The 72,089-nt window shown below is 42.0% G+C and overlaps 1 long non-coding RNA gene across 2 annotated transcripts; it reads right to left on the bottom strand.

Moving 5' to 3' along the window:
* Nucleotides 1-19,684: 19,684 nt before the first annotated feature.
* On the bottom strand, nucleotides 19,685-46,779 carry LOC102156378. 2 transcript variants are annotated; one of them, XR_005379685.1, is made up of 4 exons: nucleotides 46,661-46,779; nucleotides 43,408-43,490; nucleotides 34,327-34,362; nucleotides 19,685-19,810 (listed from the first exon to the last, which is right to left on the bottom strand). It is a non-coding gene; the product is annotated as an uncharacterized LOC102156378 (long non-coding RNA). The 2 variants fall into 2 exon arrangements; XR_005379686.1 differs by lacking the exon at nucleotides 19,685-19,810 and adding an exon at nucleotides 31,265-31,362.
* Between the last annotated feature and the right edge of the window lie 25,310 nt (nucleotides 46,780-72,089).

Genomic DNA, 72,089 nt, shown 5'->3' with positions numbered 1-72,089 from the left:
GGAGAGAAGCTAAAAGAATATGTGACCACCAAGCAGCCCTGCAATAAGTATTAAGGGGGATCCTGTAGGCCAAGAGAGAGACAAAGAAACAGAGATAATCTGCAGGAACTGGGACTGTACCTGTAACACAATGGTGCTAAATTCATATCTTTCAATAGTTACTCTGAATGTGAATGGACTAAATGCTCCAGTCAAAAGACGCAGAGTATCAGAATAGATAAAAAGAGCAAGACCCATCTATATGCTGCCTACAAGAGACTCATTTTAGACCTAAAGACGCTTTCAGACTAAAATGAGAAGATGGAGAACCATTTACCATGCAAATGGACTTCCAAAGGAATCTGGGGTAGCAATCCTCATATTACACAAATTAGATTTTGAAAGAAAGACTGTAGTAAGAGACAAAGAGGAACACTGTATCACACTTAAATGGTCTTCCTCACAGGAAGGTCGAACAGTTATAAATATTTATGCCCCTAATTTGAGAACAGCCAATTATATCAACAGATTAATAACCAAAGTAAAGAAACATATAGATATTAATACATTAATTGTAGGAGACTTCAACACATCACTCTCAGTAAGGAATAGATAATCGAAGCAGAGGATCAAGAAAGAAAAAACAAGGGCTTTGAATGACATACTGGACAAGATGCACTTCACAGCTATATATAGAATATTCCTTCCTACTGCAATATAATACTAATTCTTCTCAACAACACATGAAAGTGTCTCCGGAATAGAATACATACTGGGTCACATGTCAGGCCTCAATGATACCAAAAGATTGGGGATTATTCCCTGCATGTTCTCAGACTACAATGCTCTGAAACGTGAACTCCATAACATGAGAAAATTTCAAGGGAACTCAAATAGTTGGAGGTTAAAGAGCATTGTACTGAAGAATGACGGGTCAACCAGGATATTAGAGAAGAATTTAAAAGATTCATGCAAACTAAAGAAAATGCAATCACAACTGTTCAAAACATTTGGGATACATCAGAGGTGTTCCTAAAACGGAAATACATTTCAATACAAGCCTCTCACGAAAAAGGAAAAATCTACAATTCGTAAGCTAACCTTACACCAATGGGAACTGAAGAAAGAATAGCAAATAAAGCCTAAACCAAGCAAGTTTAGCTCCAGCTGAAGGAGTTCTCATGACTTTCACAGATGGGATACAGCCTAGAATATTAGCTGGTAATTTCAACTACCCTCCAGGGGGGTACTGGAGATTGATAGTAAAGATTTTCCTTCTTTTGAGTTTCTTCCTCTGAAAGAATGACCACACCATGTGCTAATTTGCCCCTAGTGGTCATCAACTCCAAATCCTGTCTACTAAATTATGGAAACATGATAATACACATCCATTTCCCTGTATATATGCAATAAATGGACACTGAGATAGAGTCTATGAAATCAAAGTGTACAAGAGTGACTCAAACAATTATGGAAAAGAAGGTGTTAGCTAAGTCTATTAAGGCATAGCAATCCCTCCAGGCCTGTTGCATCTCTTCTCTATCACATCCAGTCCAGCTCAAGCAATCAGAAGACACCTATTTAATCTTCAGTAATCTTCTTTACCTCTTATCCATTGACAAACCAAATTGTCTTTAAAAAACAAAACAGATTTATTGTGAATCAAATTCCAAACTCAATCATTTCCCTACCAGAACATGGACATGTTGCTCTTCATGAATTGTGCACTGCTTAGTGTACTGCTGGTAAGAATCACGGCAAGTCAAAAGATTCCCACTTAGCAAGTGTGTGAAAACTGAGCAGATGCCCAAGTGCAATGACAACACCCATAACTGTTCATATAAAGTGTATCCCAGTTATGCATTCGTGTCGATGCCCTCAAGCTAAAAACCACCAGGAGCCCAGCTGTAGCTCAGTAGCTTGAGGTCATGATCACTGCAGTGGGAGAGAGCATCCACCATGGGCAATTGCAGAAAGGGGTCTCAGCTCAAGGGTCTTAGAAAACACACAGGAATTGGGCTTGTGTTGGGTGATTTGGGGGAGGTTGTAGGGAAGCAGGTCTCTTCCCTGGATTGGATGCTGTCAGGGAGCATCAGTGTGCTATGATTGGGGATCATAACAAACCTTTTCTACAAGAAGAGATGGGAATGAGGCAAAAATTATGATAATTAATGACGCAGCATCACTTAGTTTCTTAACTAAGAAAAAAGCCTCGGTGCTGTTACGGGCTTGGCACACTGACATTGTTTTTGTCTGCACGGAAGCAATACTAGGACATCATCTTGCTCTTTGTCTCCATTCATCACAGTCGCTGAGTGCCCGTGTCTGCCATTGGCCTTCTGTGACCGGGTATGTGTTCAACAGAGGAACACCATTTTCTTGCTCTGAGCCCAGCTCCTCCCTAACACTCCAAATCCCAGCTGTGCCAGACCAGTTCCCAGATGGCAGGGCTGCTCTCCTGCTTCTCACCTGCTAAGTCATTGCAGGTAAGAGACTTATCATTGCTCAGTTCATAGTAGAGTTTGGTATAATCCAAAATGGATATTGGTGCCTAGTAAATGTTGGTTAGTGCACTCGGGTGAGAGAAACCTGTAGTCCTTGGTGATGGGCCCAACAGGTGCGTCTTATGTTTAAAAATTGGGGACATGTTCACAAAGTCCAATTCACAGTCAACTATGAGGGACTAGACAAAACTCAAAGTTATCTGTCACTGTCACTAGTTTGCTTAGTCATTGGACAACCACTCTCCAACCTCTTAAATATATATGATTTCTGCTGTTGCTCAATGTAATTTTTATATTTGCAAACAGATAAACTGATTAGGAATAAGAGAGATATGGTAGATATGATAAGCAGCTGAATTAAATCAAATGAACAGCTATTGTGTCTGAGACCAGTTGGATCAAATGCAGACAGCCCAGGCCAATGCCATCCTAGTAAGATTTTAAGGCGTGTTCCTAAAGAAGTCTCTGAATCCTGCAAAAGAATAAAATATATTGTCAAGAGGGTTTCAAAAAAGGATGAAAGACATGGCTTCTTTCTTGGGAATCTGCAAGGAAAGGAATAATGTCATTTGGCACTAAATTCTGTGGAGTCAATGGAACCGACGTGTTTTCCACCCTGCCCCACCCCCTCCCCTGAAATGGGTTTTGTAGACATGGTAGTTGCCTAGGGAAGCTACATTAGAGAGAACAGTAAGCAGGCCAATATGCATGAGTTTACTTCAACCATACTACAAAGCAATTCAGCCATCTTCTTAAAAAACTCATTTTCTGGGGATCCCTGGGTGGCTCAGCAGTTTAGCGCCACCTTCAGCCCGGGGCATGATCCTGGAGACCTGGGATCAGGTCCCACATGGGGCTCCCTGCATGGAGCCTGCTTCTCCCTCTGCCTGTGTCTCTGCCTCTCTCTCTCTCTCTCTCTCTCTCTCTCTCTGTCTCTATCTCTGTGTGTGTGTGTCTCTCATGAATAAATAAATAAATAATCTTTTTTTAAAAAACTCATTTTTCTACTATAAGAGACCAGTATATGTCCTTGAGCAAGGTGCCAAGCATGTCACGGCCACTGAAGGAGTATGAGCAATATTTGAAAGTTTCCTCAAGACTTTGATTATTTAAGTAGAAATCCAATGTCTCCCATATGTTCAGGGGAAAGTCTTTCATTGCAGTTTTCCATTTCTTTACCTTTACAGTATTTACTAGAATGACTCTGAGATTTAAATTATCTGATATGTGAATTGTAAACCACACTGCCTGGCATATGTGCACAGTCAACAAATTTGGTTATTGATGTTACATGACTGGTAAAGGGCAGGAAAGATGAACCAGGACAGGAAGACTGTACTGTCTTGATTCTCAGTGAATGTCCAAATTCCCAGAAGTATCCTTGAATAATGCTCAAGGAGGCCTCATTTTAAAGCTGTTGTTATTTTTAGGAAAGTCTTTCAAGGGAACAGAAATTTTCTGATAAAAAAAGAAAAAAAAAAACACATACATAGTTACCTGGCTCCAAAGAGACACTTACTTTGGTCTTTTCTTTTTTTTTAATTTTTATTTATTTATGATAGTCACAGAGAGAGAGAGAGGCAGAGACACAGGCAGAGGGAGAAGCAGGCTCCATGCACCAGGAGCCCGGTGTGGGATTCGATCCCGGGTCTCCAGGATTGCGCCCTGGGCCAAAGGCAGGCGCCAAACCGCTGCGCCACCCAGGGATCCCACTTTGGTCTTTTCAATGAAATTTCTACTAACGATGAATATTTCCTATTTAATGACATTTCAAGACCATGCAGCTAAACTGGTGAGCAAAAGACTGCAAATCTCAAGCTGCTCTGAAATCTATCAGTTGGGTAATTTGTAAAACAAAAAGTGATGAGAGACTAATAAAAACAGAGCTTTCTCAGGGCTTCTCTGTCCCACCACCCCAACTGGAGTCTATCCTAACAGTAGAGAACCCAGGAATCCAGTGGCCCCATAAAGAAAGAACTTAGATCAGGTGGACTCACTCTCTAAAATCCTACGATGATCGTCACTGGACGAGGTTTCAGGAGCATCAGAAATGTCTTCATCATCGTCGGGTATTCCGGTGACTTCATCATCAGGTGGAGCTGAAATCAGGAAATCCAGCTCAGACAATGGACTCTGCCCCAACGAACAAGCTTGGAGGTGCATTCCTCTTTCTGTATTCATCTCTATGACCTTCAACAATTCTGTCAAAGTCTTAACCTGGCTACCCACTTTCAATTAACCTCATTCTTTTTAGCCCTAACATGTAGAATGGAAAGAATTCGGGCTTCCCTGCAAGGACTGTGACACTAAGAGAAGACACAAGCAAATACGTTCTCCCAGAGGTGAGACAATAATACCAAGTCCATATGGATTTCTATTCACAGGGATCCTGGCATAAAGGCAAGAAGCAAACCCTCCGTGGGTTGACTTTCTGGGGCCCTACTATAGGGTAATATGAACTGAGTAGTTTCCTCCGCAGCATGCATGAGTGTGAGTAGTGGAATAACCTGTAGGGGAGAAAGAATAAATAAAGAAATAAATAAAGAAAGAATAAAATCATGTATCTCAAATTCGAGCAATAGGATCTCCTTTCTTTGAAAGAAGCACAATCTCTTCCTTCAGGTTCTGGCCTGAAACGTGATTAAATTTGTCTCCCAAGTTGATCAACTTGGACTCCATCTACTACAGAAATATCTAGGAGAGCCACATAGGCAAATTGGGAAATATTAATATTGTAGCAGTGACAAAAATGAGCAAATTCCCCATCAATCCTACCATGTTGAAGGTAACGTGGCAAGATTGATGACAATTATCAGTCTCTACACTTTACACCAGAGCTCCTGACAGACAGCCACAGGCCGACCCTACATCTGTGAGGTACATCTGCCTCAGCAAGTGGATAAAGCTTATTCTCTATACCCACACTAGGGTCATCCTGTCTCAGTCCTCAATGAGGAGACAAGATATTTTTTCGAATTGACCCCACATGTCAGAACATATGGTTCAGTGTGTGAGGTGTGACTGCAGTCTCTGCCATTATGACCAAAGGACACAGGTCCCCAACTGTGGAGGAAAGAAAGAGAAATCGTCCTGCTGTCCACATGAGCACAATACACATGGCATTGGGCATACAGCACACCTTAGGAGAAACCCAAATTATACCAGGCAATTTGGTCCAAAACCTTGAGTTTCAGATCAGAGAAGGAAAACACCTGGGAGCCTGGGAATAAGACATATATACGGTTACAAAGAGGAAAGCTTAAGGCCATCTTTCTACTTCACCCCTACATACCACGGTCTCCATTCCGCATTCCCATGTGTTCCTAATGCCCACTTCTCCACATCACCTTCAACATCTACCTTCTCTTCCGATATCCTGAGACTTATTAACTTCTCTTTTCACACTGGCCATATATTCGACCCTTCCAGTTATAGTAATCAGAAGGGCTGTCATGTATCTCCCCAAATTCCCAGACCACAAATTCCAACCCTATTCTCTCATCATTTTTCATAGAGAACAATTCATATAATCCACAATTTATATAAATCCATGCAAGAGACTTTATATTCTCTAACGATGCATAAGAAATAAGCTCATTTTCTGTGTTTACAAGTAACTTTAGAAACAGAAATGTGGTTCTCCAGGCTTCTGCTGAGGAGTCTCAATACTCTGTCCCCCATGACCACCTTGACATGAGCCTGGGATGGAAGACAGTCATGACAGGAAGGGCACGAAGAATAAGCAGAGACTTACCAGTAGGGCTATCAGATGAAGCATCTGGTGGACTCTCTGAAAGAGAAAAGAAATACTAGGTGAAAGTTGACCATCTATTTGAGGGGTAAGGGAAAAGAGAATATGGACAATATTGCAAGCTTTCACAATTGAAGCATCTTAGGCTTTCTTGCACATATTGAGGGTAAAAACATGCACAGAAAATATGTAATGCACAAAACCCCACAAAAAAATCATAATGTATCTCCATTTTTGCTTCCCTGAAATCAACCCCAGATCACATTCTTAAACATATTCTCCTGAGCTAACATTGAAAAGGACAAAAGGTTGACTAAATCATCAAAGCTGAAAGGAAGAGTCCACTCGATCTTGCGTGGTCAGTCAAATGGGGATGGAACGGGGTAGTGAAATGGAGGACACAGGGGCCAAATTCTAAGCCCCTCTGAACCCGCATCCACACAGAGCTTATAGCATGATATACTCTTGCTCCAGACTTTATTTCAAGTAAGGAACGCTACTTACGGCCTGAGACCAGGAAGGCGGAGACTGCCACCAGGACCAGCAATGCCAGGACCTTCATTCTGGTGAATGGATCAGCAGCGAGCACAGAGAGGAAAGCGTCAGAGCTCAGGAGAAGGTAGGACTCTGACCCCAGCGTTGCACATCCTGACCTTATATAGGCAGAGGGCGCCAATCAGGAGATCCCAGATCAGAATCCAGGCTAGATGATGTTGGGAAATGTTGGTAGTTGGAGAAACCACTGGAGAGTCAACAGCACAGCCAGAGGCCCTTTGGAAAGATAACAACCTCCCTTGATGCTGACACAGGATTGAGGTCAAGAGTTTCCCATATTAAACATTTTCCAGGAAACAACTCTGCTTCCAGGCTTCCTCTCACCTTGTCGGGTAGACTAGCACCATGATTACCAGCTCTGCTGACAAGCCAAGGGGCCTGAGAGCCAGCCCTGTGGGATTACTCCAACCTGCAGTGTTCCTTCCATACACAGGAGTTGGACATCTACAGCTTTCGTAGCACGAGGTCTCCTCAAAGCAGCATCACGGGGGTGGGGCAGCGAGCTCTCAGAACCATCCACCTGGGCTGCTTGTACCTTCCTCCAGGGATGGCCTCCTTCTTGTACATGGAGGTACTCTCATCTGACGCTCACACAGCGAGCTCACACCAATAGGATCCCTCTGGATTTAGCACTTCTTGTGGAAAAATTCAAAGTCATAAATACAGTAAATAGAAAATGAAATGAACACTGCCCAGATAACAAATTCAGCAACGGATCAAAAACTCCAGGTTCATGTCACAACCTAGTATAGAACCCACCCAAGTCCCGATGAGAAGTACTGAACAAGTTTGGAAAATCTGAAACAATGAGAAAGCGCTTCTAAATGTTCCTATACATTTAAATGGCCCTGATGCTTTGCAAGTTGTCTTGTTCATACAAAGTGTCCCTTTCTGTAGCCTGCCCTCAGTGGGGGAATGTCTGCCCTGTGGAACAGCGCTGAGCACCGAGTCCATCTTTTCATCCTTCATATTGAAATATACTTGATATTTAACCCTGTGTAAATTTTTGAAGGTGCGTTGCCTGTTAATTTGATGCATTTGTATGTTGTACATGTTAGCCATGGGAGCATTAGGTACCACCACTAGCATGTTACATAATGATCATCTCTAAAATGTAGAAGGAGGAATATGTAGAAATATGTAGACATAGGAAAAGTAGAAGTTGGAATAATTTTTTAATAATAAATTTATTTTTTATTGGTGTTCAGTTTGCCAACATACAGAATAACACCCAGTGCTCATCCCGTCAAGTGCCCGTCACCCAGTCACCCCTACCCCCCGCCCTCCTCCCCTTCCACCACCCCTAGTCCGTTTCCCAGAGTTAGGAGTCTTTATGTTCTGTCCCCCTTTCTGATATTTCCTACCCATTTCTTCTCCCTTCCCCTCTATTCCCTTTCACTATTATTTATATTCCCCAAATGAATGAGAACATATAATGTTTGTCCTTCTCCGATTGACTTACTTCACTCAGCATCATACCCTCCAGTTCCATCCACGTCGAAGCAAATGGTGGGTATTTGTCATTTCTAATGGCTGAGGAATATTCCATTGCATACATAGACCACATCTTCTTTATCCAGAAGTTGGAATAATTAAGGCTCTATTCTCCGAGTGAGTCTGATGATAGTACAAAATATTGTTGTCTATATGGTGCCTACCACTCTAGTGTGCGTTAGATCCCTGGGGCTCACAAATCATCAGGGAAACACAAGTCAAAACCACAATGAGATATCACCTCACACCTATTAGGATGGCTGCCATCAGCAAGACGAGCGTTGGCAAGCTTGTGGAGCAAAGAGAACCACAGCACAGTGTTGGGAGGAACGTAAATTGGGGCACTCGCTATGAAAGAATATGGAAATTCCACAAAGATGGATCAGTTGATGTATCCTGTCTTTCAGCAACCTCTCTTCTGGGTATATGCCTAAGGAAAATGGAAAAAATGATCGTGAAGTGGAATCTACCCTCCCATGTTTATTACTGCGTTTTTCAAAGTAGCTACGATAATGGAAACAACTATGTCCTCAACAGGTGAATAAATGAGGAAGATGTCGTATGTACATCTACACACACGAATATTATATATAATTTAGCCATGAGGAAGGACAGCTGCCATCTGCTACAAGGACGGATCTTGAGCACATTATGCTGAGATAAATCAGAAAGAGAAGCACAAGTGTTGCAAGATACCAATTTCATGTCGAATCTAAAAAAGCCAAACTCAAAAACAGACACTAAAACTGTTGTTATCTAGGACGGGGAGTGGGGAAACTGGACAGTTGTTTAAATGAACAAACTGACAGTGAGAAGAAGAAAAAAAAACACCCCAGGGATATCTTCCTTCTTTTAGATGAGTCTCTGAAGCACAAGACCCTCTCTGCTTACAAGACATGCTGGGGGAGCCTCATCACATAGATGCAGAAAGGAGGCAGGAATCCCTGAGAGGGCGTTCCACTCTGTGAGGCAGGGGATGTCCTGGTCCTAGGTAACATCATGTGGCACTTAGATGTCAAATTAGTGGAGATGTAGCTTAAAAAAAAAAAAAAGAGAGATCAAAACAAAACATACTCTGAAGGGAAAAGGAAAAAGATTAAAAGAAGAAGAAAAAGAAAGTCGCCAGGAAGTCAAGGGGCTCCAGGACCACTCCCAGTGTGGAATACGCCCCAGCAGCCCACCACCCACTCATGGCCTCTCAACAGAAGCAGACTCACCCTGAAGGCTCCCCCAGCACGTGGCTCTGTATTGAGCACCCTCTGTATGCCTCCCACCACGCTGCCAGGGCAGAGGCCAGGAGACTCACCGGGTGCAGTGAAGGGGATGCTTGGTTGGCTGATGACGGAAGACGGCAAATGTGCCTCATGTAGGGTCCACTCTGGACTTAGAAACACACAGTGGGTTAACCAGGGGAAGTTAGTACAAGGGAACCTGAGTTCTGGTGCATGAGTGACTCTGTGGAACCCCGACCTGGGCCCCCAGGGCTGAGGGAGGCAACAAGGAAGGACGATGGCGGGAAGAGGCTGTCTCCCTGACACTGTGGTCAGACCTCAGGCAACAAGGCTAGTCCCACCCACTGGATGGCAGAGGTGTTCCCTGATTTTTCTAGCCTGAAGCTGGGCCCCAGGGAACAACCCCGCACACAGAGTGCAGGGAGAGGAGACAGTCAGCACCCCCTGGCCTGAATGTGCAGAGAGACGGGGCTCAGGGTGGAGGTGGGCACGTGGGGCCTGCAGGGAGACACGGGCTCGTGGGACCCCCAGGCCACTAGCAGGTCCTGCTGGGGGAGTTGGGACTGTGCAGGAGAGGGGTCCTTGGGATGCAGGCGCCCTGCCGAGAGGCGCTGGAGACTGTGGTGCCCACCCGGACCGCGTGTGCAATGCCCCCAGGACTGGCCGTGCTGGCCGCGGGGCTGGGGCAAGACTCCTCCACACGGTCTCACACCCCCGCCGACCACCGTGCTGCGGCCACAACCCTGGGAAGCCCCTTCCTCCTGCAATCTCTCTCCAGCGGCCTCTGCTCAGATGGTGGGGGCCGTGCTCACTGTCAAGGGCAGCCGAGCCCGAGTCCTCTGCCCTGTGGCGGAGCCTGTGCTGCGGGGCGGGCCTGGAGGTCGAGGGCACTGAACTGCCCACCGACACAGCAGCACAGGTACAAATGCCAATAACAGGGAGCGTCCGATTCCCAGGGTCAGTGGGAGGACCCCAAGTCCCCACCAAGGGTTCCACCAGCACAAGTCGTCGCTCATCGGTCTTCTGTATCAGCCTCCACAGTAAATGTGGACGGAGAGTTGTCAGGGTGTGTTTCTCTGACAAGATGGAAATTACAGTGACATTGTAATGCTTCAGATAGTATTTCTTAGAATTATCCTCTTAAAAAAAATAATAAAAAATAATAATAAAATTAAAAATAATAAAAAATAATAAAATAAAAAAAGAATTATCCTTTCAAGAGCAATCTAAAAATTGTGTCATCATATATGTAAATGTTGAAAATATGCTCACAAACACCAACAAATTTTTTAACAAAAAAATATATGTATATGGCATGGGATATCAAAATTAGGCTGAGATCATTTCCACACCTTTAGTTTTTGTATAGTTATATGACATCTATTTATCTTTATTTAGATATATTTGACACAAATTAAAAGCTGTGGGCCCTGTTTGGATCAGTCGGTTAGCCTTTAACTCTTGATTTCAGCTAGAATCATAATCCCAGGATTCTGTGAATCAAGTGCCACACCCACCTCTGTGTTCAGTGCAGATGATGCTTCAGAGTCTATCTCTACCTATTCCAATGGCCTTTCCCTTGCCTCTCTCACTCTAAATAAATAGACAAATAAATAAAATCTTTAAAAACAAATGTATAGGTGTGTATATATACATATAGATACCAGTTAATGTAGCCAATTTACTTGTGCCTTGGGATATTTATTCTTACTAAGAAAATAAAATCACATCCATAATGCATCCTCCAAAACTCTAACTACTGCTCTTTCCCACAACTTCATATTTTCATGATTTTCATTATAAAGATTAAGATAGAAGTATATGTAAGAAGTAAAAGCAAACATCGCCAGACCTTCCGACACCACGAGATAACTGCCGTTATTATTTTGTCAATGATAACATTTCCTAAAATGTTTAGGGGCACCTGGGTGCTCAGTCAGTTAAGGGTCTGCCCTCAGCTCAGATCATGATCCCAGAGTCCTGGGGTCAAGCTCCAGGCCTGGCTCTCCACCTAACAGAATTCTGCTTCTTCCTCTTTCCCCTGCTCATGCTCTCTCTCTCTCTAATAATAAAATCTTAGAAGATAAATAACAATAAAATTCTTATGCATATATAAACACACGCTTCTCCATGCCTTATCATTTCATGCCATCACTGTTGCCACCACCAAAACCCAAATGTTAAATGAGTTTGTCCACATGCTCATTCTCACATGCATATCTGTGTGTATAGAAATGTAGGTCTGTATTGTGCTTGTTTCTTGTAGAATGATATACAAAAAAAGAAAAAAAATGCTATACAAAGATGGCATTGTATTCCAGACCATTCGTTTTTAAAAAAATATTTTATTGAGAGTACATCGACAGCGAGGAGGGGCAGAAGGAGAGGGAAAAGCAAGCTCTCAACTGAGCAGGAGGCTGCTGAAGGGCTTGAACCCAGGGTTCTGGGACCAAGACCTAAGCTAAAGGCAGACATTTAACCAAAGGAGCCACCCAGAGGAGCCCAGACCACTCTTTATTGTGCACTCAACTCCACTTAGTAGAAATCCAAGTCAGCCACTACCCGTCTACGGCATCCTTTTCACTGGCTTTCCAATGACATCATTACTCTACCTGTTGTTGAGAATCCAGGTCATTTCTAGTGTTTTGCTGCTACTAATCATGAAGCCATTGATATGCTTTCTACCGACCCATATGTACCCTAGTGTCTATGATTGTGCTTCAGGTCTCTAGAGGTTTTTAATAAAATTACATGCATATTTTAAATTGAATAGATATTTTCTATTTCCAGAGGACCCTAAAATTTATTATTAACAGAAATGGAATAGAGGAGCATATTTTTCCAACCCTCTCTGCCACCAGTAACTGCTATCCGGATTTAAATCTGCATATCTGATAGGTGAGGAGCGACATTGTCATGATTATTTGCATTTCCTGATTATAGAACACCTGAGCATACTGATCTATTTGTTGTCCATGGGAATTTTCACTTACAGGATTTGAGAATCAAATCTGCGTAATTACTGTGTCTTCTGTTCTTTTCATTTAACAACTTACAATGACATGAGAATTATTAACATTTTCATCATTCCTAAAATCACAAACGTTTCCAATCTAACATGTTTATTTTATTCATAATATACATTTAGATGTTTTAATTGAAGAAATGCTATCATAATTATCATGATTTTTATATTAAACAACTTGGGAAACATGTAATGGGGTCATCTTAATTTGCGACACCTTAAAATCTCGCAGGCAGAGATCACAGCTCTCTAATCCCTGACTTCCCTGATGATCACAAGGTTGACCCTGGTCACTTGTGCACACTCTAATTTGGAGTTTGTTTGTTTATTTCTCAGTGATTTTTTTTGTGTATTTTTTATTAGAGTTCAATTTGCCACATATAGCATAACACCCAGTGCTCATTTCCATCAAGTGCCCCCCTCAGTGCCCGTCCCCCAGTCACCCCATCCCCCTGCCCACCTCTCCTTCCACTACCCCTTGTTCATTTCTAATTTGGAGTATATTTAAAAGGGAGACAGGATCTGACACAAAACTAGAAAAGCAGCCTCAGCCTGAAGACAGGCCCTAGAGAGAAGAGTCAAGGACTCAGTCCAAAACAGAGCCCTCTCCCCCACCATGCACCACTCAGAATGTGGAAACATCTACAACCATCTTTGGTTGCCATAGGCAAGAGCACACAACTGAGTCTCAATAAAACAAGAGTTAACAAGGCACAGACATTGATGAGGGCTGAGAAGTCCTAGAGCAATGGAAGGCCCAGTAGGATTGGGAGTTAGCAACAAAAGTAACATCTTTCCCCAGCAACTCCCCAGCCTTGGAAATCTGAAGGCAGATCAAGCATCACATACAGAAATAGTGTGTTTCTACTCTGTTCAGTACATGTGACTGCTGTCATATCCTATTGCCATTCAATCTCAACCTCAACATCACCTCTTTTGGGGAATCTCTGGTGGCTTCCAAACTGAAGTACCCCTCAGCTATGGTCACATAACTTGTTTCTATTCCCGTCATATTTTTCACTACCTGTTGTTTTCTTGGCTCTTTGGTTTTTTTGCTCTTTGTTTGTCTGGTTTTGGGCTCTCCTACAATACATAAGACCTAAGTGAACAAAAGATTATTATGTTCAAGGACTTAGGACTTAGAAGGGAGCCAAGCACTTAGTAAGCCCCAGAGAAATGTGACTTAAGAACCTATAAATGAATCCAATAGAAATCCATATAATAAGCATCAAACAAAAAGAGAAGACTTTCCTTAAAAGATCAGGAGGGAGTACATACACCATGAAAAATAAGGACAAGTGGAAGTAGATGACATTTTGGAAAGCAGAAATCAGACTATGCTTGTGAGTTATGATATGGAAAAGAAGAAGACTTAGGCATCCAAGAATCCCATAAACAAAAGAGTCAAGGCCTATGGTATGTAACTACAACAGTATTTTACTGTCTCAAATCTCTATAATCGAGAAATCTGGATATATGGAGAGTTACACAAAAGCAACATGCACGTGAGGGGAAGATACAGGCTCCACACACACAATGGAAGCACAATCATTATTCAGCTGTACTTCAAAACCTCACAAGTACTTCCTATTGAAAATCCAGGGAAGCTCTCTCCAGACCTTCCATGTGTCCTCATTCGTTATTTGACTGTCAGGAAAGATCTCCTAAGCACAACTACTCACCAGAATTGGCTTTTTGTAATCAACAAAAAGAACTTCCAAATCTTCCCCTAATTCTCCATCATTTCTGAAAGAGAACTCTTCGTGATCACTGCTTGATATCAGTTCCTACCATTGCCCCATCATCGTTGCACTAAACGTGAATGGCTGTCCCTTCTGGAAAACTCAGAACAATCCACAAACGCTCACTGGTGAAGGCGAACATTCTCAAGTGTTGGTTCCCAAATTCATTACTTCATTTTTATCTTTCTTTTCCAAGAATACCTCCTTATTACTTTTTCTTCATTGTTACTTAATGGGTCTTCCATTCTTTCCATTTTCTGAACTCTTACGGTTTCTCTCTACACTTCTCACTTGTCCAAATGCCTTTCTCGTATTCTGTTAATCAATAGTTACCATCATCCTATGACCACATCCAATCTTTGCTAAATAATTACCTTTATTTTACTTAAATGTTGGGAGCTACGCAATGTTCTCAGGCGTCTAAAATGCCCTTCCTGGAAATCTGAAAACAATGACACTTTGAGAGGGTCCTCCCAAGCATCCTAGTGGAACACCTTTCTGAATACAGTGTCAGGGGCACACCAGAACACTTGAAGGAGCCTCCTTTTCTTGACTCCTCACCTCCGTCAATGCTCACACTTATTCCATCAATCTTTAATCATCTCATTACCCTCCTGGGCATCTGACAACACTCATACTTCCACAGGTTCCTTCCTGACACCTTAGGGCAGTATCATTCTGAATATGGTGCCAAGCAGACCTTGAAATATAATCAAGATTCCTTCTTCTTGCTCAACTCCCTCTACCCTAACGTCTACCTTCCCAGGCTTGACTCATCACACACACCGGATATTGACTTTGCACACTGGTAACTATTTGTTGAAAAACCTGTTCAAGTTTCTTGGTCACTGTGGCAATTTTTACCTGGCATTACTGTCCATCTGTTCAGCACCACTGTCCAAAGAATGAAACAAAGACTTACAGCTATCGATGAGAAATATAAAAATAATAAAATAATAAAAATAATAAATAATAATATAAATAAGTAAATAAATCATTTTTAAATAAATTACTTTCACCATCATGTGAGCTTAACAAGAGCAACAAAGGTTCAAATTATTCCGAAAGAATTTCTAATACATGAAAATAAATTCTATGTTAGCTGTTACACTGGAAATGGCTCCCAATTTTTCCATTTATGTAAAATTTATCTTCCAATGCATACTAAAATTGCTAGAAGGCATGCAACTTCTCTATCTCTCTGTAGACCCAAAAGAAGAAGGTTGGCAATTTGCAATTATGGCTTTAGTGACTTTCTGAAAGAATGATATGAGGGAACTCTGGGACTCATTACCTCCTTGAAGATCTTAGAATGCAAGCTGGTACAGCCACTCTGTAAAACAGCATGGAGGTTCCTCAAGAAGTTAAAAATAGAGGTACCCTACGACTCAGCAATTGCACTACTGGGTATTTACCTTAAAGATACATGTGGAAGGAGTCTGGAAGTTTTCACCAGATGAATGGATAAAGAAGATGTGGTCTATATATACAATGGAATATTACTCAGTCATCAGAAAGGGTGAATACCTACTATTTACATTGACAGGGATGGAACTGGAAGGTATTATGCTAAGTGAAATAAGTCAATTGGAGAAAAACAGTTATCATATGGTTTCACTCCCATGCAGAATATAATAAATAGTGCAGAAAACCATGAAGAAAGGAGGATAAAGTGAATAGGAAAAAATAGAGATAGAGATAAACCATGAGAGACTCAACTCTGGGAAATAAACCAAAGGTTGCTAAAGGATAGGTGGATGGGGGGAGGGAGTAACTGGGTGATGGGTATTGAGGAAGGCCCATGATATAATAAGCACTGGGAGTTATATGCAACTGATGAATTATTGAAAACTGTATCTGGAACTAATGATGTACTACATGTTGGCAAATTATTTTTTTAAGATTTTATTTATTTATTCATAATAGACACAGAGAGAGAGGCAGAGACACAGGCAGAGGGAGAAGCAGGCTCCATGCAGGGAGCCCGATGTGGGACTCGATCCCAGGTCTCCAGGATCACACCCTGGGCTGAAGGCAGCGCTAAACCACTGAGCCACCCAGGCTGCCTGGCAAATTATTTAAATAGGAAGAGGAAGGAAGGAAGGAAGGAAGGAAGGAAGGAAGGAAGGAAGGAAGGAAGGAAGGAAGGAAGGAAGGAAGGAAGGAAGGAAGGAAGGAAGAAGGGAGGGAGGGAGGGAGGGAGGGAGGGAGGGAGGAGGAAGGAAGGAAGGAAGGAAGGAAGGAAGGAAGGAAGGAAGGAAGGGAAAGAGAGAATATCAATCGGAAAAGGACAAGCATTATATGTTCTTATTCATTTGGGGAATATAAATAATAGGAAAGGGAATAGAAGGGAAGGGAGAAGAAATGGGTAGGAAATATCAGAAAGGGAGACAGAACATAAAGACTCCTGACTCTGGGAAACGAACTAAGGGTGGTGGAAGGGGAGAAGGGCAGGGGATGGGGGTGACTGGGTGACGGGCACTGAGGGGGGCACTTGACAAGATGAGCACTGGGTGTTGTTTTGCATATTGGCAAATTGAACACCAATAAAAAATAAATTTATTATTAAAAAAATAAATAAATATTTTCCCCATAAAAAAAGAAAGAGAGAATATAAGTGATCTAAAAAAAGAAAAGAATAAAGAATCTAGTCATCCTGTTAAAAGCCAGAGAGATGGGTCAGATGACTTAATTCTGAGTTCTCTTGTCCAAAGGGCCTTAAAATTAGATTCGAAGGTCGCAAACTGTCCAATGAATATTAGAAGAATTCAGCTAATGAAGAACAGACAGGATGAGCGTTGAGTCCTTGATTACAGGTTGAAGGCACATTGTTACCTGTTTAAGAACGGGGAACAGTTGTTCTTCCCTGCAGAAGACTGGATGAGAGAAATGAGCTAAGGTTTCAGCAGAATGAAGTTCAGACTAAATCCCAGGGGGTCTTATTGCCAGTAACAATAATGAAACAACAGGATCATGATGACTGAACAGGAAGGGATAGGATTTCCTGCTTTGGAACCCTTGTAGACTAAAAAGCAACAACAACCACAACAACTCAACAACTCAACAACCACAACAACTCAACACAAAGAACTCTTACAAAGAATTCAAAGGTTGACTGGGTGACGGGCACTGAGGGGGGCACTTGATGGGATGAGCACTGGCTGTTATTCTATATGTTGACAAATTGAACACCAATAAAAAATAAATTTATTAAAATAAATAAATATAAATAAATAAATAAATAAATAAATAAATAAATAAATAAATAGAATTCAAAGGGTTGTGCATTCAGAACAACTTCAGGGATTCATGACAATTGAGAAATATTCTTACAGGTGACAGTCAGTTGTCACTAAGGAGAAGAACTGGGGAGTGAAAAGGGGTGATTAACCCTGGATGAGTACTTCTTCAAGTCTTAACAAGAAAGGAGATGATCTGAAACCCATTGCTCCCTCAGTAGGGCCATACCCTTTGAGTACCTGTGAAGGTGCCAAAATAGGAGCTACAGTGGAAATGATGGGGTGTCTCCACATAAAGGGTTCAATGTAAAGAGAAGAATGTCCTCTGTTGAAATCTGAACTGTGTGTTTGTAGGTGTTGGTGAAGAAGACGGAACATGAAGGCAATACGCAAGAAAAAGGTGAGCTAGGTCCTGTCACACCCCAACCATAGGCCCCAGGGTCCGGCCCACATTCATACTCAACCTGAAGACATAGCTGATCATTACTTTTATTGCTAATTTTTACAATTGTTATACATAACAGTAATTAACTATTATTACTGATGCAAACACATTTTAAGACAAATGTCCCTCTGATGGTCCAAATACTACTCCACATCTTGGTTAGTAATTCTATAAATGCCCAAAGTTTTCACAATATGGCACTAATGACAGTGCTTTAGGTTGAATATTCAGGGGGTAGAAATCTCAAACCGTCTACAATACTAATGGAAATTATTTTCTCAAGGGCCTGGGAAGGTCAGAGACACAGCAGTCTTCCCATGAGGCTTGAGCTTACCTCAAACAATATAACCAAAAGATTTTGTTCATTCAGTTCCTTGCCTTTGATTGAGGATGGTTCTATTGTCAGTGAGTTTTGCTTTTCAACCTCTAGGGAAGGGCTTACACTCAATCCTGAGCTCCAATCTTCCCCCATTACAAACCTATTCCAATACAAAAATACTGGGTTTAGGGCACCTGGGTGGCTCAGTGGTTGAGCGTCTGCCTTTGGCTCAGGTGGTGATCGCAGGGTCCTGGGATCAAGGTCCCCATCAGCTTCTCCACAGGGAGCCTGCTTCTCCCTCTGCCTGTGTCTCGGCCTCTCTCTGTGTGTCTCTCATGAATAAATAAATAAAATCTTTTAAAAAAACTTATGTCAATACTACTCACTGTTTCTTAGGGGAGAGCTCTGCAAAAGTTTGATTAGATTCATTCCTAGCTATTTCATCCACTAGAATCTATAATAATATCATTTTAAAATTAATTTTTATTGCCTTACTTCTGGTAAATTCAAAAAAAAAGGAAGAAAGAAAAATGCTTTTGTACACTAATTTCATATCCAGCTGTGATGCTACATTTTGTTAGTAATCTCAGCTAATTATCCTCAATTTTCTATAGGTACCATATGTTCTTTAAAAATGACACTAATTTTATTTCTTCCTTTACAAGCTTCTGTTCCTTCTTCCTCTTTTCTTGCTTTAGTGACCTGCCTTAGACATTCATTGCAATGTTCCATAACAAGGGTGATAATGAGCAACATTCACCATACTCAATTTCAGATAAAAAGGGAAATATTGTTTCAAAGCTTGCAAAACTCTTATCACATGTACTCAGTTGATCTTATGATCTTAGGGTCTTAGAAGGCAAACACCAAGGCACGAGAAATTATGTTCCTTTCTAGAGAATGGAGAAGAAACTTCTTCCAAGATCAATCAGGTTGTTGAAGAATTCACATCCTGCTCAAGGGGTCCTGTTCACTGTCAAATCATCAAGGAGACACTGAATCATACATGTGCCTCACATATTTTTGCCATTCATCTCAGCCTTCCTGCCTTTTTAATATATTTTTATTTATTTTATTTAAATTCGATTAGCCAACATAAATTACATACTTAGCTTCAGATGTAATGTTCAATAATTTATCGATTGTTTATAACACCCACCGCTCATCACAACCCATGTCCTTCTTAATGCCCATCACCAACTTACCCAATTCCACCACCCACCTCCCCTCCTGCAACCATCAGTTAGTTTCCTATATAGTAAAATACCTCTCATGGATTTTCTCCTCTGATGACCATCCACTTATTTTTCTCTCCCTCATCCTATGATCCCCTGTGCTGTTTCTATTTTCCACATATGACTGAAACCATATGATAATTGTCTTTCTCTGATTGACTTACTTCACTCAGCATAATACCTTCCAGTTCCATCCATGTTGATGTAAATGGCAAGTATTCATCCTTCCAGGTGGTTAAGTAGTCTTCTGCTGTGTATTTATATGGATCACATCTTCTTTATCCATTCACCTGTAAATGAACATTTCATCTCTGTCCAAAGTTTGGCTATTGGTGACGATGCTGCTGTGAACACTGGGGACCAGGAACTACTTCACCGCACGTTGATTGATTTGTGAATGTTGAACCACCCTTACAGCTCAGGAATAAATCCCACTTGGACACAGTAAATAATCCTTTTAATATACTGTTGGATCCTTTTGGCCAGTATCTCATTGAGTAATCTGGCATCCACGTTCATCAGCACCTCTGCTTTCCTCTTTTTCTTTTAGTGTCTCAAGTTGATTCCATTGGGCTCAGGTAGGTAATCTAGGAGAATCTCCCTGTTTTAAGGTCAACTGTAGTACCCTGTGTTACTGAAGTTTCCCTCTTGTCACAATATCACATCATATTCATCAGTGTGTGATCTCATCATATTGATAACCCTGGTGATTTGAGCCTGAGGTCATCTTGGAGGCCACTCAACTGCCCACCTCCCCCTCTACCTAGATAAGATATAGATACAGTTCTGTGAATACAGTCAATTTTCATTAATAATGTCACCATTGTTCCAGTTCAAGTAAAACCTTCTAAACTACACCTGACTTCTCTTTTCTTTCACAACCCATATCCAAATGGTCGGCAATCCTTAAGCTCCTTCTTCAAAATACACCCAGACACAGACAACTTCTCATCACCTCCATCTTCTCCTAGACCTGGTCAACACCCAGAGTTGGCCTGTAATAGCTTTCCATACTTTGTTTTTGCACACACACTGTCTCCCCATCATCTACCATCGGGAAATTAGCCATAATTGCCATGTGAAAATGTTAATCCTGTCGTGGGATTCCTCTGCCTTCAACCCTGGAAGGCTTATAAACTTTCTGCAAAATCTGAATCTTCAGGATTGCAGACAAGCTGTGCCTTACCTGGGATTCCACACATGACAGTCTCTCAGATGACTAGAGTCAGAATCTATATGGCCACAAATCAAGGGTGGGAAGTGGAAAGAATGGAGTCAGCTAAATACTATCTATGAAGATTTACGATGTTATTGCTAAGAATAGGAAAATTGTGTTAAAAAATTAACCCACACAACTAATAACAGGTACTCAAATAAAACTGTGGTTACACTGTGTCTGTGCTGGAACAAGACAAAAGCAAGACTACCCCATAATCCTGGATGGATCCACTGTCACAAGATGCTGTTTACTACAAAAGTCATCAAGCAGCCCCCTCCAGTGGTGGACCTGTGTGTTTATAGCCCCTCAACAAATCTTGATGCCAAATTCATCCTCTCACTCCATAGATGACAAATTTTAAGAACCTGCAGTTCTCAAGGTCCACTAGGAGATATAAAACATACAGTAATTGGAACAGAGGACAGTCTAACTATAATAGCAGAGAAAACTAAATATAACATATAGGGGACCTGGGTGACTCAACTGGTTGAAGGTCCAAGGGTTCAACTCAAGTCATGACCTCTTCTAGAGATTAGGCCCCACATCATCTCTGCATCCAGCATCAAGTCTACTTATCTCTCTCCCTCTGCTCCACCTCCTGTCCTGGCGCTCTCTTGCTCTCTCTCTCTCTCTCTCTAATTAATTAATTAATTAATATAATCTTTAAAAAAAAGAAATAAACAGGTAAGGATATACAACTTTTGGAATATATAACAGATTTAATAGAAATCAGAAATAGCAGGTACAGAGAACTGCCACTCTTGCTGGGGCTGGAGCCAGACACCCAAGTAAGGAACAAATTGTAGGAGGATTCATATCTCGGGGATCGCTGGGTGGCTCAGCGGTTTAGCCCTGCCTTTGGCCCAGGGCGTGATCCTGGAGTCCCGGGATCAAGTCCCACGTCAGGCTCCCGGCATGGAGCCTGCTTCTCCCTCCTCCTGTGTCTCTGCCTCTCTCTCTTTCTATGTCTATCATATAAATAAATAAATAAATAAATAAATAAATAAATAAATAAATAAATAAAAGAAAATTCATGTCTCATCAGTGAAAATATGGACCCGGGCCCATTGCATAAGAGAGACGCCAAACTGGTATAGGAAGTGACCTGAAGGCAGGAAACAACCCACTGTGCTGATGGAACTGCCTGGGACGCTACCAATGGGCAAAGGGAATAGTAGGAGCTACTGGGAGCTGCCAGGAGGCCACCACTGTGGGGACAGTGAGACCTGCTGGGATGTGGCTGGGCCAGGGCTCACCACTAAGCATCACTCCAGAAACTGAATTTGTGGTTAGAAACCTCCGACAAGGAACAGCTCCAGGTTCAGAAGTCTTCCCTAGTATCTTTCAACAAACACATTGGGAATGGTTTGAAAGAGTCATTTATTTAGGAACAAATCAACCAAACCAAACCAATTGTAGAAATATGAAGAGGGTAAACTTGCCAAGTTTTTTATGAGGTTGACCTAACCTTGATCCCAAACCGGACAAAAATACTACAAATAAATAACATCACATACCAATATCCCTCATCAATTCAGCCCCTTATAGCCACACACTAGGGAGACAAAATACATAGCTGTGACAAAATATAATATGAAGGGGGAGGCAGCAGGTGGAGTGTGTGCAAGGAGTGCAAGGTGCACTAACATTTGATATTATCCAGTAGGATCCAACGATTTAACAGAATAAAAGAAAAAACAGATGTAATCTTAAATGCTGCACAATAATTCTTTTTTAAAGAACCAAAACACATTCGTGTTGATAGAGTGGAGAAGAAAACTATGGGTGAATTGTATAGCACAGATTTCTTCAATCTGCTAAATGGCATCAATAAAATGCTACAACTAGTTACGTATGCAGTGGAGAAGCCCCGAATGCTTTCCCCTAACATCAGGAATCAGAATTTGTAAGTATCTCTGTTCTTATGCACCCTCCGGGTGAGGGGGGGGCTCTGCGGGTGGGGTCACCTCCCCTCCTTAGGGGTCACAGGGGTCACAGGGGCAACGACCTTCCCCCGGGGAGGCTCTGCGCCCGGGGCTCACCTCCCCTCCTCAGGGGTCACGGGGGGGTCACGGGGGCAACGACCTTCCCCTGTGCAGGCTCTGCACCCGGGGGTCACGGGAGGTCACAGGGTCACGACCCTCCCCCGGGGAGGTTCTGCACCCGGGGGTCACCTCCCCTCCTCGGGGGTCACAGGGGGTCACAGGGCCACAACCCTCCCCCCGGGGGTCTCTGCACCCGGGGCTCACTTCCCCTCCTCGGGGGTCACGGGGGGTCACGGGGCCACGACCCTCCCCCGGGGAGGCTCTACAGCCAGGGGTCACCTCCCCTCCTCGGGGGTCACGGGGGGTCACAGGGCCACGACCCGCCCCCGGGGGTCTCTGCACCCGGGGTCACCTCCCCCTCCCTCCGCTGCACCCCGGGGCCCCCCGAGGCCCTCGCTGCGGGAGCCTGAACCTGCAGGGGTCCCGGGGGGCCTGGACTTGGGCTCCCCGAGGCCGTGTCTGGGCTCCAGGCTGCACATCCGGGCGCAGCCCCTTTGCTTTCCTTCACCGTCAAAACCCAACGAGGGGGGATCCCTGGGTGGCGCAGCGGTTTGGCGCCTGCCTTTGGCCCAGGGCGCGATCCTGGAGACCCGGGATCGAATCCCACATCGGGCTCCCGGTGCATGGAGCCTGCTTCTCCCTCTGCCTGTGTCTCTGCCTCTCTCGCTCTCTCTGTGTGACTATCATAAATTAAAAAAAAAAAAAAAAAAAAAAATTAAAAAAAAAAAAACCAACGAGGGGCAGCGGAGGGAGGTGGGGGGGGGGGTGGTGACCGGTCGGGCTCTGGGGCCTGGGCGGGGCGGGCTGAGCACTGCGGGTGATGCTAGATGTTGGCAAATTGAACTCCAATTAAAAAAAAAAAAAAAAAGAAAGAAAGAAAAAAGAAAAAAGCGGTAGGGAAAGCCCCCGGGGACCTGCGGTGAACTGGGCCCAGACCCCGAGACCCGAGAACCGCCCGAAGGCCCCTGCGCAGGGACCCGCCGAGCAGGTGACCAGCACGTTCACGGGCCGCGCAGGACTGGGAACCCAGGACTCGGGTAAAACAGTGAATGAAACTCTAGGGCTTTTTGTTATGATTCCTTTGTCTTTCAGTTTAAAATTTTTCCCGATATGTTTTTCTTTTTTCTCAACTCATTTGTTATTTTATCAATTCTTCATTTTTAACTCTTTTCTGACTCTCTTATTTTTGCATTGTATGTTGTAGATATAGTCTTCATTTCTGGATTGCTTACCTGTCTTCAGTTTTAGTTTTGTAAATATATAAGTCTTGCTTTTTTATGCTTTTGGAATTTAGAGTCTTCTAACACACAGACAAAAAAACACACTCAGGACAAAATTTACTCTGTGAGATTATATTCTCTCCCGCCCCCCTTCTTTGTTTCTTTGTTTCTTTTTTTTATTATCATTTGTTTTCTTTTTTGTTTGTCTTCTTTCTTTTATTCTCGGTTCCTGACATCTTCAGAATTGTGTACTGTGTATTCTGCTTGGGTTCTGGTTGATATTTTTGACTCTGCTTACTTGTACAGCCATTCTACGCTGGACAAAATGACTAGAAGGAGGAATTCACAACAAAAGAAGGAGCCAGAGGTAATACTCTCTACCACAGATCTAATGGATATGGATTTAAGTAAAATGTTAGACATGCAGTTCAGGATTGCAATTATAAAGTCACTAGTTGGGCTTGAAAAAAGCATAAAAAACTTGAGAAAAGCATAAGAATACTCGTTGGGCTTGAAAAAAGCATAAAAGACTTGAAAAAAGCATAAGAATCCATTAGTGCAGAAATGAGACCGAACCAGATGGAAATTGAAAATACTGTGAGATGCAGTCTAAACTGGATGCTCTAACAGCTAGGGTTAATGAGGCAAAAGAAAGAATAAATGACTTATGAGAAATTTATGGAAAGGAAGAAAGCTGAGGAAAAGAGAGAAAAACAACTAAGAGCCCACCAGGATAGGCTCTGAGAAATAAGTGATAGTTTGAAAACAGAAAAACATCTGAATTATTGGAATTCCAGAGGGTGTGGAGACAGAAAGGCAGAAAGTATATTTCAGCAAATCATAACTGAGGACTTCCATAATCTGGGGAAGGAAACAGAAATTCATATCCAAGAGGTAGAGAGCATCCCTCTCAAAAGTCATAGAAGTAGATCAACACCCTAGTATAGAATAGTGAAGCTTGCAAATTTCAGAGATGAAGAGAAAATCTTGAAAGAGCTTAAGACAAGAGATTCCTAACATACAGAGGGAGAAATCTTAGATTAACAGCGACCTACCCACACAGACTGGGCAGCCAGAAAGCGCTGGCATGATATATTCAGGATGCTAAATGACAAAAACATGCAGCCCAAAACACTTTATCCACCAAGAGTGTCATTCAGAATGGAAGGAGAGATTAAAGAGCTTCCAGGACAGACACAAACTGAAAGACTACATGACCACCAAGCAGCCCTGCAATAGATACTAAGAGGATCCTATAATCGAGGAGAGAGCCCAAAGAAACAGAGATAATCTGCAGAAACCTGGACTGTACATGTAACACAATGGCACTAAATTCATATCTTTCAATAGTTACTCTGAATGTGAATAGACTCTGAATGTGAATGGACCCAATCTGACACTAGGGTATCAGGGTAAAAGAGCAAGACTCATCCATTTGCTATCTTCAAGAGACTCATGTTGGACCTTAAGACACCATCAGACTAAAATGAGAGGATGGAGAACCATTTATCATGCAAATGGACCTCCAAAAGAAGCTGGGGTAGCAATCCTCATATTACATATATTAGATTTTGAAAGAAAGACTGTCATAAGAGAGGAAGAGGAACACTATATCATGCTTAAATGGTGTACCCAACAGGAAGATTTAACAATTATAAATATTTATGCCCCTAATTTGGAAACAGCTAATTATATCAACCAATTAATAACCAAAGTAACAAAACGCATAATAATACATTAATAGTAGGATACTTCAACACTCCACTCTCAGGAGGGACAGATCATCTAAGCAGAAGACAAAGAAACAAGGGCTTTGAAGGACACACTGGACAAGATGGACTTCACAGATATGTACAGGACATTCCATCTTAATGAAACACAATACGAATTCTACTCAACAACACATGAAACTTTCCCCAGAATATACCAGATACTGGGACAAAACTCAGGTCTCAGCCAATATCAAAAGATGGAATTATTTCCTGTATATTTTTAGACCACAATGCCTTGAAACTTGAACTCAATAACAAGAGGAAATATGGAAGGAATGCAAACACTGGAGGTTAAAGAGTATCATACTAAAGAATGATGGGTCACACAGGAAATTAGAGAAGAATTCAAAAGATTCCTGCAAACAAATGAAAGTGAAATCACAACTGTTCATAATCTTTGGGATACAACAAAGGCAGTCCCAAGAACTGAGTTCACTTTCAAACAAGCCACTTTCAAAAAAATAAGAAAAATCTCCAATATGTAGCTAAACTTACACCTAAAGGATATGGAGAAAAAACACCAAATAAAGCCTAAACAAAACAGAAAAATAATAAAGATTAGAGCAGAACTCAATGAAATGGAAACCAGAAGAACAGTAGAACAGATCAACAAAATCAGGAGCTAGTTCTTTGAAAGAATTAATAAGATCAATAAAATCCTCGTCAGGCCTATCGAAAAGAGAAAAGATCCAGATTAATAAAATCATAAATGAAAGAGGGGAGATCATGACCAACATCAAGGAAATACAAACTATTTTAAGAATGTATTATGAGCAACTATATGCCAACAAGTTAGGCAATCTAGAAGAAATGGATACATTCCTGGAAACACATTAACTCCCAAAACTGAAACAGGAAGAAACACAAAACTTGAACAGACCAAAAACCAGCAAGGAAATTGAAGCAATCATCAAAAATCTCCCAAGAAACAATTGTCCAGGGCCAGATGGCTTCCCAGGGGAATTTTACCAAACATTTAAGGAAATAATACCTATTCTACTGAAGCTGTTTCAAAAGATAGAAAGAGAAGGAAAACTTCCAAACTCTTTCTATGAGGCCAGGATTACCATGATCCCAGAATAAGACAAAGACCCCATTAAGAAGGAAAATTACAGACCAATATCTCTGATGGACATAGTTGTCAAAATACTCACCAAGATACCAGACAATAGGATCCAACACTACGTTAAAAGGATCATTCACCAAGACTAAATGGGACATATTTCTGGGATGCAAGGGTGGTTTAACATTCCCAAGTGAATCAATGTGATATATCATATTAATAAAAGAAAGGACAAGAATCATTTGATCCTCTCAAATGATATAGAATAGCATTTGACAGGGATCCCTGGGTGGCGCAGCAGTTTGGCGCCTGCCTTTGGCCCAGGGCGTGATCCTGGAGCCAGCAATCGAATCCCACGTCGGGCTCCCTGTGCATGGAGCCTGCCTATGTCTCTGCCTCTCTCTCTCTCTCTCTCTCTCTCTCTCTCTGTGTGTGTGTGTGTGTGTGACTATCATAAATAAATAATTTTAAAAAATTTAAAAAAAAAGAATAGCATTTGACAAAATATAGCATCCTATCTTAACTAAAACTCTCACAGTGTAGGGATAGAGGGAACATGCCTCAATATCATAAAAGCCATCTAAGAAAAGCCTAGAGCAAATATCATTCTCAATGGGGAAAAGCTGAGAGCTTTTCCCCTAAGGCCAGGAACACGACAGGGATGCCCACTCTCACCACTGTTGTTCAACATAGTACTAGAAGTCCTAGCCTCAGCAACCAGAATCAGAATCAACAAAAAGAAATAAAAGGCATTCAAATTGGCAAAGAAGAAGTCAAACTCTCACTCTTTGTAGATGGCGTGATACTGTATGTGGAGAACTGAAAAGAATCCACTCCAAAACTACTAGAACTCATACAGCAATTCAGCAATATGGCAGATACAAATCAATGCACAGAAATCAATTGCATTTCTGTACACTAACAATGAGGCTGAAGAAAGAGAAATTAAGACATTAATCCCATTTCCAATTGCACCAAAAATCATAAGATACCTAGGAATAAACCTAACCAAAAGGTATAGGATCTGTAGTCTTTAGAGATGAAAGAAATTGAGGAGCACAAAGAAATGCAAAAACATTCCATGCTCATGCATGGAAGAAAAAATATTGTGAAAATGTCTATGCTATCAAAGGAATCTACAAATTCAATGCAATCCCTATCAAAATACCATCAACATTTTCACAGGGTTGGAATAATTACAACTAAGATTTGTATGGAACCAGGAAAGACCTCAAATAGCTAGAAGAATGTTGAAAAGGTAAATCAAAGCTGGGGCGTCACAATGCCTGACTTCAAGCCAGATTACAAAACTGGGGATCATCAAGACGGCAACATACTGCCATCAAAACAGACACATAGATCACTGGAACAGAACAGAGAATGTAGAAGTGGACCCTCAACTCTATGGCCAACTAATCTTTGACAAAGCAGAAAAGAATATCCAGTGGAAATCAGTCTGCTCAATAAATGTTGATGAGAATATTGGACAGCCACATGCAGAAGAATGAAAATGGACCCTTTTCATAAACCATACACAAAGATACACTCAAAATAGATGAAAGACCTAAAAGGCGAGACAGGAAACCATCAAAATCCTCGCAGAGAACATAAGCAGCAAACTTTTTGACCTCAGCTGCAACAATTTCTTGATAGACAAAACAAAAATGAACTATTGGGACTCCATCAAGATAAAAAGCATCCACACAACAAAGGAAACACTCAACAAAACTTAAAGACAACCTACAGATGGGAGAAGATATCTGCAAATGACACATCAGATAAAGGGCTAGTATCCAAGATCTATAAAGAACATATCAAACTCCAAAAAAAAAAAAAAAAACCCAGGCAAGAAATGGGCAGAAGACATGAACAGACATTTCTCCAAAGATGGCCTATACATGTCCAACAGGCACATGGAAAAAATGGTCCATCACATGTCATCAGGAAAATACAAATCAAAACCACGATGAGACACCACCTATACCAGTCAGAATGGCTAAAATGAACAAGACAGGAAACAACAAATGTTGGTGAAGATGCAGAGAAAGGATGAACCTCTTATGGTGCTGATAGGAATAGAAGCTGGTAAAGCCACTTTGGAAAACAGTATGGTGGTTCTTTAAGACGTTGAAAATAGGCAGCCCAGGAGGCTCAGCGGTTTAGCACCACCTTCAGTCCAGGGCGTGATTCTGGGGTCCTGGGATCGGGTCCCATGTCGGGCTCCCTCCATGGAGCCGGCTTCTCCCTCTGCCTGTGTCTCTGCCTCTCTCTCTCTTATAAATAAATGAAATCTTTAAAAAAAAAAAAAGAAGTTGAAAATAAAGTTACCCTATGGCCCTGTAATGACACTACTAAGTACTTATCCCAAAGATAACAAATGCAGTGATCCGAAGGGACACCTGCACCCCAGTATTCATAGCAGCAATGTCCACAATAGCCAATCGTGGAAGGAGTTGTGATGTCCTTCAACAGATAAACAGATAAAGAAGATATGGGGTGCGTGTGTGTGTGTGTGTGTGTGTGTGTAAAGGATACAATGAGACATTACTCAGCCATCAGAAAGGATGAATACCCACCATTTACATCGATGTGGGTGGAACTGGAAGATATTATGCTGAGTGAAATAAGTCATTGGAGAAAGACAATTTTCATAGAATTTCACTCTATCTGGAATATAAGAAATAGTGTAAGGCTCCATAAGGGAAGAAGGGGAAATATAATGGGGAAAAATCAGAGAGGAAGACAAACCATGAGAGACTCTTAACTCTGGGAAACAAATAGGGTTGCTGAAGGGTGAGGTGGGCGGGGGGAATGGGATACTGGGTGATAGCCTTAAGGAGGGCACACGATGTGATGACCATTGGGTAATACATTATATTTTGACAAACTGAATTTCAATTTTAAAAAATGAAATGAAAAAATAAATAAATAAAAAATGAAATGAAATGAAATAAAATAAAATAGAAAGTCAACTTATAAATTCGGTTATATTTTCCACATGTTAGCAATGATCAACAGGATAATAAACCTTTTTAAAACGCTATCTTAAACAGCATGCAAAATAAGTATTGATTTATGGAATATTTAATCCTAAAATATGGCAGACCTCTACAGAGAAGGGATAAAACATTGATGACACAAATCAATCACCAGAAATGAATGTACACAAATTTTGTACATGTCTTGAAAAAAAAAAAGTAATGTTAAGGTATCAATCTATCCGTACCATCCATTCAATCGCAATCAACATATTGGCAGGCTTTTTGTAAAAATTGACAAGCAGATTACACAAGATACTTGACAAAGCAAAAAACTGACAGGTAACCAAAAGCATCCTGAGAAAGACCAGAGTTGGAAGCATCACACACCTGACTTCAAACTGCTACAACTACATTAATCAAATCACTGAGATAGTGACATAGAGATTGAGAAATAGGTCCATGGAATAGACCAGAGTCTAAAAATACACTCACACGTATGAGGTTAATTCATTTTTTTTAAAGATTTATTTATTTATTTATTTATTTATTTATTTATGATAGACAGAGAGAGAGAGAGAGAGAGAGGCAGAGACACAGGAGGAGGGAGAAGCAGGCTCCATGCCGGGAGCCCGACGCGGGACTCGATCCCGGGACTCCAGGGTCGCGCCCCGGGGCCAAAGGCAGGCGCTAAACCGCTGAGCCACCCAGAGATCCCCGGTTAATTCATTTTTGACAAAAATGCTGGATTACTCAAGAAAGGAAAAACCTTTTGACAAAGTATAAGTGACTCATACTCATCTATATGAGTAAAGAAATAAACCATGGTTCATACCTTATGCTGTCCACAAAAACCAAAGATATTATGGGAAAACAAAACATTTTAGGTCATCTAGAAGAATAAATTGTATGCCTTTAAACTGAGGGGATATCAAGATATTAACATTTCTTAGACAGAAACCCAATAAAAGAGTCTAACAGAAAAAAAAGAAATTTTTAAAAATTGGAGTTTATCAAGACATCATGCTGGATTTACCACCTTTGTCCATTAAATAGTAGTTCCTAGTAGTAAGCTTTGTAAACCTGAGAAGAAATATGTTCAAGTGGGCCAAATTGATGAAGAATTGGGTGTTCCAAATGTTCATTTCATCTCTAGGGTTGCTCCTTTACAGGATGAGCAAATTCTAGAGTAAAACAGGTGCCCAATTAAGAACCGGTGCCCAGCCTGGGTGGCTCAGTTGTTTAGCGTCGCCTTCAGCCCAGGGCCTCATCCTGGAGACCCGGGATCGAGTCCCACATCGGGCTCCCTGTGTGGAGCCTGCTTCTCCCTCTGCCTGTGTCTTGCCTCACTCTCTCTCTCTCTGTGTCTCTAATGAATAAATTAATAAAATCTTTAAAAAATAAAATAAAAATAAAAAATAAATAAAAAAGAACCGGTGCCCAGTACTCACATCCACTTACAGCATCTTGGGGCTACCAGGAGAGGTTCAGTGTGGTCCACGTGCAGGTAATTTCACCCACAGCCATTATGAAGCAAAGCCCTTCCTGTAGACAATGGATGTATTTTCTTGTCACATCATTTCCCTTTGTTGCGATAAAGGGGACTGTGTTCTCTCTAGACCATGGGGGCCTGACTTGAGCTTTCCCAGGCACCTCCTTTCAGGACCCAGGGATGTCTAGGGAGCTTTGTCAGCATTCAATCCTTTTCTTGGCCAAAAAAAAATTTATTTTCATTTCACATTCATATGATTTTGATCCCTCTACTGAAGTCAAAGACATTTCTTATCTGAGTGCATCATACAAGTGGCTTGTTCTGCTACTTGCCTGGAGCCCATTTGCCTGACGAACATGCAACCCTTGGCTACAGCCCCACAGACTAACATCTGAATGTGTCCCCAGAGATAGGAGCCTGATGCTTTATCAACTGCTAAACAAAGAGCTTTCCACCCTATTCTCTGGGCCAGTTCACCCTTCTTTTCTCATCAGGGTTTTAGTATTAACAGAGTCTGCGGCAAACTAACTTCCAAGCAGCAACATAGGCCTCTACTCAACAACTTCCATTGGAAATCCAGCCGTCCTGCTGCCGCAGACCACTCAGTAATGAGGTCCGCGGCGTCCTTGCAATCCCATTTTCTATCCAACAAGCAGAAACACACCTTGTTCGTATCGTGTGGGACTTTCCCTGAACTTCTGCTACAATGCACCTCAAAATAAATTGTCACTTTAGGAGTGACCATTACCATGCTGCCCATCACATATCTGACAGCTTCCCTGGCCTTGTCCAGAACACGAAAGGAAACCAGACATTATGTGATGCTCCTCATTGGAAGGGATTTTTGCATCAACACCACTGAGATGCTAGCACTATTTTTTAAATAAACTGGAAGAAGAATCTGCCTCGAGTAATTTTCATATCCATAAACCGAAAAAAAAACTTTACAAAGAAATTCTATTTTTTTACTATATCCTACTTAACTTATGCAAATCGCCATTTCATCAAAGTGTATGTATGTTGGCAAATTGAACACCAATAAAAAATAAATGTATTATTTTAAAAAAATAAAAATAAAACTTATAAAAGTGAAAAAAAATAAAGTGTATGTATGATGGCAGCAACCTCTATCATATAATCACATCCTATGGGCCCAGAGGGACTGACTTTCAATAAACCTACTAACAGTTTCACCTCAGGGTCTGATGAAATTCAGATAACTCTTTGGTCACATGATAAGAGGCTAACAGGATTTCTGCAGGAGGAATATGATTTTGCCAAAACCGGAATAGTCCTCAGAGTCTCTGGACTTCTTGCTTATTAGCATGATCATTCCTCATTCTGAATTCATCTCAACAAATGTCAACAATCCCATCATATCCTTAACCCGGCTACCACTTTTCTTTGGCCTCATTCTTCATAGCCATGCCTGCAGGAAAGGAAGAATTTCAGTTTCCCTACAAGGACTGTGGCACTAAGAGTAGACATCAGCAAATATCTTCTCCCAGAGGTGAGAACAAAATACGAAATCCATGTGAATTCCTATTCACGGGGATCCTGGCAGAGGCAACGAGAGAACCCCTAGTGGGCTGACTTCCTGGTGCCCTCCCATGGGCGAACTGGAACTCTTTTAGTTTCCACTATTGTGGCAATGAGAAAGTGAGCAAATGCCCCCCAAAATCATCTCATGTTCAAAGGTAATGACAATTATCACTCTCTACTCCTTACTCCAGAGCTCCTGATAGACAGCCACAGGCAGACCCTACATTCGTGAGGTGCATCTGCCCCAACCAGTGGAAGCTCATTTTCCATACCCGCACCCTGGCCGTGCTGTCTTGGTCCTCATACAGGAGGAAGGATATTTTTTTAAGTTGGCTCCACATGGCAGGTAGGACCTATGGTTCAGTGTGTGAGGTCTGACTGCAGTCTATGCCCTTATAACCAACCTGGGTTCCCAACCTGGAGGACGAAAAGAAAATTCCTCCTCATGTCTCCATGAACACAACACACATGGCATTGGACTTACAGCAAACAATGAGAGACACCCAAAGTATACTAAGGGTTTGGTGCACAGTCTTGGTTTCAGGTACAAGGAAAAAGCCTGGGAATAAAGCGTACCCCATTACAGAGAGGAAAGCTTACAGCCATGCTGCCTCACCCCTCCATCCCCCAGTCCGCATTCCACTGTCCCATGTGTTCCTAATCCTGCATCTCCACATCACCTTCAGCATCTACATTCTCTTCCGAGACTTCTTAACCACTCTTTCACGCTCTGCCCGGGTATTTAGCTCTTCAACTTATGGGAACCACAAAGATAAATGAGACCGCAAATTCAGACCTTATTCCCATGTCATTTTTCATAGAGAATAATTTATATAATCCACAATTTAGATAAATCCATGTCGGAAACTTTATATTTTCTTTTTTTATATAAATTTTTTATTGGTGTTCAATTTGCCAACATATAGAATAACACCCAGTGCTCATCCCATCAAGTGCCCTCCCTCAGTGCCCGTCACCCAGTCACCCCCATGCCCCGCCCACCTCCCCTTCCACCACCCCTAGTTAGTTTCCCAGAGTTAGGAGTCTTCATGTTCTGTCTCCCTTTCTGGTATTTCCCACTCATTTTTTCTCCTTTCCCCTTTATTCCCTTTCACTATTTTTCATATTCCCCAAATGAATGAGACCATATAATGTTTGTCCTTCTCCGATTGATTTACTTCACTCAGCATAATACCCTCCAGTTCCATCCACGTCGAAGCAAATGGTGGGTATTTGTCGTTTCTAATGGCTGAGGAATATTCCACTGTATACAGAAACCACATCTATACATTTTCTAATAAGGTATAAGAAATCAGCAGGTTTTCTATGTTCACAGTAAACTTTAGAAGCAGGAATGTGCTTCCCCAGGCTCCTGCTTTGGAGTCTCTATACTCTGCCCCCCAAGGCTGCTTTGACACGAGGCTGGGATGGAACAGTCGTGAGAGGAAGAACATGAAGTATAAGCAGAGACTTACCAGTAGGGCTATCACGTGAAGCGTCTGATGAACTCTCTGAAAGAGATATAGAAAAATAGGTGAAAATAAAACATCAGTATGGGAAAGGAAGGAAGACGGAATATGGAAAATATTGCAGGCTTTCCCAATTGAAGAAACTTAGGTTTTGCTGCACATATGAGGGCAAAAAAGATGCGTAGATAATGTGTAATGCACAAAACCCTGCAGAAACCATAATACATCTCTATTTTTGCTTTCCTGAAATCAGCCTCTGATAACCTTCTTAAACATATTGTCCTGAAGTAACATTGAAGTTACGTTCCGAGGTTAAAACTGACCAAGACCTGTCTGAGTTGTCAACGCTGAGAAGAAGAGTCCACTCTGTCCCGAGCGCTCAGGCAAAATGGGGATGGACCAGGGCAGTGGAGTGGAGGACACAGGGGCAAATTCTGAGCCCCTCCAAACCCTCATTCACACAGAACTTACATCTTTAACGTCTTCTTGCTCCAGACCTTATTTTTAACTACGAATCTTTATTTATGGCCAGGAAGGCGGAGATTGCCACCAGTACCAGCAACGCCAAGACCTTCGTGCTGGTGAATTGATCAGCAGGGAGCACTGAGGAAAGCATCAGAGCTCAGGAGAAGGTAGACTCTGACCCCAGCGTTGCACATCCTGACCTTATATAGGCAGAGGGCGCCAATCAGGAGCTCCCAGATCAGAATCCAGGCTAGTTAATGCCAAAAAATGTTGGTACTCAGAGACACCACTGGAGAGTCAAGTCCAGAGGCCCTTTGGAAAGATCAGAATCTCAGTTCCTTGATGCTGATACAGGTCAACTCTTGACTCAGGTCAAGAGTTTCCCATATTAAACATTTTCCAGGAAACAACTCTGCTTCCAGGCTTCCTCTCACCTTGTAGGGTAGACTAGCACCATGATTACCAGCTCTGCTGACAAGCCAAGGGGCCTGAGAGCCAGCCCTGTGGGATTACTCCAACCTGCAGTGTTCCTTCCATACACAGGAGTTGGACATCTACAGCTTTCGTAGCACAAGGTCTCCTCAAAGCAGCGTCACAGTGGTAGGGCAGCAAGCTCTCAGAACCATCCACCTGGGCTGCTTGTACCTTCCTCCAGGGAGGGCCTCCCTCCTGTACGTGGAGATACTCTCATCTCACGCTCACACACAGTGAGCTCACGCCGATAGGATCTCTCTGGATTTAAGCACTTCTTGTGGAAAAACTCAAAGTCGTAGAGATAGAAAATAGAAAATGAAATGCACATGTGTCATTAATGCAGCCACTGAGTCAGTGCACTGATGCAACAAATATCTATTGGCTTCTACACATTAGAGAAATAGCAGTGAACAAAGCACACAAGCATTCCATGCAATATGTGCAATTATGGGCATTCATGCATTAACAAGTAAACAGGAAGGAAGGAAGGGATGTGGGAAGGGGAGAAGAGGGAAGGGAAACAGTGCGTAGTTTGTAAAATGGTGAGGCCTAATAAATAATAATACAGAAAAGAAAGTGGAGTATCATGGAGACAGAAAATGAGGTTATAATCTTAGCTAAGGCAGCCAAAAAGGCATTACAGTAAAAGTGAGACGAGAACAAATCCTTCAAGATACTGAGGATCGATCCTGTAACATCCTGGGAATGAGTGTTCAGAGGAAAGAAAGAGTTGGTGCAAGTCCCTTATTCCTTCTGCAGGTGCTGAGCAGGGACCAACACTACCCGCCTTTCAGCACACACACCCCAGCTAAGTAAATGCAACAGTGAAGCAAAAATTCCACATTCACATCAGAAATAAGTGTGGGACCCACCCAGGTCTCCAACGAAAGGTACTGAACAAGTCTTGGAAAATGCCGGAACTATGAGAAAGCCCTAGGTTCTGAACATTCCTTTACAGTTAAATGGCTCTAATGCTTCACGTTGTCCTGTTCATGCAAAGTGTCCCGTTCTGTCGGCCGCCCTCGGGGGGAACGTCTGCCCTGTGGAACAGCGCTGAGCACCGATTCCGTCTTCTCATCCTTTGTATTGAAATATACTTGATATTTAGCCCGTGTCCATGGAAGGTGCACTGCTTGTTAATTCGATACAGTCGTCTCGTGTCTGTTGCCATTGGAGCATTCATTACCATCTCGAGCATGTTATTTAATGATCATTTCTTTTTAGAAGTTGGAATGATTAGGTTCCGCTCTCCTAGCAATCTGATGATGGTACAAAATAGCGTTGTCTACATCGCACCTACCACCATGTTGTGCATTCGATCCCTGGGGCTCACAGATCATCAGGGAAATGCAAGTCACTGAGGTCTCACCCCACACTAATAAAACGGCTGCCGTCGGCAAGACAAGAGATCACATAAATTAAAATAAAATTTCTATGCACGCATGAACACATGCTTCTCCAGGCCTAACAATCCATACCATTGCTGTTCCCACCACCCAAAAGCACGTTAAATGAGTTTGTCCACGTGTTCATTCTATATGCAAATATGTGTCTATACAGATGCATGTGTATATGTGCTCGTGTCTTACAAAAGGATATACAAAAAAAGAGAAGTAGTATACAAAAATAGCATTATATTCCAAACTATTCTTTAAAAAAAAATTATTTGAGAAAGAGAAAGAGTGCACATAAGCAGGGAGGAGGGGCAAAGGGAGAGGAGGAAGCAAGCTCTGCGCTGAACTGGGAGCCCAATAAGGGTCTTGATCCCGGGACCTGAGCAGAAGGCAGATGCTTAACAAACTCGGCCACCGAGGGGCCCCCAGTCTGTTCTTTGTTGTACGCTCAACTCTACCTCCTAGAAATCCAAGCCAGCCACTACACGTCTACAGCCTCCTTTTCACCGGCTTTCCTATGACATCACTTACTCTACCTGTTGATGGGAATCCAGGCCATTTCTAATGTTTTGCTACCACTAAACATGAAACCATTGATATGCTTTCTACTGTACCCTTATGTATGAAATTTTCTATACATGTGGTCTCCGGGGGGGTGGGGGTTTATATATCACATGCATGTTTTAAATCGAATATTTTCAAATTATTTTCTTAGGGTACCCTAAAACTTATATTAACAGAAATGAAATAGAACAGCACATTTTTCCTAGGACTCCTGGGTGGCTCAGCAGTTGGGCGTCTGCCTTTGGCTCAGGGTGTGATCCCCAGGTCCCAGGATTGAGTCCCACGTTGGGCTCCCTCATGGAGCCTGCTTCTCCCTCTGCCTGTGTCTCTGCCTCTCTCTCTCTCTCTCTGTGTCGCTCATGAATAAATAAAATCTTTAAAAAAAAAAAAAGAAAAGAACAGCACATTTTTCCAACCCTGTGACTACTATCTGGATTTAACTCTGCATATCTGATAAGTCAGAAACAGTATATTCATGTTTATTTGCATTTCCTGATTAGAGGACAATTGTCATACTTATCTATTTATTGTCCACTGGAATTTTCGCTCTCAGGTTTGGTCCATAAAATCTGTTAATCTATCTTCTGTTCTTATCATTTAAGGAATTATACCAGATGACTAATAGTATAATTTTCATCTTTCATAAAATCACAAAGATCTCCAGTCTAAAAATATAAAATAAAACAATACAGATATTTTATTTTATTCACAATATAATTTTCAATGTCTTAAACCCAAGAAGCGCTGTCATACTTATTAAAAATTCCATTAAACAATTTGAGAAACAGGTAATGGGGTCATCTTAAAATCGAGACACACTAATATTCCTGCACGCAGAGATCACAGCTCTCCAATTCCTGATTTTCCCAATGATGATGAGGTTGGCCCTGGTCCCCACACTATTATGGAGCATATTTGAAAGGGAGATAGCATGTTTGAAGTATGAGACAAAATCAGAAAAGCAGCCTCACCTGAAGACAGGCCCTAGAGAGAAGCATCAAGGACCCAGTCCCAGACCAGACCCCTCTCCTCCCACCATACACCACCTAGAAGGTGGAGGCCTCTGTAGCCATCCTGGACTGCCACGGGCAGGGACACACAACTGAGTCGCAATAAAATAAGAGTTAACAGGACAGAGATGATGATGAGAGCTGAAGAGGAGTCCTAGGGCCATGGGATGCCCAGCTGGATGGGGAGTTAGCACCAAGGTAACATCTTTTACGTTTCTGCCTCCAAGGAGTTGAGGCACTCAGCGCAATGACTCTCAGGTGGTAGAAATCTGAGTGTGCACCACGCACCGGATACTCACCCAGGGTGTTTCTACTCTGTTCACTATACGTGACTGCTGCCATACGCTATTGCCATTCGATCTCAACCTCAACATCGCCTCCTCCAGGACCTCTCTGATGGCTTCCTAACTGAAATACCCTTCAGCGATGGTGACATAAGTTTATTTTATTTCCATCGTATTATTTATCGCTACTCTGATGTTTTCTTGGCTCTATGTTTCTTTGCTCTTGGTTTCTCTGGTTTTTACTTCTCTCTCAATAAATAAAATCAAAGGGAACAAAAGTTGACTTTGTTCATTGCTATTCCATAAGACTTAGACGGGAGCCAAGTGCTTAGAAAGCTCTTGAGAAATGTCAGTTACGGAAACATCAATGAATGCAATAGAAATTCGTATAAAAAGGATCAAACAAAAAGAGAGAACTTCCCTTAAGGGATCAGGGATGGAGTATACCATGAAAAATAAGGACAAGTGGAAGTGGACAGCATTTGGAAAGCAGAAGTGGTCCATGCCTGTGAGTTCTGGTGTACAGTAGACAAAGAAGATTTAGGCAAGAATCCCATAAGCAAAACTAAGAGTCAGTTCCAACCGTGTGTAGCTACAACAGTGTTTTACTGTCTCAAATCTCTACAGTCAACGAAATCTGGATATACGAAGAGTTACACAAAAAGCAACATGCATGTGAGGAGAAGATACAAGGTTCCATACACACAAGTGAAGCACAATCATCACTCAGCTGTACCTCAAAACCTCACAAGTACTTCCTGTTGAAAATCCAGGGAAGTCCCTTCCACGCCTTCCGTGTGTCCTCATTCGTTATTCTATTGTCAGGAAAGATCTCTCCTAAGCACAAATTCTCCCCCCAAAAATTGGCTTTTCATAATCAACAAAAGGAAATTTCAAATATTCCTCTAATTCTCCTTCATTTGCAAAACAGAACTCATTCTACTTACCACTTACTATCCGTTCCAACCATTGCCCATCATCTTCCCACTAAGTGTGAATGGCTGCTCTCTACTGAGAAATCCAGAGCAAACCGCAAAAGCTAAACATTCAGAAAAGTGATTGTTCTCAAATTTGTCACTGTATTTTTATCTCAGTCTTTCTAGGAATACTGCATTATTACTTCTTCCTTTATTGTATTTTGCATTCTTTTGATTTTCTGAAAACCTTCCTGTTTCTCTCTACGCTCCTCTCTTGTCCAAATGCCTTTGTCGTACTCAGTTAATCAATAGCTCCCATCATCCTATGACCACATCCAATCTTTGCTAAATAATTAACTTTACTTTATTTAAATCATGTGGGCTGTACAACATTCTCAGGCATCCAAAATGCCCTTCCTGGAAATCTGAAAACAATGAAACTTTGAGAATGTCCTCCCAGATATCGAGGGAGACACCTTTCTGAATAAAGGGTCAGGTGCACCCTAGAATATTTAAAAGAGCCTCCTTTGCCTCCTCCTCACTTCCCTCAACACTCACACTTATTCCATCAATCTTTTTTATTTATTTATTTATTTATTTATTTATTTATTTATTTATTTATGATAGTCGCAGAGAGAGAGAGAGAGAGAGGCAGAGACACAGGCAGAGGGAGAAGCAGGCTCCATGCACCGGGAGCCCAACGTGGGATTCAATCCCAGGTCTCCAGGATCGCGCCCTGGGCCAAAGGCAGGCGCCAAACCGCTGCGCCTCCCAGGGATCCCCTATTCCATCAATCTTTGATGATCCTACTAACCTCGTGGACATCTGACAACACTCATACTTCCACAGGTTCCTTCCTGACACCTTAGGGCAGTATCATTCTGAATATGGTGCCAAGCAGACCTTGAAATACAATCAAGACTTCCTTCTTCTTGCTCAACTCCCTCTACCCTAACATCTACCTTCCCAAGCTTGAATCATCACACACACCGGATGTTGACTTTGCACACTGGTAACTATTTGTTAAAAAAAACATTCAAGTTTCTTGGTCACTGTGGTAATTTTTACCTGGCATTACTGTCCATCTATGAAGCACTTCCAAAAAGTAAAACAAAGAATTATAGGCTTTGATGAGAAGAACAGATTCTGGGGTGACATTAATTTATACCAAAACCTCAAGAACACATGTTTCAATAGGAAGTCTATACTGCATCAAACCCCAACTCTAGAATAGTTTCACTGTGAGTGTAGACAACAGATAGACTTTAGAAATCCACATGAACTGGCTTCATTATTTAGCCTGCGTGGGATGCAACATCCCTTATGTAGCACTCTGGAGGGGAATGCATAAACTGAATCTACTTTGTAAGGAGCAATTTTTTTAAATCTGAAGGAGGAAATTTAGATTTTTTTTTTTCAAAAATGAGAAGGGAAATGTATTTTTCAAACCACCAATGTTATGAAACATTTTTTTTTAGAAACATTGTGTTTGTTTATCCATCATCTTTCGATGGACACCGAGGTTCCTTCCACAGTTTGGCTGTTGTGGACATTGCTGCTATGAACATTGGGGTACAGGTGTCTGGGTTTTTCACTGCATCTGTATGTTTGGAGTAAAGATGTGGTCTCTATATACAATGGAATATTCCTCAGCCATTAGAAATGACGAATACCCACCATTTGCTTCGACGTGGAGGGACCTGGAGGGGACTATGCTGAGTGAAGTAAGTCAATCGGAGAAGGACAGACATTATATGGTCTCACTCATACAGGAAATATAAAAAATAGTGAAAGGGAATAAAGGGGAAAGGAGAGAAAATGAGTGGGGAAAAATCAGAGAGGGAGACACAACATGAGAGACTCCTAACTCTGGGAAACAAACTAGGGGCGGTGGAAAGGGAGGTGGGTGGGGGGTGGGGGGGACTGGGTGACGGGCACTGAGGGGGGCACTTGGTGGGATGAGCACTGGGTGTTATGCTATATGTTGGCAAATTGAACTCCAATAAAAAATATATACCAAAATAAATAAATAAAAATTAAAAACAAAAAAAAATCTAAAAAAAGAAAAAAATAGAAACATTACATTTGAAAATAAAAGAGACTAAGACACCAAATAATTACGTGAAATATGGGATCATAGACTGGATCAAGTACTAGAGAAATACAATTTTATAAGAGACCTTATTGGTTCAAGTACTGAAATTGAGGGATCCCTGGGTGGCGCAGCGGTTTGGCGCCTGCCTTTGGCCCAGGGCGCGATCCTGGTAGACCCGGGATCGAATCCCACATCGGGCTCCCGGTGCATGGAGCCTGCTTCTCCCTCTGCCTGTGTCTCTGCCTCTCTCTCTCTCTGAGACTATCATAAATAAATAAAAATTAAAAAAAAAAAGTACTGAAATTGAGTACTTTTTTTAAGAAGAGATAAAGTACTGTATCCATGTTGAATTTACAAAATTAAAAACTCTACCTTGGTTACATGAGAAAAAGTTTGGAAGAATAAACACTAAGGTAATTAGTGAAAAAGAAATATAGGGCAGCCCGGGTGGCTCAGTGGTTTAGCGCCACCTTCAGCCCAGGGCCTGATCCTGGACAACCGGGATCGAGTCCCATGTCAGGCTCCCTGCATGGAGCCTGTTTCTCCCTCTGCCTGTGTCTCTGTCTCTCTCTCTCTGTATCTCTCATGAATAAATAAATAAAATCTTAAAAAAAAAAGAAGTTTGTACCTCTTAATCACCTATGTCTATTACACCCATCTCCCCATTCACCTTAAAAAAAAGAAAAAAGAAAAGAAATATACCCAATGAACTTTGGGATCTGACTAAAGAGATTAACCATCTCCACTGTGTTAACTGCCTTGAGCCACCATCCTAAGGAGTCCCTAGCTACAAAAAAGTCCGTGTATAGGCATTCTGGTCCACAGACCCAGCTAAATCCCACCTTAACAGCATCCCTACTGAGCACAAAAACATGCATCAAAGAACCTCCAAATGACTTCAGTCCAGCACGCACGTAGTCCCAAGGGTGGCCCCAGACAGACCCAAGAAGGAGCAACACATTCCTCGGGTGCCTTAGCCAAATATCTCACCTGGAGTTTCTTACACCACACAAATGTGGTTGTTCTACAATATCCTAGTATTTTGCAGGGGTCCATTAGGCAGAATAAATAATCAAAATGAATTGTATTCTCTTTCTCAGTGGTTTGGTCCAATATGAACTGACCACTCCTTAATACCACTTTCTCCTTCCAAATGCACTACTGTGACTCTCCTCAGTCACTGATAAATAATTCCTCTGCAAACAGAGGATTTCCAAGCATGAAAGCAAACAGAGAACATTCCCTGTTAGGATTATGTCCCACGTGCCATGTACTCAAAGGGAAAGGATTACACAGGAGCAGGGATCATTGTGGCTCACTTTAGAAGGTGCACACCACACAAGGAAGTCTCCTAAAGGTGAAATATGTTTTCACTTTCATGCCACATTGGAGTTTTTTGGAGAGAGCCAGAACAGTTACATCTCAAGACTCTATAGGAAGACGTCTATCATCAAAAGATAGGAGTCCAAGAGATCTTTTCATTTTTGTCAGTGACTATGCCTGAATCCCATCAAGGCAGGTCTTCCAATTAGAGAAGATATGGCCAGGCAGCTTCACATCAGGGGATCAAGGTCAGTATAACCTCACTGCTGGTACTAGGTAGGCATTAAGGTGAAAGACTGAATTGTAGGTATTGACAGAAAGAATATTGCAAAGGAATCAACCAAATCCTAAAGCAAGACTGAAATGGTTCACACTGAGCATCATGCTCTGAGACAGAACAGAGATGTGACTGTTCCCTTCCATGAAGGGAGACCCTGAGCAGCACAAGAAAGGCACAGTGAAGCAGTCCGCTCAGGGGAAGGGGCTGACGGACACGCTGCCAACAAGTTGACTGGACCAAATCCACAAATGTTTGGCCACAGCTACTTGAAAACGACTTACCTGTGGTCAGAACAGAATAAGCCTTCTTGTGAGTAGATTGGGCTCCCCAGGTGTGTAGACGGTAAGCGGGAAGCAAACAGAGCCTGAAATAGAAAACAAAACCACCTGGGGAAAACTGCAGAGTCCAGAAGGACACTTTAGTGGTTTCTTGGAAAAATTCCTTATGTTATAAGGAAACTCCTTATTCCTCCGATGATAGTTTTTCATTGCTGCTGTCACAAACTACCACAAAATTAGCATCTTAGAACAATAAGCATCCCCCAATTCCCCTGGATATGAATTCAGGGTACAACTGGCCTCAACTGGATTATCTGCTTAGGGTCTTACAAGGCAAACACCAATATAAGAGAAACGATGTGCCTTTCTGGAGACTGGGGAACAAGCTACTTCCAAGATCATTCAGGTTGCTGAAGAATTCACGTCCTATTCAAATGGTCCCCTTCGCTGTCAAATCTACAAAGGCACATTGAACCACTTATGCGCCTCACAGATTTCTGCCATCCACCTCTGCCTTCCTCTTTAGCTTTTAGGGACTCATGTGATTACATTGAACTCAGCTGGATAATCTAGGAGAATCTCTCTGTTTTAAGGTCAGCTGTAGTTCCCTGCATAACTGAAATGCCCCTCTTGTCATGTAACACAACATATTCATCAGTGTATGATCTCATTATATTGACAGTCCTTCATATCAGGGCCCAAAGACATCTTGAAGGCCACTCTACTGCCCACCTCACCCTCTACCTAGATATACAGATAGATGATAGATGATACATAGATAGAGATGATATACATATAGATACGGTTCTGTACGATAGTCAATCTTTATTAATGATGCCACTATTGTTCCAGTTACTCACGTATAAGCATTCAAAAGTATGCCTAATTCCTCTTTTCTTTCACAACCCGTATCCAAATTGTCAGCAATCCTTAAGCTCCGCCTTCAAAATACACCAAGACACATACAACTTCTCATCACCTGGAGGTGATGTTCTGCTAGACCTGGTCAGCGCCACAGGTGGCCTGAAATAGCTTTCTGTATTTTGCCTTTGCACACATACTGTCTCCCCATATTCCACCTTCAGGAAATTAGTCATAATTACCATGTGAAAATGGGTATGATGCTGAGTGAAATAAGTCAATCGGAGAAGGACAAACATTATATGGTCTCATTCATTTGGGGAATATAAAAAATAGTGAAAGGGAATAAAGGGGAAAGGAGAAAAAATAAGTGGGAAATATCAGAAAGGGAGACAGAACATGGAAGACTCCTAACTCTGGGAAACGAACTAGGGGTGGTGGAAGGGGAGGTGGGTGGGGGGTGGGGGTGACTGAGGGATGGGCACTGAGGGGGGCACTTGACGGGATGAGCACTGGGTGTTATTCTGTGTGTTGACAAATTGAACACCAATAAAAAATAAATGTATTAATAAAAAAATAAAGAGCATAAATGGTTTCGCATAAGAATAAAAAAGAAAATGTTAATCCTGTCATGCAATTTCTCGGCTCTCAACCATCTAAGGTTTATAAATCGTCCAGCAAAATCTAAAGTCTTCATGATTTCTGACAGCAGTTAATGCAGCGAGATTCATATTAACAAAATAAAGGAGAAAATACATGTGATCTTCCCAACTAGTGCACAAAGATTCTTTTAAAGAATCCAAGCACCATCATCTTGAAAAACAGAGGGAATGAAGTAGAAAACTATGAATAAATTAGGAATAGTACAAATTTCTTCAATCTACTAAATGGCATCAGTAAAATGCTACAAATAATAATATATGCAATGGAGGATACCTGAGTGATCTCCCCTAACATCAGAAATCAGAATTTGGTAAAGATTTCTGCTCTTATCATCTCTAAGTAATCTTTATTAAGGTCTTAGGCAGTGCAATAGGCAAAAAAAAAAACAAAAAAAAAACAAAAAGACATATAAAATCTCAGAAACAATGAAGTAAACTGACTTTCCTTGCAGGTGACACGGTCACACACATGTGTACCCACACAGAACATACACACACACACACATACCCCTAAAGAAACATCTGCTAGAAAAGAATAAAGTAATGTCATAAGATAGAAAGTTAATATATAAAAATCAATTACATATTCTACATGTTAGCAATGATGAATGGGAAAATTAACATTTTAAAAATACCATCTAAAACAGCATGGAAAACATGTATTTATTTACGGGCGAATTTATCCAAATATATGCCAGATTTCCACAGTGAAGCTACAAAACATTGATGACACAAAACACATCACCATAAATAAATGCAAACATGTTATGCTCATGTCTCAGAAAAAACAATAAGGTTAAGGTATCATATCTGTATTTCAATTCAATCCCAATCCATATGTTGACAGGATTTTTTGTAAAAATTGACAAGCAGATGCCGCAATATACACGACAAAGTAAAAACTGACAGGTAACCAAAGCCATCCTGAGAAAGACCAGAGTCGGAGCATCACACCGTCCGATTTCAAACTGCTACGGCTACATTAATCAAATCACTGAGATATTGACCTAAAGGTGGGTCCAGGCACAGAACAGTCTAAAAATACACTCACACATATGCAATTAATACATTTTTGAGAAAAATACTAAGGATACTCAACAGACGAAAGGAAACTCTTTCAACAAAGTATATTGCAAAAAAGCACTATTACCTGTACCATAAAGAAATAAACCATGATTCCTACCTTTTACCATACACAAAAATCAAAGACTTAATTATAAAATACAACATTATAAATCACCTAGAAAATGGAAAAATGTATCCTTTTAAACTTAAGGGATGTTAACATTTCTTAGACAGAAAACCCAGAGGTTTGAAAAGGGAAAAAGAATTGATAAACCGAATTTTATCAAAATCATTATGTTCCATTGACAACTCTGTCATTAAATAATAGATTCCAGTAGCAGTAAGCTTTGTAACCTGAGAATAATACATTCAAGTGGACCAAACTGATGAAGAATTGATTGTTCCAAACATTCACCACACCTCCAGGTTTGCTCCCAAATTCTAAAAAAGAATGAGTACCGGGCAGCCTGGGTGGCTCAGTGGTTTAGCGCCGCCTTCAGCCCAGGGCATGATCCTGGAGACCCGGGATCCAGTCCCGCGTCGGGCTCCCTGCATGGAGCCTGCTTCTCCCTCTGCCTGTGTCTCTGCCTCTCTCTCTCTCTCTCTGTCTCTCTCTCATGAATAAATAAATAAAATCTTAAAAAAAAAAAAAAAGAATGAGTACCTACTTAACACCAGTATTTACACACAGTTAATGAATCTTGCAGCTACCAGGAGAAGGTCGGTGTGATCCTCCTGCATGCAGCAGCTAATGTCACCCACAGCCCTTATGAAGACCATCCTTTCCTTTTTTTTTTAATAATAAATTTATTTTTTATTGGTGTTCAATTTGCCACATACAGAATAATGTGTTTTCTCTGCACGTCATTTCCCCTCGTTGTGTTCATCAGGACTGTGTCCTCTCTAGCCCACGGGGGCCTGGCCTGAGCTGCCCCGCTCATTTTCTTCAGGACCAATGGATGTCTAGGGAGCTAAATCAGCATTTCAGTCCTTTTTGAAGCCAACAAGTTATTTTTGTTTCACATCCTCATGACCTTAAGCCCTCTCCTAAATTCCCCAAGACATTTCCTTACCTGAGTGCATCGTACAAGTAGCTTGTTTTCCTACTTGCCTGGAGCCCATTTGCCTGACGAACATGCAACCCTTGGCTACAGCCCCACAGACTAACATCTGAATGTGTCCCTAGAGACCGGAGCCTGACGCTTTGACCACTAATAACCGAAGAGCTTTCACCTCTACTCTCTGCCAACTTTTTCTTTTTCATCAGGGTTTCAGTATCAACAGAATCTGCTGCAAACCGACTCCCAAACAGCAACATACCCATCTACACAAGGGCTTTCCTTGGAAAGTTACCCACCCTTCTTCCCCCAGTCATGAGATCTTGGATGTCTGTGCAATTCCATTTTCTACCCAAGTAGCAACACAACTTGCTCATGTTGTGTGGGACTTTCCCTGAACTTCCCTTACTACAATTCTCCTAAAAACAAATTGCCAACCCATGAGTGGACAGTCCCATTCTACCCATCGCATATTTGACAGATTTGCTTGCATCAACCAAAACAGAGCAGTAAACCGTAAATTGCCTGATGGTCTTCAATGGAAGGGCCTCCTTCATCAAACGCCATGGAAAACCTAGCAACTATTTTTAAAATGGTCTACAAGAAGAATCTGCCCCAAGTAGTTTTCAAATCCAAAACCCAACACAATTTTGCAAAGAAATCCTATTTGATTTCTGCCAAAGATTCCAGATTCCAGTACGTGTATGATGGCAGAAACTTTTATCATATAGTTACATCTTATGGGCTCATAGGGACTACCTGAGGCAGACTCTCAGTAAATCTACTAAAGGTTTTGGCTCAGGGTCTGATGAAATTCAAATACCTCTATGTTGACTTTTTGATAAGAGATTAACAGGATTTCTATAGGAGAAGCATGATTTTGCCAAAATCAGAATAGTTCTCATAAGTCTCCAAACTTCTTGCTTATTAGCATGATCTGAAAACCATGACAGCATTTTGCAAAATTTGAACAATATCTCTATTGTTCCAGCTGAAGGAATCCTCGGGAATTTCATGGGTGGAGCTCAGCCTACAATATTAACTTGTAATTTCAACTACCCTCCAGGTGTTCTATGGATATAAAGGTTTTCTTTCTTTCTACTTTATTTCTCCGAGGAGAGAATCATCACAACGTGTGCTAATTTGCCCCTTATGGTCATTAACTCCAAATCTTTTCTAACTAAAGTTCAGCAACAAAATAAAATAATATGAATCTGTTTCCCTGTGCATATACAGTAAACAAACACTGAGATCCAGTGTATGAAAATTCAAAGTGTGCAAGGGTGACTCAAACTAGTATGGAAAAGATGTTAGCTAAGTCTTTTAAGGTATATCAATCCTTTTTGGCCTCTTGCTCTTCCTACATAGCCTTTATCACATGGATCCCAGCTCAAACAATCAAAACACATATATTTAATCTTCAATAGTCTCCTTTACCTCTCACCCATTGACTGACCACCATCGTCCTTAATAATAGAACAGATTTAGTGGGAATCAAATTCCAAACTCAATCGTTTCCCTATCAGAGCATGGACCTGTTGCTTTTCATGAATTGTGCACTGCTTAGTGGACTGCAGGTAAGAACTAGGGCAAGTTGAAAGATTCCCACTTAGCAAGTGTGTGAAAACAGCTGATGTCCACAGTGGAAGGATAACATACGATGACTCCTTCATGTACAATATCGATCCTATTATGCATTCAGGCGTCAAAGCCCTCCACTGAAAACCACCAGGAGCCCAGCTGTAGCTCAGCAGCTTGGTATCATCATCTCCCCCACTGCGTTGGGGGAAAGCATACATACGGGAAATTGCGGAGCTGGGTCTCAGCATGAGGGTCTTAGAAAACACTTAAACAGGAATTGGGCTTGTTGTAGGTGATTTGGGAGAAGTTGTAGGGATGCAACTTCAAGCAGTTGTAGGATGCCTCTGCTCTAAATTGGATGCTGTTGGGGAGGATGAATATGCTATGATTGGGGATCTTAACAAAACTTTTCTTGCAGAAAATTCTGGAATGAAGCAAAGCTGTGATGGCTAATGAAACAGCATCGCTCAGTAACTAGGAAAAAGGTCTATGTGCTGTTCTGGGCTTGACGCACTCACATTGCCTTTGCATGGAAACAACACTGGAAAGTGGTCTTGCTCTTTGCCTCCCTTCAATGTCTGCCATCGGCCTTCTGTGACTTTGTATGTGTGCAATGGGAGAACTCTCTTCCTACGCTCAGCTCAGCTCAGCCCCTAACACCTCCGAATCCCAGCTGTGCCAGGCCAGTTCCCAGAGGGCAGGGCTGCAATCCCCCTTCTCACTGTTTAAGTTATTGCAGATAAGACACTAACCATATCTCAGGTAACAGAGTTTGGTGGAATTCAAAATGGGCTTCAGTGCCTAGTAAATGTTGATTAGTGCATTCAGGTGAGAGAAACTTCTAGTCTCTAGTGATGGGCCCAAGAAGTGTGTCTTATGCTTAAAATAGGATACAGATGGGGGATCCCTGGGTGGCTCAGAGGTTTGGCGCCTGCCTTTGGCCCAGGGTGTGATCCTGGAGACCTGGAATCGAGTCCCACATCGGGCTCCCTGCATGGAGCCTGCTTCTCCCTCTGCCTGTGTCTCTGCCTCTCTCTCTCTCTCTCTCTCTCTGTGTGTGTCTATCATAAATAAATAAATCTTTAAAAATAATAATAAATAAAATAGGATACAGATGTACAAAGTCCAATTCACAGTCACAACAGAGGGAGTGATAAAATTGAAAGTATCTGTCACTGGGTTAACTTAATCCTTGGACAACCACACTGCAACCTCTTAAAAATATACAATTTTTGATGTTGCTCAAAGTTAAATTTTAATTGAAAACAGATAAACTAAAAAAAAAAAAGAAAGAAAGAAAACAGATAAACTGATCAGGGATCAGAGAGATATGGTAGACTTGGTAAGTAGCTCAATGAAATCAAACGAAGAGAGTTTGAGGCTGAGCCCAGCAGGATCAAATGCAGATGGCCCAGTCTAATTCCATGATAGTAATATTTCAACTTAGCAATTTCTTCCACCAGCTGACGACACCTTCAAGAGAATAAAATATATTGTCAACAGCATTTCAAAAAACAATGGAGAACATGGCTTCTTTCTTGAGAATCCGCAAGGAGTCTAACAAATATCAAATAGCACTGAGTTCCGTAAAGTCAGAGAAACATGACATGTTCATCCCCTCAAAAAATGGGCTTTGCAACCCTAGACTGGAGTCTAGGGAAGCTGGAAGTTTGGAGAGAACAGGAAGTAGGCCCAAATGCATTAGTTTTTCTTCCACCATAGCACAAAGCAACACAGCCTTCTCCTTAAAAGGAATGAATACAAAAAAATAAAAATAAATTTAAAAAAAGGAATGGATACTCCTTTTTTCTCCCAGTAGCTACCACAACGCATCCCTGAACAAGGTGCCAAGCAATAGCCCTGACACTGAAAGAGGATAAGAAGTATTTGAAAAACTTTCCTCAAAATATTGATTGTTTAGGTACAAATTGAATGTCTCCCATAAGTTCAGGGGAAAGTCTTTCATTGTAATTTCTCCATTTCTTCATCTTTACATTATTAGTTAGTAGAATGACTCTGAGACTAAATTACATTGATACGTGAATTTTATACCACGTTTCCTGGCATATGTCCACTGTCAACAGATTTTGGAATTGATGTTCCATGAGTGTTGAAGGACAGGAAAGATGAACCAGGACTAGGAAGACTGTACCGTCTTGATTCTCAGTCAATGTCCAAATTCCCAGAACTATCCTGAGTAATGCACACAAGCTTCTGCCACAAGAATCTTCGATGCAAAGCTATTGCCTATTTTTAGAAAAGTCTTTCAGTAATTGTCTACGGACAATTACTTTGGTCTTTTCGATGCCATTTCTACTAAAGATGAGTATTCCCTATTTAATGCCAACATTTCAAGACCCCGTGGGTACTACTGCTGAACAAGAGGCTGCAAATCTCAGGCTCCTCTGAGATTTATCGGTTGACTTGATTTGTAAAACCAAAAGCAATTAGAGAAGAATGAAAAGAGAGCTTTCTCGAGGCTTCTTCCTCTCCTCCTCCAGACTAGCGTCCACCATGACAATAGGGACCCCAGGAATCAGGGGCCCCGTAAAGAAAGCACAGAGGTGAGGTGGACTTACGGGCTTGATGGGCAGTTTGAAAGTCAAGGGTCATTGTAGCAGGAGCTGCAGTGGTGGCATTAGAGGCAACTGAAATTAGGAGGAAGAGATCCAGCTGAGACACTTAACTCTACCCCAGGAACCCAGATTTGTACCTCTACCCAAGTTGGAGGCACAGTCCTCCTTCTGAATTCATCTCTGCAAATGTCAACAACTCGGTCATACCCTTAGCCTGGCTGCCTACTTTCCTTTGGCCTCATTCTTCCCAGCCCTGCCCATGGTGCAACAGAAATAATTTGGGGTTTCCCTATAAGGACTGTAGTCCAAGAGAGGAGACAAGCTAATACTTTCTCCCAGAGGTGAGCTTAAAATACCAAACCCATATGTATTCCTATTCACAGGGATCCTGACTCAGAGACAACAAGCAACCCCGTAGTGGACTGACTTTCTAGGGCCTTCCAATGGGAGGACACCAGCTTTGGACTCTTTCTTTCTTTCTTTTTTTTTTTTTTTTTTGACTCATTTCTATTGAAGTTTGCATGAGTGTGAGTAGTGGAGTATCGATAAGGAGAAGAGAAGAAAGAATAAGATGATGTATCTCACCACCATTTGCTTCAACGTGGATGGAACTGGAGGGTATTATGCTGAGTGAAATAAGTCAATCAGGGAAGGACAAACATTATATGGTCTCATTCATTTGGGGAATATAAATAATAGTGAAAGGGAATATAAGGGAAGGGAGAAGAAGTGTGTGGGAAATATCAGAAAGGGAGACAAAACATAAAGACTCCTAACTCTGGGAAACGAACTAGGGGTGGTGGAAGGGGAGGAGGGCGGGGGGATGGGGTGAATGGGTGGCGGGCACTGAGGGGGGCACTTGACGGGATGAGCACTGGGTGTTATTCTGTATGTTGGCAAATTGAACACCAATAAAAAATAAATTTATTATTTAAAAAATCATGTATCTCAGATTCAAGCAACAGGATCTCCTTTCTTTGAAAAAAACTCAGTCTCTTCCCTCAGGTTCAGGACTAAAATGGGATTATATCTGTCTCACCTGTTGTTCAACTTGGACTCCATCTATTCCAGAAATATCTAGCAGAGCCACAGTAGACAAAATGGGACACATTAATCCTATTCTGGCAATGATAAATGTGAGCAAATGCCCCATCGATCATCCCATGTTCAAAGGATATGTGGCAAGATCAATGACAATTATCATTCTCTACACTTTACACCAGAGCTCCTGACAGGCAGCCACAGGCACATCTGCGAGGTGCATCTACCTCAACGAGTGGACAGCTCACTCTCCGAGCCCGCACTGGAGCCATGCTGTTCAGTCCTCACACAGGAGACAGGATATTTTTTTGAATTGACCCCCACGGCAGGTAGGACATATGGTTCGGTGTATGAGGTGTGCAGTCTTTGCCCTCATGACAAAAGGACACAGGTCCCCAACTGTGGAGGACGAAAGGAGAAACTGTCCTCATGTTTGCACGAGCATATGGCATTGAACATACAGCACACCATGGGAGAAGCCCAAGAAATAAAAGGGCTGTAGTCTACAACTTTCAGTTTCAGATTAGAGGAGAGACCCGGGAAGCCTGGAAATAAGGCATATGGATGGTTACACAGAGCAAACCTTAAGGCCCTCCTTCTACTTCACCCTACATTCCACGGTCTGCATTCAACACTCCCATGTGCTCCTAAAGCTCACATCTCCACATCCCCTGCAGCATCTACTTCTCTTCCATCTTCCTGAGATTTATTAACCCCTCTTTTCACGCTAGCCATATATTCAGCCCTTCAATTTATGGTAATCAGAAAGTCTTTACATGTATCTCCCCAAATCCTAGACCACAAACTCATATTCCCTTGTCATTTCCACTGACAAAATAAATAATCCACAATTTATATAAATCCATGCCAAAGACTGTATATTCTCTAACAATGTATAAGAAATAAGCACATTCTCTATGTCCACAATGAACTTTAGAAACAGGAAGGTGGCTCCCCAGGCTTCTGCACTGGAATCTCTATGATCTATCCCCCATGGCTGCTTTGACGCAAGGCTGGGGTGGAAGACAGTCGTGACAGGAAGGGGATGAAATACAAGCAGAGACTTACCAGTATCAAATGAAGTATCTAATGTGCTCTCTGAAAGAGAAAAGAAAAAACAGGTGAAAGTTGATTACCAGATTGAGGGGTGGAGGAAAGACAAAATATGGACAATATTGCAGGCTTTCCAAGTTGAAGAACCTTAGGCTTTGCTACCCATGTGGAGGGCAAAAACATGCACAGATAATAAGAAATCCCACAAAACCCCACAAAAAGCATAATGCGACTCCATTTTTACATTCCTGAAATCAGCCTCTGATAACCTTTTTAAAGACATTGTCCTGAAGTAACATTGAAGTCGCATTCCAAGGTTAAAACTGAGCAAGGACCTATCTGAATTGTCAAAGCAGAAAGGGAGGGTCTGCAATAATTGAGTAGTGAGGCAAAATGGGAAAGGAACAGGGTAACGGAGTGGAGGACACAGGTGCAAGATGCTAAGGCCTCCAACACACATCTACACAGAACTTACATCTTGGATGTCCTCTCACTCCAGACCTTATGTTCAGGTAAGCATCATTACTTACTGCCTGAGACCAGGAAGGTGGAGACTGCCACCAGGACCATCAACGCCAAGACCTTCATGCTGGTGAATGGATCAGCAGGGAGCACAGAGAGGAAAGCGTCAGAGCTCAGGAGAAGGTAGGACTCTGACCCCAGCGTTGCACATCCTGACCTTATATAGGCAGAGGGCGCCAATCAGGAGATCCCAGATCAGAATCTGGACTAGATGATGTTGGGAAATGTTGGTAGTTGGAGAAACCACTGGAGAGTCAACAGCACAGCCAGAGGCCCTTTGGAAAGATAACAACCTCCCTTGATGCTGACACAGGATTGAGGTCAAGAGTTTCCCATATTAAACATTTTCCAGGAAACAACTCTGCTTCCAGGCTTCCTCTCACCTTGTAGACTAGCACCATGATTACCAGCTCTGCTGACAAGCCAAGGGGCCTGAGAGCCAGCCCTGTGGGATTACTCCAACCTGCAGTGTTCCTTCCATACACAGGAGTTGGACATCTACAGCTTTCGTAGCACGAGGTCTCCTCAAAGCAGCGTCGCGGCGGTAGGGCAGCGAGCTCTCAGAACCTTCCACCTGGGCTGCTTGTACCTTCCTCCGGGGAGGGCCTCCCTCCTGTACATGGAGATACTCTCATCTCACGCTCACACACAGTGAGCTCACGCCGATAGGATCTCTCTGGATTTAAGCACTTCTTGTGGAAAAACTCAAAGTTGTAGAGATAGAAAATAGAAAATGAAATGCACATGTGTCATTAATGCAGCCACTGAGTCAATGCACTGATGCAACAAATATCTATTGGCTTCTACACATTAGAGAAATAGCAGTGAACAGAGCACACAAGAATTCCAAGCAATTCATGCAATTATGGGCATTCATGCATTAACAAATAAACAGAAAGGAAGGAAGGGATGGTAGGAAGTGGAGAAGAGGGAAGGGAAACTGTGTAGTTTATAAAATAATGAGGCCTAATAAATAATAATACAGAAAAGAAGAAAGCAGAGTATCATGGAGACATGAAGTGAGGTTATAATCTTAGCTAAGGCAGCCAAAAAGGCATTACAGTAAAAGTGAGACGAGAACAAAGCCCTGAAGGTGCTGAGGAATCAATCCTGTTACATCTTGGGAACCTGTGTTCCAAGGACAGGAAGGAGTGGGTGCAAGTCCCTATTCCTTCAGGTGTGTCTGTAGGTGCTGAGCAGGGACCAACACTACCCGCCCTACATTGCTAAGTAAATGCAACAATGAAGCCAAAGCTCCAGGTTCACATCACAACCACGTGTGGGACCCACCCAGGTCTCCAACGAAAGGTACTGAACAAGTCTTGGAAAATGCCGGAACTATGGGAAAGCCCTAGGTTCTAATTGTCCCTTAAAAAAAAAATGAATGGCATCATATATACAGATATATACTGGACATGTTATATCAAAATTAGACTGAGATCATTATTACACAATTTAATTTCATACAGTTATGTGGCATCTGCTATTTTTATTTAAATATACTTTATGCAAAATCACAGTTATGGGCACTTTGGTGGCTCCCTCCGTTAGGCATCTGACACTTGATTTCCACTCAGGTCCTAATCCCGGGGTCCTGTATTGGAGCCCTGCATCCCGCTCCATTCTCGGCAGGGAGTCTGCTTGAGAGTCTTTTACTCCCCCTCCCTCGCCACTCTCGCTGTAAAGGAATCGACAAATACATAAAATCTATAAAACCAGACTCAGAGGTGTATGTGTATATACGTGTGTATATCAGCCAATGTAGCCAGTGTAGCTGTGCCTTGGGACATTTATCCTTACTATACTAAGAAAATATGAAAATATATATGTATCCTAAGACAGTCAAATCCATAATGCATCCCCAAAACATTATGTTTTCGTAATTATCATTATAAGAATTAAAACTGAAACATATGTAAGACGTAAAATTAAAAGTCACCAGGCCTTCCAGCACAATGAGATAACTGCCCCCAGAGAGAAGCATCAAGGGCTCCCTCCAAACCCAGGCCCTGGCTCCCCCCACACCCGATTCAGAAGCTGGAGGCCTCAGCAGCCGCCCTGGGCAGCCGTGGGCAGGGACACACCACTGAGCCTCAATAAAACGAGAGCCCACAAGGCACAGGCTGATGAGGGCTGAGAAGTCCTAGGGCAACGGGAGGCCCGGTAGGATTGGAAGTTACCCCGGAAGTACGTTTTGTCCTGTTCTGCCTCCAAGGAGCTGAGGCACTCTGCGCACAGTGACGCTCAGGTGGTAGAAATCTGAGTGTGCACCACGCACCAGATACACACCCGGGGTGTCTCTACTCTGTTCACTATACGTGGCTGCTGCCATACACTATAGCTATGCGATCTCAACCTCAACATCGCCTCTTCCAGGGAGCATCCGATGCCTTTCCAGCTGAAATACCCTTCAGCGATGGTGACTTGTGTTTATTATATTCCCATCCTGTTATTTATCACTACCTGATGTTTTCTTGGCTGTTTCTTCGCTCTTGGTTTGTCTGGTTGTCACCTCTCTCTCAATAAATAAAATCAAAGGGAACAAAAGGTTACTGTGTTCAACCCCTACTCATAGGACTTAGGAGGGAGCCAAGTGCTTAGAAAGCTCCTGAGAAATGTCAGCCACGGACGCATAAATGAATGCAGTAGAAGTAGCACGGTGCGTGCCAAGCAAAAAGAGAGGACTTTCCTTAAAGGACCAGGGAGGGAATGGACTATGAAAAGAAAGGACAGGTGGACATGGACGACATCTCGGAAAGCAGAAGTGATCCATGCCTGTGAGTTATGAGATATAACAGACGAAGAAGCCTCAGGCAGGCAGGAAGCCCATAAACAAAATTAACGAGGAGCGAGTGACCTCCAACGGTGTGTAGCTACAAAAGAAGTTTGCAGTCTCAAATCTCTGTACGTAAAGAAATCTGAATACGTGGAGAGTTACATAAAAAGCAGCAAGCCTGTAAGGGGAAGATAAGGCTCCACATGCACAAACGAAGCACAACCATCACTCAGCTGTACCTCAAAACCTCACAAGTTCTTCCTGTTGAAAATCCAGGGAAGTTCTTCCCAGACCTTCCATGTATCCTCATTCATTATTCTACTGTCAGGAAAGATCTCTCCTAAGAGAGATCTCCCCAAGTTCCCCCCCAAAATTGGCTTTTCGTAATCAACAAAAGGAACAATCAAATCTTCCCCTAATTCTTCATTTCCCAAAGAGAACTCATCCTACTCACCACTCCATTGCCCATCACTACCCATCGTCTTCCCTCTAAGTGTGAATCGCTGCTTCCTGCTGGAAAACTCACACAAGTGACAAAATGCTCTTCCGTAAAACTGAACATTCATAAGAATGATGGTTCCCAAATTCATCACTTTATTTTTATCTCTTTCTTGGAATACCTCATTATTACATCTTCCTCATTGTTACTTATTGTATTTTGCTTCTTTTCATTTTCTCAAGCTCTTCCTGTTTCTCTCTACACTTCTCTCTCGTCCAAATGTCTTAATCGTGCTTCATTAACCTACAGCTCCCATCATCCTTTGACCTTATCCAATCTCTGCTAAATAATTGCCTTTATTTTATTTAAATGTTTCAGGCTGTACATTCCCAGGCATCCAAAATGTCCTTCCTGGAAATCTGAAAACAATAACATTTTGGGAGTGTCCTCCCGGACATCCGAGGGAGGATGTCCAGTGTCGGGGGCACCTGGAACACTCACAGGAGCCTCCTTTTCTGCCTCTTCACCTCCCTCAACCCTCACACTTATTCCATCAATCGTTGATCATCTCATTACCCTCCTGGACATCTGACAACACTCCTAGGCATTCTGGTCCACAGACCCAGCTAAATCCCACCTTAACAGCATCCCTACTGAGCACAAAAACATGCATCAAAGAACCTCCAAATGACTTCAGTCCAGCACGCACGTAGTCCCAAGGGTGGCCCCAGACAGACCCAAGAAGGAGCAACACATTCCTCGGGTGCCTTAGCCAAATATCTCACCTGGAGTTTCTTACACCACACAAATGTGGTTGTTCTACAATATCCTAGTATTTTGCAGGGGTCCATTAGGCAGAATAAATAATCAAAATGAATTGTATTCTCTTTTTTTAAATACTAAATTTATTTTTTATTGATGTTCAATTTGCCAACATACAGAATAACACCCAGTGCTCATCCCGTCAAGTGCCCCCCTCAGTGCCCGCCACCCAGTCACCCCAACCCCCGCCCTCCTCCCCTTCCACCACCCCTAGTTCGTTTCCCAGTTAGGAGTCTTCCATGTTCTGTCTCCCTTTCTGATATTTCCTACCTATTTCTTCTCCCTTCCCTTCTATTCCCTTTCACTATTATTTATATTCCCCAAATGAATGAGAACATATAATGTTTGTCCTTCTCTGATTGACTTACTTCACTCAGCATAATACCCTCCAGTTCCATCCACGTTGAAGCAAATGGTGGGTATTTGTCATTTCTAATGGCTGAGGAATATTCCATTGTATACAGAGACCACATCTTCTTTATCCATTCATCTTTCTTTCTCAATGGTTTGGTCCAGTATGAACCGACCATCCTTTAATACCACTTTCTCCTTCCAAATGCACTACTGTGACTCTCCTTGGTCACCCATAAAACAATTGCTATGCAAACAGATGGTTTCTGAGCTTGAAAGCAAACAGACAACACAGGTGCAGGGGTTCACAACCTTACAGACCTTAGCGTGTGCACGTTATATTGATTGCACAGACTGACGATGGAGAGTTGCCTCATCCCAGCCACAGAGGGCACAACTACCCTGTGACTTTATCAGCTGGACTTTATCACTTACTCTCTATGGGCCTGTTTCCTCGTCAATTAAAAATTGGAAAAATAACGCGAAAGCAGCTTTTCTCCCAAGTTAACGTTAGGAAAACCAGATAAAAAGATAAAAGAGTGCTTTGTCAACTGAAAATCATATAAAATAAAGCAATATATTGTTTTATCTCATGAGCTAGCACTCTCCAAACTGACCTACAAATTCGCTTTTATGCTGTAATCAAAATCAAGATTACCGTCACTATAATTTTAGAGAAGTGCACTGTTCAGTCTTTGTCCCCTTGACTTTCATCAGTATGATCAGGATGCAGAACCTTCACGAGGGTGCCTTCTGACCTTGGCACACGCAGGAGGAATAAAGGAATGAACACAAGACTGTTGGTAAGAGACCCTGGCTCTTGCCTCCCCAAGACTGTAGCCTGCCATCCTTGGACAAGGCTCTTCCCACCCCTCAGCCTCAGGGTCCCCATCCACTTCCTCTTCCACTTGCAGCAGACTAGCACCCCTCAATCCATAATCCCCTTCCCTGCTATAATTTTTCTCCACAGAATTATACTATTTAACATTCCAGGTTTATTTATATAATTTATTTATTGTCTCTTTCTCCTGAAGACGTTGTAAGCTCCATGTGAGAAAGCCTGTCTATTTTCTATCCTCAGAACTAGAAAAGCCCCTGATAGATGACTCATTTTATCTGTTAGAGAGACAAATGGATGAGGAATCATCAGATTAGAAAAAATCTGGAATCAACCATCTTAACTTTGAATCTTTGATTTAATCTTTTAAATCTTTGGATTTAACTTTTAACTTTTTTAATCTTTGGTTCACCATGTAGTGTCTTTGCCCCAGATGATCTATAAAAATTACTGGGTGGCTCGGTTAGTTAAGCAGCTGACTCTTGACTTCGGCTCAGGTCATGATCTCAGGGTTGTGATATCTCACCCCACATCGGGACTTTCTCTCTCTCTCTCTCTCTCTCTCTCTCTCTCTCTCTCCCTCTATCTCTCATAAATAAATAAATAAATAAATAAATAAATAAATAAATAAATCTTTTTAAAAAATTACTTCCACTATCTTGTGAGCTTAACAAGAGGGACAAAGGTTCAGGTTAGATGGAAAGAATTTCTGATCCAGGATAATAAATTCTGTGTTATCTGTTACACTAGAAATGGCTCCCAATTTTCCATTTGTGTAAAACTTATCTTCCAATGTATACTGAAATTACTAGGAGACAGAGATCTTCTCTTTTCTCTGTAGACCCAAAGGAAGAAGGTAGGCAATTTGAAATTAGAGCTTTAGTAACTGAAAGAACATTATGCAGGGGTCCTGGGACTCATTCCCTCTCTCTTAGAATCCTAGCATTTCAAATAAGAAAGAATCTGGCCATCTCGCCTAGAGCCAGAGAGATGGATCTGATGATTTTTCTAAGTTTTTTGTTGCCCAAAGTGCCTTAAAATAGATTGGAAGGTTGCAAACTGTCCAAAGAACATTAAAAGAATTCAGATAAAGAACAGACCAGGTGAGTATGGAGTCCTTGCTTACATATCAAACCCTTGTTACCTGTGAAGAATGGGGAACAGTTGTTCTTCCCTACTGAAGAATGGGACACCAGAAACCAGCTAAGGTTTTAGTAGAATGAAGTTCAGACTAAACTCCAGAAGGACTAACCGCCAGTAACAACCATAAAACAACATGGTAATGATGACTGAACAAGATGCTATGGTGATTGCTACTGTGGAACCGTGTAAATTAAAAAACAAGAGATCTCCAGAGAATTCAAAGGGCTGTGATTTCAGAACACCTCCAGGGATTCATGGCAATTGAGAAATTATTTTTGAGATGCCTGAGGGGCTCAGCCGTTGAGCGTTTTCCTTCAGCTCAGAGTGTGATCCCGGGATCTGGGCATGGAGTCCCGCACTAGGCTCCCTGCGTGGAGCCTGCTTCTCTGTCTGCCTCTGTCTCTGCCTCTCTCTGTGTGTGTCTCAGATAAAATAAATAAATTTTTTAAAAAAAGAGAGAGAAATGTTTTTTTTAAAGTATTTATTCATGAGAGTTTAGTTTAAAAACAATTGAAAATAATTCACTTCTTCACATTGCTGAGTCCACAAACATGATCTATTCCTCTGATTTGAGGTTTTCTTTAGTTTGTCAATAATGTTCTTTGTTTCTTAGTGGAGACCTCTGCAAAAGTTTGATTACATATGTTCCTAGCTATTTCGTCCATCTCAACCTATAATCATTTCATTTTTAAATTCTTATTGCTTTATTTATGGTAAAACCAAAAAAGAAGAAAAATGCTTTTGTACTTAAACTTCATACTCACTTGTGTGGCTAAAGTTTATTAGTGATTCCAATTGAAGGTTGATTATCTTCAATCATCTATATATAACATATGTTCTACATAATGATACTAACTTTATTTCTTCCTTTCCAAACCTTCTGCTCCTTCTTTCTTTTTTTCCTACTTTATTGAACTTGCTTAGACATTCTCTACCATGTTGAATAAGCAGGGTGACAGTGGGCAACATTACCACACTCAAACTCAGATGAAAAGGGAAATATTGTTCCAAAGCTAGCGAAACTCTTATCACAGGTACTCAAACGAACAAACTTAAAAGTCTGAAACCAATCATATCTCCTTCTCTATTCCTGCATAACAAATGACCACCAATTTGGTGTGGTCTAAAAAGTACACATTTGTTATCTCACAGGCTCCAAGGTGAGGAAACCAGGCACTAACAACAGGAGTCCTCGTCGCAGGGTTTCACAAGGTTGCAGCAAAGGGTTAGCCAAGCCTTGTGTCTTTCTAGAGTTCTGGATCTTAATCCAACTTCACATGGTCGTTGACAGAATTCATTCCTTGAGGTCGGAAGACTGAGAGCCCAGCTGCTTACTGAGGGTCCCCTGAGGCTACACCATGTCCTAGGGGTCAACTGCAGTTCCACGACACATTGTTCTCTCCGTCAGCACCAAGTAACATCAATGTTCGCTTCCTCAGAGCCAGCAGGAGAATCTCTCCCTCCAATCCAAGAGCAAAGCATAATTGAGGCAGTGACATCATATGACCTTTTCCATGTTCTATTAGAATCTATTCTATTGATTAGATTTCAATATTGATTCTATTAGAATCAAGTCACATGTGTCATGTACTCAAAGGGACGGGATTACACAAGAGCATGGATCATTGGGGCTCATGTTAGAAAGTGTGCACCACACTAGGAAGCCTCCTAAGGTGAAGTATGTTTTCACTTTCATGCCACACTGGAGATTTTCAGGGAGAGTTGGGATAGCTCCACCTCAAAACTCTATAGGAAGAATTCCATCAGCAAAAGATAGGAGTCCAAGAGGTCTTTTTCATCTTTGTCAGTGAATATGCCTGAATCCCATCAAGGCAGGACTTCTGATTAGAGAAGACATGGCCAGGCAGCATAACTTCAGGGATCAAGGAAGCATGTCACTGTATAACCCCACACGCTGGTACGAGCAGGCATTAAGGTGAAAGACTGAATTGTAGGTACCAACGGATTATTCCAAAAGGATCAACAGAATCTTTGTTTTTTTAAGATTTTATTAATTTATTCATGAGAGACACACAGAGAGGCAGAGACACAGGCAGAGGGAGAAGCGGGCTCCCTGCAGGGAGCCCAATGTGGGACTTGATCCCAGGACCCTGGGGTCACGCCCTGGGCCCAAGGCAGATGCTCAACCGCTGAGCCACCCGGGTGTCCCATCAACAGAATCTTAAAGCAAATATGAAAGGTTCACATTGAGAATCATGCTCTGAGACAGAGAAGAAATGTGAAACCTGCCCTGAAGGGAGACCCTGGGTAGCACAAGAAAAGCACAGTGAAGCAGTCCACTCAGGGGAAGGGGCTGACGGACATGCTGCCAACAAGTTGACTGGACCAAATCCACAAATGTTTGGCCACAGCTACTTGAAAATGACTTACCTGTGGTCAGAACAGAATAAGCCTTCTTGTGAGTAGGTCGGGTTCCCCAGGTGTGTAGACAGTAAGCGGGAAGCAAACAGAGCCTGAAATACAAAGTATAACTGCCTCGGGAAACTGTATACCCCCAAAGGACACTTTGCTTAGGGTTGGAATACGTGCTTCTGAGTTTCCTCCTCTGATCATTTTCCATTGCTGCTGCCACAAATCACCCCAAAGTTAGCATCTTAAAACAATAAACGTCTCACAATTTCCCTGGATCAGAATTTAGTGACCTATATGGCTAAACGGAATTCTTTGCTTAGAGTCTTACAAGGCAAACACCAAGGCAGGAGAAATTATTCTCCTTTGTGGAGACTCTGGGGAAGAAACTCCTCACAAGATGACAAGTTGTGGAAGAATTCCTGCTCAAGTGGTCCCCCTCACTGTCCTGCTCAGGTGATTCCCCTTCACTGTCAAACCTGCAAAGGCCACTTGAACCTTCTATGTGCCTCACCTATTTCTGCCATCCACCTCTGCCTTCCTCTTTTGCTTTCATGGGCTCGTGATTACATTGGGCTCAGCTGGATAATCCAGGAGAATCTCTCTGTTTTAGGGTCAACTGTAGTAACCTTCATTATTGAAATATCCCTCTTGTCATGTAACACAACATATATGTGATCTCATCGCATAAAGACGATGTGATCTCATCGTCTTTACAATTCTGGTGATTGGGACCTGAGATTATCTTGGAGGCCTGTCTACTGTCCCCCTCACCTTCTACATAGATGATAGATGATAGATAGATAGATAGATGATAGATAGATAGATAGATAGATAGATAATAGATAGATGGATGATAGATGATAGATATATGGATGATAGATGATAGATAGATGGATGATAGATAGATGATAGATATATGGATGATAGATGATAGATGGATGATAGATAGATGATAGATGATAGATAGATGATAGATAGATAGATGATAGATGATAGATCCATCTGTGAAGACAGTTGACCCTCATTAATGACGTCACCATTGTTCTAGTTGCTCAAGTACAAGTCTTCCAAACTAAGTCTGACTCTTCTTTCCTTTCACAACCCGTATCCAAATCGTCAGTGACCCTGAAGCTCCACCTTCAAAGTGCACCCAGACAAAGACAACTTCTCACCCCCTCCGTGTTCTCCTGGACCCGGTCAGCACCAGAAGTCTTTGCACACACACTGTCTCCCCATATTCTGCCTTCAGGAAATTAGCCATAATTATCATTTGAAAATGTTAGCCCTGGCATGGAATCCCTCTGCTCTCAATCCTCTAGAGCCTATAATCTCTCAGCAAAATAGGAAGTCTTCACGATCGCTGACAGCATGCATTACTTGGCCTCCAGACATGATAGTCCTGTAGTTGGTTAGAGTCAGAGTCCATATGGCTACAAATCAAAGGCAGGAAGAGAAAAGAACGAAGTCAACTAAAAACACTATCAGTGAGGGTTCACAATTTTATTTCTGAGACCAGTAAAGTTTCATTTAAAAATTAACCCATGCAACTAATAACAGGTAATTAGCAATCAACTGTGGTTAGTCTGAGACTGTGGTGGAAAAAGACAAAAGCAAGGCCAGTCCATAATCAGGGATGAACTTGCTGTCACAGGACACTGTTTACTACAAAGTATACAGGCATCCCCTCCAGGGGTGGACCTGTGTGTTTGCAGCCCCTCTCTCAATAACAAATCTTGATGCCAAATCCATTCCTCTCACTCCATAGATGACAAATTTTAAGAACCTGCAGCTCTCAGGGTCGATTCAGAGGATATAAACATACAGTAACTGAAATAGGGAACACCTAACTATTACAAGTAAAAAACATCCAGAAATAGAACATGTGGAGACCTGGGTGAATCAACCAGTTAGGTGTTGAACTCTTGGTTTCGAATCAGGTCATGATCTCAGTGTCCTAGGATCAAGCCCCACATCGGTCTCCATGCTCAGTGCAGAGTATGCTTGTCCCTCTCCCTCCGTTCCTACTCCTGCTCATTCTCTCTCTCGAGCACATGTGGGTATTTTCAAATAAATAAATGAATAAAATCCTTTTATAAAATAGTACATGTAAAGATATACAACATTTGAAATATATAAAAGAGAATTAAATGGAATAGCAGGTACAGAGAACTGCCACTCCTGCTGGGACTGGAGCCAGGCACCCGAGTAAGGAAAAAATTGTAGGAGGATTTTGAGGGTGAAAATTCAAATCTCATCAGTGAAAATATGGACCCGGGCCCATTGCATAAAAGAGAAAGATGCTGAACTGGTATAGGAAGTGACCTGAAGGCAGGAAACAACCCAGCGGGCTGATGGAACTGGCTGGGAGGCTACTAGTGGGCAGAGGGAATAGTAGGAGCTACTGGAAGCTCTAGGAAGCCACCACTGTGGGGACAGTGAGACCCACTGGGATGCGGCGGGGCCAGGGCTCACCACCAAGCATCACTCCAGAAACTGAATTTGTGGTTAGAAACCTCAGACAAGGAACAGCTCCAGGTTCAGAAGTCTTCCCTAGTATCTTTCAACAAACACAAAAGAGTAGTTTAGGAGTCCTATATCTAGAAATAAAAAACAAAATAAAACCACTCCTAGAAAATTGAAGTTGGGAAAACTTCCCAAGTTCTTTTTATGTGGTTAACATAATCTTGGTCCCAAACCCAACAAGAAATACTAAAAATAAATAACATCACATACCAATATCCCTCATCAATTCAGCCCCTTATAGTCACACACGAGGGAGACAAAATAAATAGCTGTGACAAAATATAATATGAAAGGGGAGGCAGCAGGTGGAGTGTGTGCAAGGAATGCAAGGTGCACTAACATTTGAATGTCAGCCAGTGGGATCCACCAATTTAACATAATAAAAGAGAGAACACACAATCTTCCCAACTGATACACAAAAAAATTCTTTTAAAGAATCAAAACACAGTCATGTTTTAAAACAGAGAGAATGAAGACGAAAACTATGAGTAAGTTAGGAATAGTACAAATTTCTTCAATCTGCTAAATGGCATTAATAAAATGCTACAACTAATTACATATACAATGGAGAAGCCCCGAATGCTTTCCCCTAACATCAGGAATCAGAATCTGAACAAGATTTCTGCTCTTATCACCTCTAGGTAATCTTTATAAGGTTCATCCAGTGCAATAGGCAAGAGAAACAGAAAAAGACATGTAATCGCTCAGAAACAATGAAGTAAACTGACTTTCCTTACAGATGACATGTTGTGCACATACACACCCACACACAGACACACACGCAAAACACATCTGCCAGAGAAAATAAAGTGACCACATAAGGTAAAAAGCCAATATATAAAAATCAATCCACTGAGGGGGGCACTTGGTGGGATGAGCACTGGATGTTATGCTATATGTTGGCAAATTGAACTCCAATAAAAAAAATTTTTTGATTAAGAAATTTAAAAATTTTTTAAAAATAAAATAAAATAAAAATCAATCATATTTTCCACATGTTAGCAATGATCAAAGGGAAAATGAACATTTTTAAAACACTGTCTAAAATAGTGTTGAAAGTATGTTTTTATTTATGGACAAATTTAATCAAAAAGAAAAATGCCAGAGGCACCTGGGGGGCTTGGTGGTTGAGGGTCTGCCTTTGGCTCAGGTCGTGACCCCGGAGTCCTGGGATCCAGTCCTGCATCGGGTTCCCCGTAGGGAGCCTGCTTCTCCCTCTGCCTGTGTCTCGGTCTCTCTCTGTGTGCCTCATGAATAAATAAATAATATCTTTTAAAAAAATTTAATTTCTCTATAGAGAAAGCTACAAAAACTTGATGACAGAAATCAAGTCGCTATAAATAAATGTAGACACGTGATGTTCATGTCTTAGAAAAAAACAATAATGTTAAAGTACCAATTTATCCATATCTTCACTCCAAATCAAAGGGTTGGTAGGCTTTTTTGTAAAAATGGACAGTTTCCAAAATGCATGTGACAAAATAAAAACTGCCAAAATCATCCTGATAAAGAACACAGTTGGAAGAATCACTGAAAATCTGATTTCAAACTGATAAGAGGCACCTGGGTTATAAAGCTGGTTGAAAGCCCAACTCTTAGTTTCCACTCAGGCCACCATCTCATGGACCCGACCTCAGGGCCATGGGATGGAGCCCAGCGTCAGATGGAGCCCAACATGACCGAGCCAGAGTGAGCTTCAGATTTTCTCTGCCCCTCCTCTGCCCCTTGCTCTCTCTCTAAAATAAACAAATAAAATCTTAAAAAATAAAATAAAACCTCTACAGCTACTTAATCAAATCACTGAGATATTGACCTAGAGTTGGTCCATGGAACAGAACAGTGAGTCTAAAAATACACCCACACATATATAGATAATTCATTTTTTATAAAAAATGCTGATACTCAAGAAGATAGGAAAGTCCTTCAACAAAGTATCTGGAAAAAAAGTACCATGACCTGAACGACAAAAGAAACTATGATTCATACCTTTTACCATAAACAAAAATCAGACTTGATCATAAAATGTAACATTATGTATCATTTGGAAGAAGACCTAACAGCGTATCTTTTTAAACTCAAAAAATGTTAACATTTCCTAGACAATAACCAAAAAAAAAAAAAAAAAAAACGCTCTAAAAGGAAAAAGGTAAATTGAAAAACTGAATTTCATCCAAGCCATTATGTTTCATTTAATCAGCTCTGTCCATTGAATAGGAGTTGCTAGTCGCGGTGAGCCTTGTAACCTTGAGGAGACCACGTTCAAGTGGAGCAAGCTGATGATGAAGTGGGTACTTCGGGCGTTGCCTTGCATCTCCAGGCTTGCTCCTTTACAAGACGAGTGCATTCTGGAGGACAGGAACCAGTTCACACCAGGTGTACACCCCATTACAGAACCCTGGGGCTTCCAGGAGAGGGTCGGTGTGATCCGCCTGCACGCAGCAGCTAATGTCACCCACAGCCCTTATGAAGACCATCCTATCCTGTGATACCAGATGCGTTTTCTCTGCACGTCATTTCCCCTCGTTGTGTTCATCAGGACTGTGTCCTCTCTAGCCCACGGGGGCCTGGCCTGAGCTGCCCCGCTCATTTTCTTCAGGACCAATGGATGTCTAGGGAGCTAAATCAGCATTTCAGTCCTTTTTGAAGCCAACAAGTTATTTTTGTTTCACATCCTCATGACCTTAAGCCCTCTCCTAAATTCCCCAAGACATTTCCTTATCTGAGTGCATCATACAAGTAGCTTGTTTTCCTACTTGCCTGGAGCCCATTTGCCTGACGAACATGCAACCCTTGGCTACAGCCCCACAGACTAACATCTGAATGTGTCCTTAGAGACAGGAGCCTGATGCTTTGACCACTGCTAACTGAAGAGCTTTCACCTCCACTCTCTGGGTCAACCTACCAGACCAGACCAGACCTACCATTCTCTTTCTCATCAGGGTTTCGATAGCAACAGAATCTGCTGCAAACTGACTTCCAAATAGCAACATAGAGCCAAACACAAGAACTCCCTTTGGAAATCCAGCATCCATCTTACCACACCCCACTCGGTAATGAGATCAGGGAAGTCCTTGCCGTTCCATTTCCACCCAACAAGTAGCAACACAACTTGCTTGGAATATGTGGGACTTTCTATGAACTTCTGATAGAATGCACCTAAAAATAAATCGCCACTTTATGAGTGAAAGTTCCTGGGCTGCCCATCACATGGTTCAGTTTCCCGGTGAAGTCCACCAGAACACAATGGAAACCATATGTTGCCTGTTGCTCTCCAGTGAAAGGGCTTCTTTCATCAAACCCCCCTGAGAAGCTCATGACTACTTTTAGAATGGTCTGGGAGAAGAACCTGCCCAAAGTAGTTTTCAAGTCCAACAACCCAAGACAACTTTGCAAAGAAATCCTATTTGATTTCTGCCAAAGATTCCAGTTCCCAGCACATGCATAATGGCAGAAACTTCCATCATAGTCACATTTATGGGCTCAAAGGGCTGCCCGGGGCAGACTCTCAGGACCTCTACTAAGGGTTTGACTCAGGGTTTGGTGAAATTCAGAGAGCTCTCTAGTGACTTTGTGAGGGGAGGCCTACAGGATGTCTACCTGAGGAGTAGGATTTTGAAGGTTTTGAAGGGAAGGAGATGGCAGGGGAGCAGAGGACCCTAGTTTCATCTGGTTCCTTGGATTCAGCTACGTAGCTATCAAATCATTCTGAACATCTGTGAACTCGACCTGCAGAAAAGCATTGCTGCAATTTTAAGACTAGAGAAGAGACTGCTTTCTGCAAGGGAGGAGGTGCAGAGAAGTGACCCCGAGGTGACACACGGGGGCTAAGCCATGGGGAAAGGAGCCTGTGTCACCAACCACCAGAAAGTGACAGAGCAGTGGAGCAAATGCAGAACCTTTAAACTCTGCTGCAGTAAGACACCTCCCTGCCCAAAAGGCCCTCAGGGGGCAAATCTGAGCCGAATCCTGGGTGGAGCAGTGTGGCCTCAGGATCCCCAGGGGCACAGAAAGGATGGGCCCGCCTGCACAGCAGAGCTCCCAGGCATCAGCGTGGGCATGGGGTAGGCTTTCAGCGTGGGGATGCCGCCTGCTGGGGACCGGGCCGGGGCCCAGCAGGGGACAGAGCCTCCGGGGGACACTCCCCACCTGGGCCAGCGGCTGGCTATGCACCCCAGGGGTTCGCAGACTTTGGACGTGGGAAAGGGGTGGTGTGCCTGGGATTAGGACACCTGGTCACTGGGTGGACAGGGGGCAACGGCAACCAGGAGACGAGTCGGCTTCTCTCTCTGCCTGTGTCTCTGCCTCTCTCTCTGTGTGTGTATGTGTCTCTCATGAATAAATGAATAAAATCTTAAAAAGGAAAAAAAAGAAAGAAAGAAAGAAACCAAGGGGACAAAAGTGACTGACTGCTTTTCCCTGAGGACGCTCTAAAGAGAGAGGACCAAGAACTTTCAGCACCAGCGCTTGAGATCAGGGCACCACCATCTTCATTGTCATCCTCTTAAGAGATGCAGAAAACCTTCAGGATCCAGAGCCCCTTAGCCTGAGCCCAGTCCCCTGGCAGGACCAGTGCAAGTCCACCCCTGGGAAAGACCCCTGAGAATCAGCACAGCAGGCCCCTCCCACAGAAAACCAGCAGAAAAAAACCAGCTAAAACCAAGTTAGCCCATCACACAGAACTGAAAAACAGGGACGCCTGGGTGGCTCAGCGGTTGAGCACCTGCCCCTGGCCCAGGGTGTGATCCTTGGTCTCGGGATCGAGTCCCGCATCAGGCTCCCTGTCTGGAGCCTGCTTCTCCCTCTGTCTGTGGCTCTGCCTTTCTCTTTGTGTCTTTCATGTATAAATAAAATCTTTAAAAAAAAAAAAAAAAAGAACTGAAAAACACCAGCACCAAGGGAAAATAGTAGACAGGATCCCAAGTTTTTCTCATCATACTTCAGTCTTTCAGTTTAAAATTTCCTTCTTCTTTTTTCTTTTTTTCCTTTTCAACTACTTTATTTTATCAACTCTTTTTTTGAGTCTTTTTTTAATTTTCATTTTTACATTTACACTTTACATGTATTCTTCATTTTTGCTTCCTTTCACTGTATTCAATTTTATTTTATATATGTGTATGCATGTGTGTGTGTGTGTATTTTTTTCCTTTCTTTACGATTTTGAGATCTAGTGCCTTCTAACAAACAGACCAAAATATACCCAGGACCTATGTATTTGATTATATACTCTCTTTTTTTCCTTTTTTTTTTTTTCTTTTTTGGTTTCTGGTCTCTTCTGGATTATCTAGCATATATTTAACTGAGTCATTGTTGATATTTTTGTATTTTATTCTCTCGTTCATCTATTCTCTGCACAAAATGACAGGATGGCAAAAATCATCCCAGAAAAAAAGAATAAGAGGCAGTACTAACTACCAGAGACTTAATAAATATGGATATTAGTAAAATTTCAGAGCTAGAATTCAGGATAATGATTATAAAGATACTAGCTGGGCTTGAAAAAAAAAACAGAAGACTTTAGACAATTCCTTTCTGGAGAAATAAAAGAACTAAAATCTAATCAGTTTGAAATCAAAAAGTGTATTGCTGAGCTGCAATCAACAATGAAAGTGCTGAGGGCTAGGATAAATGAGGCAGAAGAGAGAATCAGTGGTATAGAAGATAAAATTATAGAGAATAAAGGAAACTGAGGAAAAGAGAGATAAACAACTACTGGATCATGAGGAGAGGATTTGAAAGATCAGCGATATCATAAAGCAAAAGAATATTAGAATAATTGGGGTCCAGGAGGAAGAGGAAACAGGGGGGGACAAAAGGTATATTTAAGTAAATTATAGTTGAAAACTTCCCTAATCTGGGGAAGGAAACAGCCATTCAAGTCCAAGAGGAACAGAGAACCTCCCTCAAAATAGGTCAACATCTTGACATATAATATTGAAGCCTGCAAATTTCAGAGTCAAAGAGAAGATCCTAAAAGCAGCTCAAGACAAAACATCCTTAACCTACAGAGGTAGAAACATAAGGCTGGCAGCAGACCTATCCACAGAGACCTGGCAGGCCAGAAAGCACTAGAATGATATAATCAGGGTGCTAAATAAGAAAAATATGCAGCCAAGAATACTTTATCCAGCAAGGCTTTCATTTAGAATAGAAGGAGAGATAAAGAGCTTCCAGGACAAACAGAAACTAAAAGAATGTGTGGTCACTAAACCAGCCCTGCAAGAAATGTTGAAGGGGATCCTTTAATCAAAGACAGAGCCCTAAAGTAACATACACTAGAAAGGAACAGAGACAATCTATAGAAACAGTGACTTTACAGGTAATACACTGACACAAAATTCATATCTTTAAATAGTTACTCTGAATGTAAATGGGCTAAATGCCCCCAATCAAAAGGCACAGGGTATCAGATTGGATTAAAAAAAAAACAGCAAGACCCATAGATATGCTGTAGGGATTGTAGGACCACTGACTGTAGGCCCAAAACCACCTTCAGATTGAAAGGTATCATACTAATGGACCTCCAAAGGAAGGAGGGTAGCAATCCTCTTATCAGACAAATTAGATTTTAAACCAAAGACTGTAATAAGAGACAAAGAGGGACACTGTATAATACTTAAAGGGTATTTCCAAGAAGAAGATCTAACAGTTATAGATATTTACGCTCCTAACTTGGGAGCCCCCAAATATATAAACCAATTAGTAACCAGATTAAAGAAACACATTGATAATAATACGATAATAGTAGTGGATTTTAACAGCCCACTCACAGCAAAGGACAGATCATCTAAGCAGAAATCGACAAGGAAATAAGGGCTTTGAATGACACACTGGACCAGCTGGACTTCACAGATATATTCAGAACATTCCATCCCAGGGGATCCCTGGGTGGCTCGGTGGTTTAGAGCCTGCCTTCAGCCCAGGGCATGATCCTAGAGTCCCGGGATCGAGTCCCACATCAGGCTCCCTGCATGGAGCCTGCTTCTCCCTCTGCCTGTATCTTT

Source organism: Canis lupus, chromosome 27 (genome assembly GCF_011100685.1).
Source record: "Canis lupus familiaris isolate Mischka breed German Shepherd chromosome 27, alternate assembly UU_Cfam_GSD_1.0, whole genome shotgun sequence".
Lineage (NCBI taxonomy): Eukaryota > Metazoa > Chordata > Mammalia > Carnivora > Canidae > Canis > Canis lupus.
This window is presented reverse-complemented; position numbering and strand designations above follow the sequence as displayed.